This window comes from Hemiscyllium ocellatum, chromosome 20, assembly GCF_020745735.1.
Source record: "Hemiscyllium ocellatum isolate sHemOce1 chromosome 20, sHemOce1.pat.X.cur, whole genome shotgun sequence".
Classification (NCBI taxonomy): Eukaryota; Metazoa; Chordata; class Chondrichthyes; order Orectolobiformes; family Hemiscylliidae; genus Hemiscyllium; species Hemiscyllium ocellatum.
This window is the reverse complement of record NC_083420.1, coordinates 68999016-69071104: the sequence shown is the minus strand read 5'-3', so window position 1 is coordinate 69071104 and position 72089 is coordinate 68999016.

Here is a 72089-nt window from a genome sequence, read left to right as displayed (position 1 = left end):
TGTGCATGCTGGAATGGATAGAGATGGAGGAAGCTGATGTTCTGAAAATTTTGTCAAACATTAAGATTGATAAGTCGCCAGGCCCGGACCAGATTTGTCCACAGCTGCTTTGGGAAATGAGAAATGTGATGGCTTCGCCACTTGCAAAGGTCTTTGCACCCTCACTCTCCACTGAGTCGTACCTGAGGACTGGAGAGAGGCAAATGTAATTCCTCTCTTTAAGGAAGGAAATAGGGAAATCCCCAGCAATTACAGAACAGTAAGTCTCACGTCTGTCGTCTGCAAGGTGTTAGAAAGGATTCTGAAAGATAGATTTATGACCACCTGGAAGAGCATGGCTTGATTAAATGCAGTCAACACGGTTTTGTGAGAGGAAGGTCATGCCTCACGAATCTTCTCGAGTTCTTTGAGGATGTGAATAGAAAAGTTGATGAGGGTCGAGCAGTGGATGTGATGTATATGGACTTCAGCAAGGAATTTGATAAGATTCCCCGTGGTAGGCTCATTCAGAAGGTCAGGTGGATGGGATACAGGTGAACTTAGCTGTCTGGATGCAGAATTGTCTGGCCAGCAGAACACAGCGATTGGTAGTAGAAGGAAAATATTCTGCCCGGAAGTCAGTGGTGAGTGGTGTTACACAAGACTCTGTCGTAGGGCCTCTACTGTTTGTAATTATTATTAATGACTTGGATGAGGGGATTGAAGGATGGGTCAGCAAGATTATAGAGCAAATGTTGGAGGTGTCGATGACAGTATAGAGAGGGCTGTTTTAGGCTGCAGCAGGAAATTGACAGGATGCAGAGATGGGCTGAGAGGTGGTAGATGGATTTTAACCTGGATAAATGCGAAGAGATGCATTTTGGAAGGTCGAATTTGAAAGCTGAATACAGGATAAAGTATAGGATTCTTGGCAGTGTGGAGGAACAGAGGGATCTTGGTGTGCAGGGACATAGATCCCTTAAATGGCCACCCAAGTGGACAGGGTTGTTACGAAATCATATGGTGTTTTGGCTTTCATTAACACGGGGATTGAGTTTAAGAATCATGAGATCTTATTGCAGCTCTGTAAAACTTTGGTAAGACCGCACTTAGAATATTGCATCCAGTTCTGGTCGCCCTATTACAGGAAAGATGTGGATGCTTTGGAGCGGGTTCAGAAGAGGTCTACCAGGATGCTGCCTGGACTGGAGGGCTTATCTTATGAAGAGAGGTTGACTGAGCTCGGACTTTTTTCATTTTAGAAAAGGAGGAGGAGAAGGGACTTAATTGAGATATACAAGATAATGAGAGGCATAGATATAGTCGGTAGCGAGAGACCATTTCCCAGTGCAGAAATGGCTAACACGAGAGGTCATGGTTTTAAGCTGGTTGGAGAAAAGTATAGAGGGGATGTCAGAGGCCGGTTCTTTCCACAGAGAGTTGTGAGAGCATGGAATGCGTTTCCAGCAGCAGTTTTTGAACCGAGGTCATTAGAGACATTTAAGGACTGATAGACATGCATATGGTCACAGAAATTTGATGATGCATGCATGAGGATCAATGGTCGGCACAATATCGTGGGCTGAAGGGCCTGTTCTGTGCTGTAATGTTCTATATTCTATGTTCTAGATGGCGTTATGGTCAGGATTCGAAAAAGTGTTCAGGACCTGTATATATACACCAGGAGATAGAAAAGTTGCATAGAAAAGGCAAAGTACATTGATCATGGAGATTTCCATACACGGGTGGACTGGGAAAATCAGGTTGTTAGTGGTTTGCAGGAGAAATACTTTGTGCAATATCTTCGATAGGGCTTTTTGGAGCAGCTTGTGGTGGAGCCCACTCAGGAACAGGGCAATACTGGATTTAGTGTTGTGCAATGAGGCACACTGTTTTAGAGAACTTAAACTAAGGAACACGAAGGAAGCAGTAATCATAATATGATTGATTTTATTCTGCAATTTGAGAGGGAAAAGATAGAATGATAGGTAATGGTATTCCAGCTGTATGAGGTCAACTACAGGGGCATGAGGGAGGAGCTTGGGATGGGGCTAAGAAGAAAAACAGTAGAACAACAATGGCAGGAGTATCTGCGAGTAATTCAGGAGACACAACAGAGATTCTTCCCGAGAGAAAAAGAAGGATGGTGTAGGGGAGGATGAAGCAACCATGGCTGGTTAGGTTACAAATCACACAACACCAGGTTATAGTCCAACAGGTTTAATTGGAAGCACACTAGCTTTCAGAGTACGGCACCTTCAACAGGTGTTTGTGTAGGAAGTCAGGGACAGAATGAAATTAAAAGAACAAGCGTATAATGTGAGGAAGGGCAGAGGAAACGAGACTATTTGGAAGCTCACAAAGACCAACAGAGGACAACAAAATAATAAATATGGAGGGAGGAGATTAAATATGAGGATATGCGTGCCAGTTAAATCAAGGAAAGTTGGAAGATTTTCTTTAGATATAAAAAGGGCAAAGGCGAGACAAAAGTGGAGATTGGGCTGCTGTAACATGGCATAGGACAGACAGTAATGGAGAACACAGAAATGGCCGAGGACACGAATAAATTCCCAACCGTTCAAGAATGTGAAGAAGCAAAACTCAGTATGTCACCCATCGCCAAGGCAAACAGGGTAGAAAAGCTAAATGGGCTGAAGGTGGATAAATCACCTGGGCCAGAATGACTTTATCACAGAGTTCAAAGAGAGAAAGCTCAGAGGTAGTTGAGGCGTTAGTGTTGATCTTTCGGAAATCATTAGAATTAGGGAATGTCCCAGAGGACTGGAATAACGCTAAAGTAAAATCCCTGTTTACAAAGGGAATAAGGCACACGACGGAAAATTACAGACCAAACAGCCTAACCTCAGTCGTGGGTAAGATCCTGGAACCGATCGGGAAGGATAATATTTCTGAATATTTGGAGGTGTATAGATATATAGGGCAAAGTCAGCATGGTATCATCAGAGGGAGGTCATGCCTGAGGCATCAGCTTGAACCTTTGGGGAAAGTAACGATCAGCTTAGAGCCAGGAGCGCCAATGGATATTCTTACCTGGACCACAAGAAGGCTTTTGGCGAGTGCCACACAGAAGACTATTGATTATGCTAAGGGCCCATGGTGACAGAGGCAAAGTGCTAGCATGGATTGAAGTTTGGCTCTTTGGCAAAAAGCAGGTGGTGTGGATAAAATGGTCCTTCCCAGGATGGCAACCAGTGGCAAAATGTATTCTGCAAGACTCAGTGTTCGGACAACTTTTCACATTATACATTAATGACCTAGATATGGAACGGAGGCCATTCTGGCTAAGTTTGCAGACATTATAAAGATATCTAGAGGGACAGTTAGCACGCTGGAGGCAAAGAAGCTGCAAAAGGATTTGTACGGGTTAGGAGATGGGCAAAGCAGTGGCAGACGGAGTAAAACATGCGCTAGTATGAGGTCATGCACTTTGGTACGAAGAATAGAGGCATGGGCTATTTTCTAAATGGGGAGAAAATTCAGAAGTCTGAAATGCAAAGAGACTTGGGTATCCTAGTCCAGGCTTCTCTCACGGTAAACTTTCAAGTTGAGTCAGTAGTTAAGAAGGTAAATACAATGAAGTGATTTATTTCGAGAGGAATTGAAGTTAAAAGCGGGGAGTACTTACAAGGTACTAAAACGCTCTGGTCAGGGCACATTTAGATTTGGGTCCTATATCTCAGCAGATGTGTACTGTCCCTGGAGCATGTTCAGAGGAGGTTCGCTGGATTGGTCCAAGGAATGAAAAGCTTAACATGCGAGGAACATTTGAGGACCTGGTTCGATACTCGATGGGGTTCAGAAGGATGAGTGGGAATCTAATTCAATCTTACAGAATACTCAATGACCTGGACAGAGTGGATTTTGGGAAAATGTGTCCATTCGTAGGTAAGACTAGGATCCGAGGCACAGCCATCGAACACAGTGAAGACCTTTCAGAACAGGGATAACGAGTAACTTCTTCAGACAGAGCATTGTGAGTCTATGGAATTCACTGCCTCAGAAGGCTGTGGAGGCCAAATCATTGAGTATATTTAAGACTGCGTAGGATAGGTTTTCGACTGAAAAGAGGACCAAGAGTTACGGGGAGAATGGGTTTGAGAAATTTATCAGCTTTGACTGATGTTTGAGCAGACTGGATTGGGCTGAATGGTTTAATAGACAAAGAGAAGGACTTACTAGGAACACTAACTATAGCGAGGATGGGATAGTAACCACCTTGAATAATCCAAAGGATATCGTCGATCCGTGATGTTAATGATATCCAAGGCTGAGAAAGGTCGTAAAAAAAAACCCTTGGATAATCTCCTGTTCATTGATGGAACATTCCAGTCAAATGTTCTCAGACTCTGGTCCATTGTCTTCTGACCCCCCAGTGGAGAGATTGTGGCTGATTCCTATTCAGTTTAATTTAGTCAACGTTTCTTGATACCATCCGGAGTCAACTCCGGCATTGATATCAGGGTCGGTCACTCTTACATGAGCTGCTGTGTTCACCTCTTTTGAACATACAAATAGGTTATTGTGTATGTTTGGGGCGTGTAACCTTCTCACCGACAATAGTGAATGTCAGAAATTATCTGGTCAAGCGAGTTCCGGGGGCTATATCACTGAAAGTATTTACAGATGAGGTAGGTGGGTTTTTGACCTGCCATAGAATTGAGGGGTGTGAAGAATCGGTAAATAAAACAGAGTTGATAACAACAGTGGATCATCCATAATCTTATACAATGGCACGGCAGGCCTAACCATCCGAATTACCATCTGATCCTGATCCTTATGTTCTCATGTTCTGTAATTAGAAAGTTAATGGTTGCAATTTTCCTGAGCATTCCGTTATTGGACATTGCAGTCAGAGAGAGCAAAGCATTTTATGAGTCATCTCTGGGTGAGGTAAGGGGACTGTATTCACAGTGAATCTGGGTCTGCACCATGACCAACAAACGAAACACAAGTTGCAGAGAGGAGACACTCTTTCAATAGATCAGAGGCGTCTTTTGAGCCCAGCCTGGGATTTGAATAAACATTTTTCAACGCACGCCAAACTGTGTGTGACAATTGTGAGGGACAGAAGAAGATCCCGTCTTACGGCGGATCAGGTATTTCGAGCGAGTGGCTGCATCTACAACTGTGCAGGAGCTATGAGGGGCTGAATGGAATATAGGAACATCGGACTGAGGAGTGGGAGTGGGCCATTAGGCACTTTGTCTTGTCTCTGTCTCGCACTAAGATCGTAGCTGATCTGATTGTGGTCTCAGCAGTACTTCTTCTGTACATGCATCATTTTCCTACATTCACTTGTCTATCAAATATTTAATAGACACAACTTTAAATAAATGTAAACATCCAGGCACCACAAACTTCTGGGGAAGGGGATTCCCACTTGAACAGCCCTTTTAGAATTTGTTATTCGTGGTCCAATCAATGTTGCAGGGTCAGTGTTTCCATTTGTAGTCAGACTGCTCCACCGTTTACAACAAATTTCAAAGGTTGTTGATATAACTAATGATATAAATGTCAGCCTGGCTCATCCTCTAGAAAAATGTCAAACACACACACACACACACCCATTCACATCTCAAGACAAAATAGAGAAATGAAAGCATTCCAGAGTGTCATAATAGTTGAAATCATAAAAAATGGATAGATGATAGACAGTCCCAAATGTTATTCTATCCTCTGAAGTTATTAGATTAGATTCACGACAGTGTGGAAACAGGCCATTCGGCCCAACAAGTCCACACCGACCCTCCGAAAAGTAACCCAACCAGTCCCATTTCCCTCTGGCTAATGCACTTATCACTATGAGCAATTCAGCAAGGCTAATTCACCTGACCTGCAGGAGGAAATCCGAGCACTTGGAGGAAACCAACGCAGACACCAGGAGAATATGCTAACCCCACACAGGCAGTTGCCCGAGGCTGGAATCAAACCTGGGACCCTGGTACTGTGAAGCAGCAGTGTTAACCACTGAGCCACCGTGCCACCAATTCCGATCAGACAAGCTGCTTGTAATGCGATTCCTCCCCAGAATAGTTGGATTTAGCTGAATTCCCTTTGTTTCAGACGTTAGGGAGAATCCAATGAATCTCTCAAGAGGAATTCTCCACGACTCATCAGGTAGCGGTGAGTCAGGGCTTTACAGTTGTCAGGTGGAACACAATAACAGAGAGGGATCAATCGGCTGCTGCTTCTCCAGCAGGGAACATTGTTCTCCCTCTCTGTGTTGAAACATGCAATCATGTCAACTGAACACCAAACTGGACTGTGTGCGCTCATTGTGAACATTCTCTGGAATGGATAATAATGGACGATATGCAAGTGCATCATTGCTGTTGTTATACACAGTGCCTTTCTTTAGCAAAAAAGAAAATTCCTGCTGTATAATTTGATGATATGTAGGTATGCATATGGTTAATTTTTTAAAAATTGTTTGATGTCTTCAAAATATCTGTGTGAAAATCAATAATTTTATTCTGAACATTTATTCCATAGTTTTAGTGTCCCTGAGAAGAGAACATATGTATACAGCTGATTTTTCTCAATATTGTGTATGCTTCAAAAAGATTTCTCATCTAAGACCAAAACGGATAATGTTTCAGAACAAAAGGCCTTCACTCCAGGAAAATTCGAACAAAACATTGTTGATAAGCTTCGAAAACAATTATCTTGTTTTTAGGTTAAGGGATCAAAGCTGCACATAAAATGTCATATGTGGTCTTAGCAAAGCCCACATGTAGATTCGAAAAATGTGATTCTGGAAAATAACAACAGGTCAGGCAGCACCCAATGAACAGGAGACGCGATGTTTAGGGCACATTCCTGATGAAGGACTTATACCCGGGACGCCAATTCTCCTGCTGCTTGGATGCTGCCTGATTGGTTGCGCTTTTCCAGCCTCACAATGTTCGACTCTGATCACCAGCAAATGCACTCCTCACTTTTACTGGCGCAGATGAAATAAAACATTCCTGATCAAACCTGGTACCCTTTGACAGAAACACAATCATTCAACTTAGCTTCCAAATCACTTACTGCAAGTGCAGACTAACTACATATGATTCGTGTACCAGGACCATGAATACCGTCTGTATCACAGAGTTCTCTATTCTCTCTCCACTTAAATTGTTTAACATTGATTTATCCTTCCATCCAAAATTGACAACTCACATTATGCTATATCTGCTGAAGGCTTGCTCACTAACTTCCCTTTGCCTATATCACATTGATGACACACAACCTCCATTTGATGACAGACTGGATGACCAGCTTGGTGTTTGAGCTAATTGGGCATTGGTATATTCAGCCCATTCCTCCAGATCTTTGATACAGATGTTGATCGTTGATGATCCCATAGTGATCTCTGAGGCACTCCACCTCAGCTTTGTATTGTGAAAATAAGCAGTTATCTCTTCTTTCTATTGACTGTTAGCAACTGCTTCCTGTGTAGCAGTTCAGGCAGTTTAAATGGCCTGCTGTGCAGTAAAATGTACTCAATGAGCTAAAATGACTCATTTCATTTTTGCCTGTAACTCGTTAAAGAGGCAGAATGGTCTCCTCCAATCTCATGGTAATGATAAAGACTGGCTGAATGAGGTGATCCCCTATCACTGTCCCAGCTTCGACGGGTGGATGGAGGGCACAATGCATGAGGTAGTAGCAGAAGTGTATCCCTATAACAGCATTGAGGGTGGATTGAGGGAACAATACGTGGGGTAGGGGCAGCAGTTGGCCATTCGGTGCCACCAGTCAGAATGCTCATGACTGATCCGATTGTGTTTGACCTTCCATCTCCTGCTTGTTCCCAATAAATATTGACTCTCCTGTCCAGAAAAGATCAGTCGAGCTCAGCCTTGAATATCTTCAAAAACCGAGTCTTCACTGCTCCCTGAGGATGAGGACCCTACAGATAGTACAACACTAAAGTGTGATAGGGTGACCTTATTTCAGTGTGGGGTCCGTTACTTTAAACTGTGTTAACCTAACATTAAAACACCACCTCTATTGTAACACAAGGCGAGAATAATTAGGCATAGACATAAACCATTCAGCCCTCTAAACCTGTCCAATAGGACCACTGATTCTTTTCAATCAAATATGTATTAAACTCATTCTCTGCTCCTGTCCCAGGAAGAGAATAACTGATAATATGACACCACACGAGCATTAAAAACACAGAATTAGGACATTCGGCCCATCGACTCTGAATGCCATTTCATACTGACTTAGAGATTTCTCAACATCATTCTCCTGACTACTCTCTTTAACTCTTGACATGCTTATTCAACAAAAACATATCTATCTCTGTCTTATAAGCACTAGTGTCTGTGTCTCTGTGGGTTTGGATGTGCACTTTTGTGTGTTTCTTCATGTGTCTGTGTGTTTGTGTATTTATGTGCTGACATCGGTTCATCTGTGTATTAGCCTCTGCGTTTTACTGGTGCTTGTGTCTATTTGTGTGCGACTGTGTATGACTCCGAATGCCAATATCTGTGTGCGATTCTATCTCCGTGTATGTAATGTGAGTGTCAGAGACATTTACATATGTCTCTGAATATTTGCATTTCTGCATCTCTCTGCAATGAGATATTTGTTGTTTTGGGAGGGAGAAAATTGTGAGAACAGACAGAGTGGTTAAAGTGCGAATGGCCCTTCACTGAACATTGTTTTTTTACTCGGTTGGAGGGACATGGATGTCGCGGATTCCCCAGACGACACGTCCCGGTCCTCTCCAGCTCATACCAGGTTCTTCCCCACATGGCGGGGTGTGGGGGGGGGGGGGGGGCGCGATGGAGGAGGGATCAGATATCCGGTGCTCAACCATCTGGCTTGGCCCTTTCTCTCCTATTACAGTCCGTTTCTCCTGGAATGGGAGAAAGGAGGGGGGAGGAAGTGATGGTGGGAGTGGGTGGCACTGCTGTTCGTGCTGGTGTAGGTGGAGGGGGAGGGGGAATGGTGAGGTATCCAGAGGGAGTCAGTCCACAGTATTGTATCTATGCAGGGTTATTAGTGTTGGGAGTATAGTGAAGGGAGGGAGAGCGCACGGGGTGCGGGGGTGGGTTGCGGAAGGTGCTGAATTCAATAGTGAGAGTGTGAGTGCGTGGGCCTTACTTGGAGATAGAGTGTGAGCCGTGTTAGGGGGTAGGTGCTATAACAGGTAGTGAGAGTGAGGGCGCAGAGAGACTACGGTGACAGTTAACCTGACAGAGTGGGGAGGAGATTGATGATTTTCCCGTGATGCTGGACATTTCTTCAGATCATGTCAGAGTCCAGGTGACCCTGCCAGATTGTCTTGCCCAAGTCTATCACTAATAACGCCACAGACCCTGTCCCTCAGATTTCACAGAATCCGTTTGGGTCGATCTTACAAATCGGAAGGAGAAGCAAGCATTGGCGTATTATGTATCTAAACCAATGCTCTCGTGCAAATTCTGTGCATTATATGCATCGAAAAGTAGAGATGCAAAGATTGTGTGCGCTGCAGTATTACTGCATGATCTCAAATTGCATCTAACCGGCGTTCACTAAGTGACTGCTAATGTTGTGAAAAATAAATTCCATAAGCTTATAACAGGTTGGTTGAAGAACTCAAACAAGAGAGCAGGTTATTTTGGATTTGGTGTTGTGTGATCAGAAGGACTCATTATTAACCTTCGAGTAAAAAGTGAGGTCTGCAGATGCTGGAGATCAGAGCTGAAAATGTGTTGCTGGTTAAAGCACAGAATGCCCGAGACGTCGAATTTCCTGTTCCTTGGATGCTGCCTGACCTGCTGCGCTTTAACCAGCGACACATTTTCAGCTCATTATTAACCTTGCTCTGAGAACTAGAGACGTTAATATGTTATATTTTACACGGCACCGGCATGCAATATAGAATGTTTGAACATGAAGTGGTGGACACGCAATGGCTGTTCTAGTCATAGAACCATGGAGCCCTGCAGCTTGGACACAGGCCCTTTGGAACAAAGTGGGCCGTGCCGACCAAAATGTCCATCCTGCTCATTCCATTTCCCTGCCCTTGCCCCTTATTCTTCTAAATCTTTCCGATCCACATATTTGTCTAAAAACCTTTTGAACGTTGTTAACGTATGTGCCTCAACCAAATTAGCTGTCTTCTAATTCCATATGTGCACCAACCTCTGTGTAAAAAAGTTGCACGTCAGGATCCTTTTTATTCTTTCACCTCTAACCTGATGTCCTCTAGTCCTTGATTCCCAAAACTGGGAAAAGGAATGAGTGCATTCACCTTATCCACGCATCGCATGATCTTATACAATTCTATTCGATTCCCCCTCAGTTTCTTACAGTCAAAGGAAAATGTTCTGGTCGGTCCAAACTCTCCCTACAACTCAGCCCATTGAGTACTGGCAACATCCGTGTACATTTCTTCTGTCCTCTTTCCAGTTTAATCACATCCTTCCTATGGAAAAGTGAACATAACCGAACACAATACTACAAGTGCATGCCTCACCAGCGTCCTGTCCAACTGCAATATACCTGCTGTGGTTCTGTTCGCCGAGCTGGGAGTTTTTGTTGCAAACGTTTCGTCCCCTTTCTAGGTGACATCTTCAGTGCTTGGGAGCCTCCTGTAAAGCGCTTCTGTGCTGATTCCTCCGGCATTAGAATGACAACAACGAGAACCCGAGCTACAAATCTTCTCAAAAACTGCAATATACCTCGCTAACTTCTATACTCAGTGCCCTGACTGATGAAGGCCAGTGTGCCAAAAGCCTTTTTCACTGCCCTGTCTACGTGCAACTACTTTCAGAGAACCACAGACCTGAACTCCAAGGTCCTTCTGTTCCACTACACTCCTTCAGGGTCTAACATTCACCACGAAACTCCGACATGGATTTGACTTTCCAAAATGCAACAACGCACACATATCTACATTAATCTCCATTTGTCATTTCTCGGCCCACTTCTCCAGCTGAAAAAATATCCTGCTGCAATTTCTCACTGTTCACAGTATTGCCTATTTTATTGTCATCAGCCTAAATACCAATCATGCCTTCTACGTTCTCATCCAAATCATTGATATAGATAGCAAACAGTAACAAGCCCAGCACCGACCCCTGAGACACTTCACTAGTCACAGACCTCCAGTCCAATAAGCATCCTTCCAGTATTAGCCTCTGCTTTCTACCAGAGTCCCATGAATTCCATGCCATCGAACCTTTCAGAGCAGCCTATCATGTGGAACCTTATCAAAGGCCTTTCTGAAACCTAGATAGACTACGTCTACCACCCTACTCTCATCAACATTCCAGGTCACTTCCTCAAAAGTACGCTAAAGAATTACGAGCCATGATATCTTATGCACAAAGCAGTGCTCACTGCTCCTTATGAAACCGTGTCTTTTCAAATGCATTCATATGATATCTCTCAGAATCTTCTCAAGGAACTTATATGTCACGTTTGTTAAGTTAACTGGTCTATCGGTCACAGGTTTTCTTCACAAACACTACTTGAACAAGGGCACAATATTCACTACCCTCCAGTCTTCTGGGACCTCCCCCGTGGACAGAGATGATGCAAAAAGATCAGCCAGGACCCCTGCAATATCTTGTCTGCCTCTTGCTGTGTTCTTGGGTACACATGATCAGACCAGGAGATCTACAGAAATACTGCAATGTCTGAAAAATATGTCTGTTTCTTTCAGGTAGAATCACCGAAGAAAGGACAAGTGACTTAATGAAGGTTAACATAATAAATTAAAGATTATCTTAATCATAGGAAGTGAGTTCAGAAGAATTCTAGACATTGTGGAAACCGGAGAATTCTCAGAAATTTGTTTGTGTGGAGTTTGCATATTCTCCTCGTGTCTACGTGAGTTTCCTCCGGTGCTCCGCATTCCTCCCACAGTGCAAAGATTTACAGGTTAGCTGAATTGGGAATGCTTATTTTCCAAAAGTGTTCAGGGATGTGTAGATTAGGTGCATACGTCGCAAAGTGTAGAATCAGAGGGGAATGGGTCTCCGTGGTTACTCTTTGGAGAGGCGGGGTGGACCTGTTGGGTCCAAGTCCTTTTCCACACTGTGGGCTTTTAATGATTCTGTGAAAGAAGAACACATAGACTGCATAAATCTACAATCTGTATTGCAAAGAAAACAAAATAAAAGCAGGGTCAAATGTGGAATTTTATAATTGGGAGATGAGAGGTTATTGTGGAGAACAGGGAAATGGCCAAGAAAGTAACCAGGTACTTTGCATCTGTCATCACGGAGGAAGATCCAGAAAATCGCTGAGAAATACCAAGTGATCACATGGAACCTGTGGAGCTAAAGACAGAAAGTCAATTCTCATCAGTAACAAGGTAATAGTTGAAGGCGAGCAAAGTAGTATTGTAACTGGATTGAGCATTGCTAAATCTGATGAGCCAGTTGTACTTCGTATCAAAATATTAGAAATAACTCAGCAATAGACGCATTAATTGTGCTCTCGATGACTGTTTTATTTTCCTGTACATTCTGCAGAGGCCGAAAGTTAGTAAATGTGTTCCAAGCATTGTAGATGAATGGAAGGGATCAAGCATCTGCAAAGGGAAGTTGAGATAGTGTGGAGAACTGCAGACCAATTAACTTGACATCTGCAGGTAAACAGATAGAATTTATGATATATGATCTGGTATTGGATATTTCGAAAGTAAAAGCAACATTGAAGAGAATCAGTATGCACTGACAGAGTCTGACAGAGTCTGCATATTTGAAAAACTTCAGAATGATTTGAACTTGTTTATTGCAACATAGAAATGGCATATTTCGATTTTCAGAAGACTTTTTATATGAACTCAGGCAGTGAATTCTTAAATAAAGTAATGTGAATGGTAATTGGAGGAATATATCGAAGTGAAAAGTTAAAGTCAGGTTCACCTTCTTTTAAGAGAATCAGAACATTGTCAGAAGGTCACTTGAAGCAGTATCACAGCTTGCTAATGAAACTGTACATAGAGTATTGAGTCCAGTGCTGGTGACCCAATCTGAGAAAGGATATACTGACCACGGAGGATGTGCAATGGACATTCTCCAGATTAATCCCTCAGATGGTGAGATTGCCTGATGTGGAAACTCGGCCTGTGTTCTTTAGGGTTTCAAAGAATGAGTCGTGATCATAGTGAAATTTAGAAAAAAGGCACTAAACATATGACAAGGTGGAAAAAAAAAGATTTTTCTCTGGCTGTCTACTCTACACTTAATCCAAATAATGGCAGGTAAAGGATAGACCATTTCAGACTGCTATAGAAGGCAATTCTTCATTTGAAGGGGACTGACTAACACTGTGACATGGAAACCTGCTGGCAGGACAAGATTAGGGAGAATCCCCAGATATTCTACTGGTACGTCAAGTGGAACAGAATAACCAGGGAATAGGTTGAACTCATTAGTGACTTGCCAAGTTGCATCCAAATCAACTTAGTGGTAGGAGACAGAACGTCTGCTGGTAGAAGTCTGTTTGTTTGACTGGAGACCAGTATCCAATCGTGTACCACAGGGATCCGTGCTGTATCCCATATTATTTGTGATTCGGCGATGCCAATGTTGGACTGGCTTGGACAAAGATTAAAAATTACAGAACACTAGGTGATAGTTCAACAGTTTATTTGGAGGTACGACCTTTCGAGGAGCATCATCACGTGATGAAGAAGCAGCGCTGCGAAAGCTAGTGCGTCCGAATAAAACTGTTGGATTATAACCTGGTATTGTGCGATTTTAGCCTTATTATTTGTATTATTCACAAAAGATGCAGCTGTGAATATGGAGGGGATTGGGGTGAGTGTGATAAATCAGTTTGCGTTTGACACAAAGTTTAGCTGGTTGATTGGCAGTGAGGAGGAAGGCCTTATATTACAGGAAGATACAGATGGAATGATCAAATGGGTGGATCAATGGCCGATGGAATGTAACCCTGATAAATATGAGGTGATGCACTTTGGAAGAAGGAACCAAACAGGGGAGGACTCAATTAATAGCAGCACACTGGGAAGCCTAGAGTGTGCTTCTCCACATATCCCTGAATGTGATTAAACAGATTAAGGCACATGTTGAAAAAGCATAGCGACCATAAACTCAGCCTTTATTCATGGAGGCACAGATTATAAGAGCTATGTGGAATTTTGGTTAGGCCAAATGGAATACTATGTACAGTTCTGCGAGCCACATTACAGGAAGCATGTGATTGCACTGGAGAGGGTGCAGTGGAGATTCACCAGATTGTTCCCTCAGATGGAGTAGATCAGCTCGGTTGTTGACTTTAAAGCAGAGACGGCTGAGAGGGACGTGCTTCAGAAGGATAAGATTACCAGGGGCATGGACAGCATGGATAGACAGCAGCTGTTCCTTTCAGTCAAAGGGCGAAGAACAAGGGAGTACCATTTTAAAGTGAAGGGTTTGATGTTTAGTGAGGATTTGAGGAGTGGTTTTCATTCAGGGGTTGTTGGGGTCAGGAAGTCTCTTCCTGAGAGGGCAGTTGGCACATGTAACCTCACAACCGTTAATAAATACATGGTCGTGCCCTTGAATTGCCATAACATACATGGCTATGGGCCTCGTATAGGAAAGTGGGACCAATGTAGATCGTGCTGTATTTATGACAGTACAGAGCCAGTGCTTCTATGATTGTATGGATTGGACGGTCAGTCACTGAGCAGCGTAAGACAGGAATTGATGAGTTTCTGAAGAATGTATTAACTAGGGTTATAAAAGTTAACTTGTCCATGAGATAGAACAGGGAAAGCTAAAAGCGTCTCATGCCCTGCTCCCTTCCTGATGTTTCTATGCAAGCTGTGGGAAAGCTCTGTTATTGTTGTCACAAGCTCTTAAACATTAGGAAGGCAGCATCTGTCTGGATGAAAGGACTGTGTTTCCCGTTGCCTTTTCCAAAGCTCATTGCCGGTGTTCTCTTTGGTTTGATCCTTTAAGAAAGAAGAGCAATTTGGTACAATTGTACTAAATTGCCTGGCCGTTTCAGAGATCATTATAGAGTTTATCACATGTCTGTGTGTCTGGACACACTTGTAGGCCAGACCAGGAAGCACGGGAGATTCATTTCCTGAAAGTATATTGGGAAAGGAACAGATGTTTACAATGGACATTAGATTCAAGGGCAATATTACTGGCACCAGATTTTATGTCTCGATATTTTGTTTATTGTTTTCAACTTCCACCAGCTGCCAGAGCATTATCGCGGTCTGGATCAATAATCCAGTGATATTTCCACAACAGCACCATCTCCACATGGGGACCTGTCGAAAACCAGACTGAGCACATTATTTCTGTGCTGCTTGACAGCTCTGCCAAAAAGGGCTCCCACCAATGTGATAATCGTGACGGGACTGAGGGGGTGGTAAATGGTCAGACTGCAGTCATTCCCTTGACATGGGACTGGATATTGTTGAGGAACTTCCCACGTGTCCAGGCAGATGTCAGAGTTGGTGCTGGATTGAAACAGTTTCCCCAGTGACACAGCTTGGTGTGCAGCACAAGCTTCATTCCTATTGAGGAATGGTGTCAGGGCCCATTGCCATTGTCGTATCTACTGTGTTCAGCTGTTTCTTCATGTCACAGGCAGCGAATCGAATTGGTTGAAGACTGCCATCTGTGATTCTGTGAGCATCATGAGGAGGGTGAGGTGGATTATCGACTCAACATTTCTGGCTGAGGATGGTGCAGATACTTCATCCTTGTCTTTTACACTGATGTACAAGGCTGGGGATATTTGTGGAGTCCTCTCCTCCTGTAAGTTGTTTATTAGTCTATCGACATTGATGACTGGACGTGGCTTGACTGCAGAGTTTAGATCTTATCTGTTTGTCTTGTGATTATTTCCCCTCCTCCACCAGAAGGGAGTTCTGCTGTTTGCAATGTAACTAGTCAAGTGCGGTAGCTTTAATGGGTTATCATCAGGTTTAGATACCCATGGTTCTGACTCTGGCATGTTCACCCAAACTCGGCACTGAACCATCACTCGGCTTGATGATAATAGTAGAGTGATGGATTATCCTGGGGTAAAAGTTATGGAATGTGATTGAATGCAATTCTGCTGCGGCTATCACATGATATCAAGTGTGAGCTGCAATATCTACAAATCTATTATATTGACTTTCCCACCCAAACCATTCACACTGAGACCCGTTCATCTATCAGCCCTGTACTCAGTGACCCTACCTGGTTTCTGATGTGCAAACACATCCAGTTTCATAATCTCATTCTGCTGAGGGTCTCTCCCTGATGTCATGCGTCTAATTTGTGACATTACTCAGACAGTTTAACATATTAATCAGAATTATTGCCTGTCCCGTCATAATAACTTCTGTGTTTGAAATGAATGTTTTTTCCGCTGTTTTTCTCCCTGAACATGATTACGACCTCGGTAGTGACAGTGATGCCAGCCTTATGTCGTTTCAGAGCCAATGAACTTGTGCACTTTGTGTTTTTGTTCACTTCCCAATGTACAGTGCTTTGTGTTGGACAGGGCTTTTGAGCAGATTTAACACACATCTTTGGAGAATGTTCAGAAACAGAAATTGCTGAAGAAACTAAGCAGTTCTGGATGCATCTTGTGAAGTGAAACCTGAGTTCATCTTTCGAGTCCAGTGACCCTTCGACAAAGCTCTCAGTTTCTACAGCAATTTGTGCATTTTTATTTCTAGTATTCATTGTTGTTTGCTTAATTAAAAATTTGTGCTGTGCCTATTCATTTCTGGAGAAACCTGGCAGGTCTGGCAGCATCTGCAGAGACACAGAAACAGAGTTAGCGTTTCATGTCCAGTGTGACACTTCGTCAGAACTGAAAAGGATTGGAAAGTGGGCATTTTAGTTCCTTGGCAGAGGTGGGTGTATGTTACAGGGAAAAGACGGTGTGCCAACAGATAAACAGGCTTTTAACGTGGTGAACAAGAAGATGATATAAAATGAGTTTAACTTAAGAAGTGAATGGGAGAAAACGGTTCTCTCTGTTGAGTGCAAGATAAAGGAGACAAACCCACATAAGGTCATACGGACGCCGTGTGGGAGAATGTTGAACATGTGATATTATATAGATCTGGCCAGAGATACATTTTCACTGTAGAGATCACCAATGTCAGAAAAAGGAATTCAGGTGCTTGATGGTTCATTGGCATGAGTAAGATTTTCGTGCTGCCTTCGTATTGTAACATAAAGAAGAAAACATATGGGCCAAATGCAAAAAGATGGGAAGAGTTTATCATAACTCTCTGGATTAAAGGAGTGTTCCAGTGAAACTGGAGAACCGCCAATGTAGCGCCTGTTTTCAAGAAACGAGTGAGTCTGAAAGCAGGAACCACTTAGCCCAACCATGATTGCTGGGAGTCTGTGAGAGTCTGTTATTAATAAAGGGACTGCAGAGCATTTAGAAAAGCATCACACAGAGTCAGCATGGTCTTGTTAAAGGCGAACTACACTTTACCTGTAAAATCATGCAAAGTTTTTCTGGAGATCCCTGAGAATGTAACAAGTGGCCTTGATAAAGGGAGACTGGTAGACACGAGGCTTTCCAGAGATTTTCCAAAAGGTATCACAAAATATAGGTTCTTACACAAGACAGAATCTCATAGTATGATAGATAATGCATTAGCATGGGATGACACTTGGTAAACATTTAGAAATCAGAGAGTCAGGATTCATCGATCTTTATAAAAAAAATGAATCTACTGGAGGACCACAAATATCAGTCCAATGGCAAGAGCATCTTACAAGAGCTGCACTCAGCTCCTGACGGTGGGAGCCGAGGGCAATATACATCCGAGTTTGAGGATGACACTGACAACCAAAAGGCCGGCTGTTATTAAATGAAGAGGACTCCCCAAAAAGGAGCAGTACAATGGAGTGGCTTGTTTCTGTGTCTGAAACGTAACTTCAGCATATTGATGCATAAATATTGGTTCATTAGACTGGTTTCTGGGATGAAAGGATTGAATTATTCATTGTGGTTTTAATGAATGAGGCTGCCATTACTGAAACGGACAAGATACAGTGGGGGCTTCACAAGGTCGGTGTTGAGAATGTGATTCCACACCAGGGTTGATTCTAGAAGTCAGGGATGTAGATACAGAATAAGGAATATCGACTTCAAACTGAGATGCAAAGAAATATCATCTTTCAGAAGGTAGTGAATGGCTGGAATTTCCTAACCCCGATAGTTGTGGAGGTTGGCTCACTGATTGTATTTACAGATGGGTGGATTTATTTGTGACATTTCAGCGAGTCGAGGGGTGCAATGCGTTAGCAGGAAAGTGGAGTTGAGCCGCGGAGTAGATCAGCCACGTTCGTATTGAATGACAGAGCAGCTTCCAATTACTTAAGTTCTTATTTATGTTTTTGGAAAATAATTGATTATTTTCCTGGAAGTCATGATGTAAAATTTTGCATTCAGAGACAGCAGAGGATTTGTCTGAAACATGACCTACATCAGGAGCAGAAGTGACTGAGAGGAGAAGCCTGAAAAGAGGGATTGGGGGAGGGAGATCACTGTCTGACCCAGCCTGGATTTTCCAAGACATTTACCAAACTGCACCAAAACCATCGGAGTGGCCTCAATCTGCTCCTGCACAGCAGGACCGAAGGGCTGAATGGAACATCAGAACATAGGGCTAATGGACATGTCTGGGCCATTCGGCACTTTGACATTATTCCACCAGTCAATAAGGTCATGGTTCATCTCATTGTGTTCCCGGCTGCACTTTTCTCTGAATTCACAATGATCCCTGCTTCACCTGTCTATGGGAAATCAGACAAAGTCAGCCTCGATATAATATAAAGATTCAGCCCTCCCAATCATCTGGGTGAGAGAATTCCCACTTGAACAAATTCCCACTTTGTGAATTTCTCCTCAATCCGGTTCCGACTGAGGTTGGAGGGTGTCACTGTTTCCTTTTATAGTCCCGCTCCTCCACTGCTCACAACAAATTTTAAATGTAACCAGGTTGGCGATATGGCCAATGGTAAAGGTCTAATATTGGGTCAGGTTCAGTTATCAGAACAAGTCAGTTGGACTTCTTCAGTCAGCTACAAATAATTAACATAATCAACTGAGGAGTATGATGGATATGTAGTTCGCACTACGGCCGCTCATCACCAAGGAGCTGGGTTCAATTCCAAACTCAGGTGAGTTTGAACATTCTGCACGTATCTGTGTGGGTTTATTCCCAATGTTCCAGTTTCCTCCCAGAGTACAAAGATGCGCAGCTTAGAGTGGATTGATGTCCCTTTGTTGAGAGAGCGTCCCCTTCATGGTAACCCCTGTCAGTGTGAGGAATTGAACCTGCGCTGCTGGCCTCCCTCTGTATCACAAACCAGCCGCCCAGGCAACTGAGTGGGAGACAGTGTAACTGTTACAGACAGAAACAGGCAGAGGCAAAGGGCAAGCGAAACTTTCATAACAAGGAAAATGGTACAATTCAGATAACAGTCAAGATAACAGCGGAGGATGAAAAAGGTTCTCTGCTCAAAATTGTATTTCATAACAGGACAAGTGTTTAGAAGCAGTGTTTGGCTGAATACAATAAAGTGAGACAAAGTGAAATAGCCAGAATTACTAATTGTGATTGGATATAAAATAAGTGCATATTTTTGCATGAATCCAGGGGGTTGAATGACAGGAACTTCCTGTACCTGAAGATGGGAATTCTTTGGAACACTATCTGGAATTTTCCACACTCAAAGTTTGTGTGTGTGTGTGTGTGTGTGTGTGTGTGTGTGTGTGTGTGTGTGTGTGTGTGTGTGTGTGTGTGAGAGAGAGAGAGAGAGAGAGAGAGAGAGAGAGAGCAGATACTGCACGGAACTGGGTGGGGAGCTCAGACCATGCTCGGTGCGGCTGGTGATGAGGCCTCCTCTGGGAAGAGAATGGACCACCCCATACTAGCTCATCCACTAGGACCTCTCTGCCCCTGTTGAAAAATCGTGGTGATAGTTCCCCTAATCTAATGCTCGGGGTCAACTGTGCAGGGTGGCTTCAAACTGTGGAAGTTCATCAGTGTGCCCAATGGCCTTTGAAAGATGATACCCGTGTCAGTGATCATAGAATTGCCAGGGACATCAGTGCGTTGATGAGTCACTCCAGCCATGTTGGGTTGGAGAATTGGGGTGGCATTGAATGCGAGGAACACAATGAGATTGAGTGGGTAGTTAATGAGCTGAGTTTGATAAAATGAAACTAGTCCAGTCTGGTACAGACAATCCAGCTGTCACACTCAATAAAAATGTCAATAAGACAATCTATTGTTAGATTCAGCACAATGAGTCGAAGTCTCTGCTGACCCTTCACTCAGTTACAAAGTTGCAAAACAAATGTTCACCTAAAACTCTCCCTCATCTTTATTGACGCCACTATCCCCTTCACCTATCATTCCTAGGAATACTGGCTCATGTTGCAGGATGCTGTCGAAATGTATACATTTCAGCATTCTGAAACCTGTGATCTTACATGAAATTGTCTCTCAATCTCCCTTTCGCTTTTTTTTAACCCAAAATCCTTTTGATTGTTGGTAGTTAAACTGATTTGCCCACCATCTCTCTCTGGCAGGAACTACGGAATACGGGCTAGGCAATAAGGACTCTGTATCAGAGTGATCATGTAACTAGACGGATAATTCAGAGGCACGGGCTGTGACTCCAAGACAGTGTTTAAAATCCTACCACAGGCGATGACAGAGCTTAAATTCGAATGACAATAACTGGAAGGAAACCTAATTTCACTCATGGAAACCAGAAACCGTTAAGATTTATTTTCATTATTTCCCTGATAGCCTTTGCTAAAGAAACTTAACATTATTACCCAGTCGGAACTCAGTGTGACTTCAGACCCACAACAACATTGTGGGTTCCATTTTGTCTTGATAAATGGCCGCGCTGTCAAGGACAATTAGTGATGGACAACAAATGCTGCCCTTGCCCGTGATGCTGGCATCCCGAGAAACAACAGCATTAAAGGTGAAACAAAGCAAGGAACGGTGCGTGTTAGAGATCGAAGATAAAATTCTCCAGCGTCTGAAAGTATTGGAGAATCTATCAGGTCTGGCAGCCATTATCAGGAGAAATGCAGATAACGGTTTGAGTCCACAACTGAAAGCAAACTGGGAAATAATATTATTTATCTGGTATCATGGATGGTTGGGTTGGAGAAAGAGGTGGAGGCCAGGTTTAAACTGAATGGATTGAGAAATGGCCAGAAAAAGAGAGGAAAAGAAATAAAAAGTGAGCAAAGGGATTGCTGATGATGAACTGAAAGTAAAACAAAATGGCAAGTTATTCTCACATTTCCCCGTTTTCCCATATTCCTGAATATCGCGTCCATTTAGATTTGCCCCTGTTTAAAGTGAGTTTGTTTTCCTCTATCTCTCTTCTCTGAGTGTGATGATCAAATCCACTAGCAATACTGGTGCTGCTCTTGTAGTTGCTGAGATATAGAGAAAGGTAACGATACATTGTCAACTGCTTCTTTGGAGAGAGAAACTGTTAGTGTGGAAGTGTGCAGAGATGCAACGGCTTTCTCAGCAAGGAAGAGAAACTCAGGAGTAGAAATAGTTTTCAATACTGAGCGCATGCACATTCCGTGTGGGGAAATGACTTGTTCCTGCCATTGGAAAATCAGTGGAGTTTCTGGGGATGCTTATCTCGGGTTTGCATTGTCAGCTGCTGGGTCTGGTGACCCCACTCTATACGCTGCATTTGCAAAGTGTCTGGGTCCGTGGTAAACAAATGGAGATGGGGCTCCACAGAAAGGAAGCTCTATCAATAGGGTGGTGCAGGACAGTGCACTATCTTTCCTGGGATTTCCCGGGACATTTGTCTAAGCTGGAATAGGTGTCAGGTATGAAACCAGTCTGCTCCTTCAGAATACTGTGTAGCCTCACACCAGTGACAGGACTGTGCTGATGGTCACCACGAATTCAACTGGATTAATTCTGGAACTTTCCAGGCAGGAGTGAATGACATATCCATCACCACCGGTGTGCAATCCTCCGATATATTCACTGGCTGACAGAATCCATCTCTTGTGTCCATCTCCCTAGGAAGATACAGAAAGAAACTTTCAGAAATACAAGGGTACAGAGTGACTGGTGAAAATGAAAAACAGCAAGAATTTAGAATGAATAAGAGGCATGTCTTTCAAAATCTCATTGAATTTTAGGTTGGCATTTTGCTGTATCTGATGAGCTACATCCCTGAGTATTGAGGAGGTGGCAGTATAGCTAGTGAAAGAATTACTGATGATGCTTCGAAGTTGGTTAGATTCTGGAAAGGATCCTCCACACTGGAAAGCAACTATTGTAAATCTAGTTAAAGATCACATAACACCAGGTTATAGTCCAACAGGTTTAATTGGAAGCACACTAGCTTTCGGAGCGTCGCTCCTTCATCAGGTGACAGTTCAGGGCTCGATCGTAACACAGAATGAACAGCAAAAATTTACAGTATGATGTTACTGAAATTATACATTGAAAAACTGATTGTCTGTTTAACCTTTCATCTGTAAGTATACAGTGATAGTTTCAATTCATTCATGTGTACATCACAACACCTTTTTTTTTTAAAAGTTGTACTCCCGGATTAGCTGCTAACGATGGTGATAGCTCGACAAAATGTTGAAGCAACACATGTTGTCCCCCTGTGTTCTCTGTCTATGCCTTTACATTCTCATCTAAAACGTGCGATAGTGGAGTTTTATATAAATTCGTACAGTTTTTAAGCTCAGAGTTCTACATGAATGCATGCAGTTTTTGAGCAATGTAAAATGTAACCCTACAACACCTTCAACATATTGTTTCGCTATCACCATTGTTAATAGCTAACCTGAGAATGCAACTTTAAAAAAAAGGTTTTGTGATTTACGCATGAAAAAAGTGAAACTATCACGGTATTATAATAGATAAAAGGCTTAACAGAGAATCAATTTTCCAATGTATAATTTCAGTTACATCACACTGTAAATTTTTGCTATAAATTCTGTGTTACAATCGAGCCCTCCACTATCACCTGATGAAGGAGCGTCGCTCCGAAAGCTAGTGTGCTTCCAATTAAACCTGTTGGACTATAACTTGGTGTTGTATGATTTTTAACTTTATACACCCCAGTCCAACACCGGTATCTCCAAATCATTGTAAACCAAAATATTTAAAACAGGACGGAGAGAGCAAGCAGCAAACTAAGCAGTGTTAGCTTGATGTAAGCTGTGAGAAAAACATTGGAACCTTTTGTGAGGAATGTGACAACAAGATACTTGGAAAATAATGACATGCTTTGGTGGAGTCAATCTAGAAGGGGAAATGATCTTGATCTTTGATGAACCTGTTGGATTTTGTGGAGGTTGTCCGTTGTGATATCGACATTTGTGAACCTGTGGGGATGAAGTATTTGAATTTTCAGCAGACGTTTGACATGTTTGAATAGGGGTGAGTGGGGAATGTTAGAGTCCATGGGTAGGTAGGTGTGGAATACACCGAATGTAGTAAAAGTTGGATAATCGAGAGAATGAAGAGAGTAGTATAATTATCTGGAGTGAAGGCTTTGGGGTATCAGAAGGATCAGTGTTTGGGCAATAGCTCTTCACAAGAAATAAAATATTTCAGATATGAACAACAAATATCATAATTCACATTTATGTTCATTAAATAGTGAGAGGTTGGGAAGTGCTGTTGTTGAAACAGACCTGGATGTGCTTGGTCATAAGTCATAAACAGAATGTTTACGTAGCAGGAAATAAATGATATGTGGCTCTTCATGCAAAATGATTAAAGTATTGGAGTAAATGTACCTTTCCCAATGATAGTGTTTTGTTGAGATGCTGTGAGGTGTATTGTGTACAGCTTTATAAATAATGATCTTATCAGCGATTCAGTCCAAAGGGGTATCACCAGACTAAACCCTGGCATGATGCTACCATGAGGAGAAATTCAGAAACTTGTGCTTAATAAAGTATGTTAAGGTGGTTATGAGTTTATATTTTAAAAAATGCTGAAGCACATTGAGAGTTGAAGATACAAAATTGCCTTATTAGTTTAATTAAAGGAATGCCCAGGCAAATTCACATTTCCAACGTATTGGAGTGCACATATATCCACTGTAAACATATTGTCTGGTGCGTGTTCTAGTCAAGGAGAGATCTGCATGGTAACAGCATGCCGATTGTGGATTTTGAGGGTGGTGGTGGTGCGAGGTTCAGCCAGTTACAGTATTGCAAATGGATAACGCAGCAGAATCATCTAGCCTGCAACAAGGAAACATGCATCATTCTCCCTCACTCCTAACTTCACGAGAGCAATGGGTGATGGGAAATGTGGTCAATAGCCGGCAGTGCCAACATTCAATCCAGTCCAGTAGTTTTTGTGAACTGAAGGGACCATACTGAAAGGGGTTAAATAGAGCTGTTTGTTCAGTGACTGTGATTGATGCCAGTCTCCATGGATCCTAGTTGTGTCACTGGATGTTTTCCGGCTCCTATTAGTAAGGGGCCTCTTTCAATGGTTTATGCCATTGTAGCAGCAGGTGCATTAACTCCAGCGCTCAAAGGGATCTGCACTTGCAGAGACAGAAAAAGGAGATTTCAACATCTGAGAATAGTCTGGAATGATCCATTAATGGATCAGAATCTGAGAACATTAGACTGGAATGCTACAACAATGGAGAGGGGTTTATCCTTGGGTCTTGTCTATTTTTCCGCGTCTTGGCTTCCATTACCATATCGGATATATGGTGCACTGATGATTATCCAGGCGGGTTATTATCCTATCCTCGCTATTGTTGGTGTTCCTGGTAAGTTTCTTCATCTCTATCCATTTATTAATCTCTTCAACCTTGGTGAACTTCGTTACTATATCTGTTATCTATATTTGACAAAGACAGAATCTATTGTCTTCAGTTTCAAATGCAAATTCGATGGATTACCCACAAATTTCAGAACCGCCCACACACCCACCCTCACAAACATCTGAGAACGAGACTGTTCACAATACCGATTTTAAATAAATAAAATTCATTTATGTCTCAGTCTTCTGTCCATCACAAAACCTATCCACTACCAGCTCGATTATATGCCCAGTCACCATCTTGGCTTCAATGCTGACGCTTAATAAATCATGATCTATACTTTGGTAAAATTCAGACATTATGGTTACACCTCTCCTTTCAGCACTCTTTCAGTTGCAAATATTTCGATCACAACTTTGTTCTTGTCTCTAAAATAACTTAATGACAGGAACACTCTCTCAGAGCAGTAATGTCGGAAGAAATGTAATTCAGATGCACAGGCTATTACACAGAAATGTACTATTCCACATCCTACCACAGACGATGTCAGAAAGTAAATACAAAAGACAGGAATTGGAAATAAAAGCAAGCTTTACGAATAACAAACAGAACATCTCCAGCATTCTGTCTATACATTTATCGATTTCACTGATGTCCTTTGGTGAATAGATCTTGCGTTATTATCTGGTCTGGCTTAAGATTGATGTGAGACCCACAGCAATGTGGTTGGTTCTGTACTGCCTGAAAGACTGACCTCGCAGTAAATGACATTTGGTTAGGTCAAAAAATGCTGCCCCTGTCAGTGATGCAGACATTCCAAGTAATAACAAAATTAAAGGTTAGATAAAGCAAAGAATCGTACAACAGATCAGAAACAATAAAGAACGAGAAAGTGCCAGACAAACTGAGCAGAATTGGCAGCCCTCTCGGTTCGAAAGAAAAACAGAATTGGCAATTCGATTCTAATGACCATACATCAGAACTGAACACAGTTGGGAAATAACGTGTTTGATGTTGGTGACACCGACATCTATTATGAAAGGGAGAAGGACTGAGTTGAATAGATGGAAAAAGAGAGAGATAGAGAGAACGAAGCAAACAAACAGATTGCTGATGCTCAGCTGGGATGTAAATAAAACATGAAATTAAATCTTACTTATGTTTCTCCTGTTCCCACATTACTGATAATCATGACCATGTAAGGTATACGTCCCTGTTTAACGTTATTTATGTCTGTTTTCTCTCTTCCCTGAGTGTGATTATCATCTTTTATGTATTAATGGGATGCTGGCCCAGTATTTAATTCCCTTTCCTCATTATTCTTTGGAAGGTTTTGATGAGCTGCCTTCCTGACCCACTGCAGTCTGTGGGCTGTAAGTAGTCAGTGCTGAGGTCCATGCAGTTTCATTTCTTTGAGGCTTTGAAGTGAGTGATATAACTGAGTGGCTGGCTTGGCCATTTCAAACAGCAACTGAGAGTTAAACACATTGCTGTGGGTCTGGAGTTACATGTAAGCCCGACGAGCTGAAGAAGGTAGATTTCCTTTCCTGAAGGGCATGAGGGTGCCAGCTAAGACAATCGACAATGGTTTCATTGTTTCATTTGATTCTTAATTCCTGATATTTTATTGAATTCAATTTCCAACATTTGCCGTTGTGGGACTTGGATCCGGTGTCTGGGTCATTATATGATCCCTGGTTTCATACTCAGAGATAATAAAGCTGGATCATCGCCTCCTCAGTATCTCCAATCAACTCCAATGGCAATAGTGATGTTTTTCCTGGTGTGACTTTGCTTCATAAGCCAAATAAATGATTGGCAAAAAATGTCATCCATCTTATTCTGTATTTACGAGAAGGCGAAATGAAGGGAAGTGCTCTTGGTGAAAAGGAGCTGGATGTCCTTGATCATGAGGCACTAACAGAATCCCTACAGAGCAGTCGGGTACTGGCAGGTGGGATTAGATTGGGTTGGGTTATCTGGTCGGCATGGACGGGTAGGTCCGAAGGATCTGTTTCCATGTTCTGCATCTCTATAACTCTATGACTCAGCAAGTAATCAGCACAATAATGAGTAGTATCGTTCATTACAAAATGATTAAAGTATACGAGTGAAGACACCGTCCTGCCGTTGTGGAGTGTACTTGAGACAGTATTTTCTTTCATTTATAATCAATGATCTCCTAGCTATAGAGAGACGGTGTAATGGAGTTTCACCAGACTAATCCCTGCAGTGATGGTACCATGAGGAGAGTGTGAAGGAAATGAAGGAAATGAGTGTTTATTTTTTAACACTACAAAAAGAATAAGATGCGATTGCATTAACACTGTAGTGTTATCAATCAACACCCATTATTTCCAAAAGAAAACAAGGATAGCAATAGATATAACATGTTTTCCATGATACGTGTCTTCACATTTGGGCAAATTTATAGATAGGAAAGGTTTAGAATGATATGGACTTAGCGCAGGGAAATGGGGTTAGCATGGATGGACATTTTGATCAGCATGAACCAGTTTGTGCTAATGGGCTTGTCTCCATGCTATAGGATTCTATGACTCTATGATAGTTTACAGAGCTCTATGGAGCTCCCATGTTGGTTGAGAGAGAGAGCTCCAGGTTCTGAATGAACTCTCACCGTCTGGATGTACAGTTGGTGTGTGACCCTGCATTGTACAGCATGTTGTTGACAAATCTGTCATTAGCCACACTCTGATAGTATGAACCATTCCCACCAGCTTCTGACCTCCATACAGAACACTAGCCTGTTTTCTCTGTCACAAATCCATCCTTCTTTTTGCTAAAAATTGTTCATTGGCTCAAGTAGCCACTCTCCTTGATGTTTTTCAGAGGGTCAATAAAACGGGGCCAGGCTACGATCAGTCAGGTTTGGTACAGACAAGAAAGGGATTTTCAGAGGCCTTCTATTTATATGTAATCAGATGAACTACAGGCCAAAGTGGTCGTGCTTTCGAAGTGACCTGTATAATGAACGGGGAGTGGTCAGCTCTTTGAGCTGAGCTGAGCTGAGTTGAGCTGAGCTGAGCAGTTTTCATTTGAGTCTTGAACTGGGAAGTTCAACTGGGAGCTGTGTGGAAACTCTCTCTCTTTTCTCCCCTTCAGCTTCAACCTAGAAGCATGCGCTCCATTATAACATTTTTACAAGGGTGTTTGATTATTGGGACTATTGTGTGTATTTGGAATAGCACAATTAAGTCTAGCTGGATAGGTTGAATTCTGTACGGGTTCTTTATTCTGTTCTTTGTATTTCATTGTGTAATTTTGTGAATAACGTTTTTGTCTGATTTAAAATCTAGTAGTCACCCTAGCTAAATTACTCCAGATAATTTTCTTTGTATAATTACCAAAACAAACTGCAAAGTTCTGCTCTGGGCTGCTTGCTTAAAAATGTTTTGAGTAGGCTAGCCTCATCCATAACAGACTGGGGGCTCATTGCTGGATTTTTAACAGCGAATGGGTGGTGCTAGTGTCTTTAGTTCAGGTAGTCGTTTGAATAGAATGACAAAGCTTCGAATTGTAATGGCTATTTCAGTCGCCAAACGTTTCCTGGTTGTGCATGCAGTGACTTTGGATATTTTACGAAAGATGACTAATTTCCAAGAATTAGCAGAGAAGCTGGAATTGGAACTGACCACTTCTGTGAGGAAAGGAGAGGTAATTGCAGCAGTAGCTCGTCAATTAAACATTCTGGAGAAATCATCAGAATCTATAGAGATGGCAAGAGTTCAGTTGCAAATGAAACATCTTGAGTTAGCGGCGAGACGTAAGGAAAGGGCAGCCAAAATGAAACACTTGACTTTCGATAAAATGCAGAAGAGGGGGAAAAGAGAGAGCAGCAGAACAGAGAGTAAAAAGAAAGAATGACAAAAGAGAAAGCAGCAGGGGAGAGAGAAAGGGAGAGCATTTGAATAGCAAAAACTGACACTTCAAAAGGAAAGTCAGTGTAAAAGGCTGGAGATAACGACTGAGAGTCGGCTTAGTAAGGAAGAGAGTGAGGATGAGCAAGGCCCTGGTAGTCAGAAGCCTAGTGAGAATTTGTTTGTGTATGTTCAGACATTGCCTCAATTTGATGAGAAGAATGTGATGCCCTTTTCATCTCATTTGAAACGTTAGCTAAACAAATGCAGTGGCCAGAGGCAATGTGGGTTTTGTTGATCCAAACGAAACTTGTAGGTAGGACTGGTGAGGTATTCACATCCTTATCAGAGGAGGTATCTAGGGAGTATGAGAAGGTTAAAAAAAATCTCTGCACAGGTAACCTTTCAGGAATCTAATGGGAATCCTGGTCAAACCTACACTGAGTTTGTAAGGATCAAACAGACTAATTTCGATCGTTGGATAAGAGCTTTAAAATTCAGGCCAAGCTATAATGCCCCGAGAGAGGTTAGTATTTGGAGGATTTCAAAAATTCACTACCTGAAGTAGTGCACACTCAAGTGGAAGAGCAGAGAGTGTAAGCAGCAAGGTTAGCTGCTGAAATGGCTGATGATTATGAACTGGTCCATAAACTTGGTTTGCTTTCCAGAACCAGTTCTGGTCTCTGAGGGACAGAAATTGGAGCAAAGAGATATCCTCGTGCGAAGGGAAAGGTAGATCACAGTGTAGAACGTAAGGATAATTCACCATGGTAATAAAAAAAAACCTTGAGGGGGACAAAGAAGTTAAAATACCATGGTGTTTTCATTGTAATAAAGTGGGCCACACAAAATCACTGTGTTGGTGGGCTGGGAGAAAACCAGATGAAGAATAACCAGACAAACCTGGACGTTTCGTTGAACTAGTAACAAAAAGCATAGGGGGAGTTAGGCAACTGCCTCAGAGTGTACAAGATGATCAGTGGACGTGCTAAATCAGCGTTAAAAAATCTATATGTAAGGGTAAAGTTTATTCACATAGGCCAGGAGTAATTGGTAAGGAGGATCCAATATTAATTGACACAGGATATATTCAGTCTGTAATGCTGAGGGGTGAGGCTTTATGCACTCTTGAGAGACTATTGCCAGAAAATGTGCTGGGAACATGCAAAAAGTGCTCAGTTATGTAAAGTAAGGTGATGGAGTCCAGAGAAGAGTGTAGAATGTGTGGTAGGTGTACTGGAGCCCTAACTCTCAACTCCAGAAATAAAATTTGTCCTTGCAAATAATGTAGCAGATTCACCGGTAGGCGTGCTGCCTACTCTAGTTGAAAAACCAGTGGAGATGCAGACAACTGAAGACCTGGAGAATGTTTATCCAGGAATTACCCCTGATTGCGTGATCAGAAGATCACAAATGCACAGGTTGAAGCAGGATAAAGGCACAGATAAGGAGAGTGACGTAGAGTTATCCGAAAGTTTCTTTTTGACCAGATAAATGCAACAGGGAAGGAGCAAGTATGGAAACATGAAAGTATTTTTAGCTCTGCTAAGGTGATTAAATTACAGCAGAATGATAAGGAGTTACAAAAGTCATATCACAAACCATTTAGCAAGATAGAGAATGAATGTATTCCTGTATGTTATTACTTAACAAATGATGTCTTAATTCGGATATGGAGATCAGCGCACATTGAAGCAGATCAGGCATGGACAGAAATTCTTCAAATTATTTTTCCTGTTGGGTATAGAAAGGAGGTACTGTGCGTGGCACAAGAGCTACCATTTGGAGATCATTTCGGGGTGAGGATATTACAGGCTGGAATTCAAAGATATTTTCACTGGCCTGGACTACACAAAGATGTCGTTGAATTTTGCCAGACGTCTCAAACATGTCACGCAGGCAGTAATAAAACCTGCAACTTTAATACCTATTCCAGCATTTGAGGAATCTTTCACAAGTGTCTTGATAGATTGTGTAGGTCCCCTATCTCAAACAAAAAGTGAGAATAACTATTTATTGATAATAATGGATGTGTCGACTAGATTTCCAGGGCCAGACCTATTATGCAGCATCACAGCTAAAAGAGTTGTAGAAAAAATGCGTTTTTTTAACGAGGTACGGACTACCAATAGAGCTCCAGACAGATCAAACCTCACATCCGAATTATTCAAGGATATGATGGATAACTTGGTAATAAAGCAATTCAAATCTACTGCGTACTATTCGGAATCACAGGGAGCATGAGAGAGATGGCATCAGACACTGAAGACCATGTTGAGGTTTTATGGTCGGGATTATCCAGATGATTGTGATAAGGAAATTCTTTTTGAACTATTTGTGATCACAGATGGACAGAATGAATTGACCAAATTCAGTCTATTTAAATTAATTTGTGGGCATAAAGTAAAAGGACAATTAACGAAGAAATTAATAAGTCAGAATTCAGACACCATCCATTTGGATGATGTGTCAAATTTTAGTGAACAATTAAATAGACTTGGAGAGTTGGGTAGACAACACTTAAAAGTATTGCAGCATACAATGAAACAGGTAATGGATCAGAAATCATAAATTGGCAATTTTGCAATTGGGAGTAAAGTATTGGTATTACTTCCAGTAACAGTTGAGACTTGAAAAGCAAGTTTTAATGTACCTTATCAAATTGGGAAGAAATTGACTGACGTGAACTCTTCGATACGGGCTACAGACAGGAAGAAATCTCACAGAGTGTGTCATGTGAATATCCTCAAAAGATATTTTGGTAGGGAAGGAAAGCAAGAGGAGAAGTTATTAACGATGACAGCACAGCAGGAAGAACCAAGTTCAGAGGATTCTGATTTGGACATTCCACAAATCAAATTGAACAGTGAGAAAGTTGTCAAAGTTGTACTAACTTATTGAGTTACCTTCCACAAGAAAAGCAAAGCGACCTGAAAGAGTTATTACTATCTCGTGGAGAGATATGCGGAAATAAACTAAGAAGTACGAACATAATTGTGCGTGATTTGGACACAGGAGATGCTGTTCTGATTAAGCAACATTCTTTTAGGCATGAACCTCCAAAATTGGCACAGGTACACCAGGGGTAGAGCGCATGCTCAAAATGGCATAATTGATGGGAGTTACAGTGACTGGACCTCACGTATAGTCATGGTACCAAAGCCAGATGGCTCCCAACGGTCATGTCTGGACTATCACAATGTCAACACCGTTACAAAGATTGATGCATATCCAATTCCAGGTTTGGAGAACTGTGTCGAAAAAGTGGGAGACGCAACTTACATTTCTAAGTTGGACTTGCTCAGAGGCTACTGGCAAGGACCTCTGTCAGAGAGAGCAAATGCAATTTTGGCTTTTGTAACGCCAAATGGACTATATCAGTTCAAAATCGTGGCATTTGGTATGAGAAACGATCCAGCCACATTTCAGAGGCTGATAATAGGTCATTGCAAGATTACCCAATTATGTGGTTTTTAGTCAGTCATGAAAGGAACATTTACAGCATTTATCAGACTTGTTTGATTGACTTCAGAGGGCAAGCTTGGTGGTAAACCTAGCTAAAAGGGAATTTGAGAAAGCCCAAGTCACGTTCCTGGGTCTCGCTACTGGACATGGACCAATGGCCTCATGGGATACAAAACAAAAGTGGTCATGCTTTATAAGTGACCAGTATAATGAACGGAGAGTGGTGAGCTCTTTTCGCTGAACCAGCTGAACTGAGCAGTTTTCAGTTGAGTCTTGAACTGGGAAGTTCAACTGGGAGCCGTGTGGAAACTCTCTCTCTCTCTTCTGACCTTCAACTTCAACCTGGAAGTTTGTGTTACATTTATACTGGTGTTTAGTGGGAGCTTATTGGGACAGTTGTACATATTCGGAATAACATAATTATGTCTAGCTGAATAGGTTGAATTCTGTCGTGATTCTTTATTCTGTTCTTTATGCTTCATTGTGTAAGTTTTGGTCTGTTTTAAAACCTAGTAGTCAACCTAGCTAAATTACTCTGGGTAATTTTCATTGCACACTTACCGAAACAAATTGCAAAGGTATGCGCTGGGCTGCCTGCTTAAAAGTGTTTTGAATCGTCTAGCCTAGTCCAGAACATCTCGGAGATGAAAGATGCCTCCTTGGGACTTGGTACAAGCCAATCACTTTCCCTCCTCATGATCAGTAAAGTACGTTAATATAACACGTGTGTACCATTAGCAATGGAGCCAGGAGGAACAACATGGAGCAGCCTGTCTCTGCAATCTATGCCTCATTGGTTTGTCGTGTTGCAGCAACAGTGACATCCTCCTATTTAAGTGTAACAGATTAGACGGGCTGAATGGCCTCTTCTGTTTATGTGTCAGTGTCTCGAGGAACTGTATGTCTTCATCCTGGCCCGAGGGCAGAGGTTCAAGGACTTCAGTCGGAAACCCATGGTTCCTGCCTACCAGCGTGTTGTGCTGACTAGACTCTATCTTCCTGAGTTACAGGAGACAAACAGAAGGCTGGAAGAAGACAAAAAGCCAGGCAGCTTCATGACCTAGGAAAGAAAACATTTCAGATGTAACCGTTCTTCAGAACTGGGTTGAGGGGTAGGGGGAGCTTCAGATATAGAGGAAAGGGAGTGGTTGGGGTGGGGAGATCGGGGGATGGTGAGTTATGGATATGTGGACAGAATTGGTGGGTGCAACATGGTTGGGTAATGGGAGGGATGAATTCGGTTGGGAGCTGAAAGGTCGGGTCGTTAGGTGGAATGGAAGACCTCCCAGTCAGTTCGTATTTCAATTCTCTTTCCCAATCTGTTTCCAACATGGCCATCCTTGGCCTCCTCCATTGCCACAAGGAACCAAAACATAATTTGAAGGAACAAGATCTCATCTGTCACCTGTGTAGCCTTCCTCGAAGACTCAACATTGAATTCTCCAATTTCAAATAACGTCCCTTCCAATCCCCCGACTCCCTTCCCTTGCCCTCCTCTCCCTTCCATTCCTCTGAGCAACCTTTTCTCCAAATGGATTCAACCCTCCCATAAACATCTCGCTGATACCCTTTATCTGTGTTCACTTATCCATACCTTGCCACTCTGCCTCCTCCTCCCTCACCCGCACTTTATCTATATAACCCCTTACTCCCATCCACTGTCCTGACGAATGGTTATATCCAAGGCGTTCACTTCTCAAAGTCTTGATGCTGCCTTGCTTATTCTGTTCTTCCAGCTTCCTGCGTGTGTATTTTGGATTCCAACTCCTGCTTTTATTTTAAATTGTCTTCTTGCATAACAGGCAGGAATGAGTGAACGCATTGCATCTGTTGTTATCCAATAGATCTGATGGGCTGAATGGCTTTCTTATATTACTGTGAAACCAGCTAGAATTGCTGAAGGGGTTCCTCTTTATTTTAATCGTGGGAATGTTTAGTGTCCAGCAGTGCTTTTGATTCATGGTACCTTTACATTAAATGTTTTTTAGATTTGATACTTTAGTACCTTAGGAGGTGACTCATTGTTCTGACACTGTACAATCTTCACAGAACATCCCCGCCTCTGATCGTCTGACAGAGGGAAATACATTGATGAAGCAGCTGAAGATGTTTTGCCAAAGAAGCTACCCACAGAGATATCCAGGGACTGGGAAGATTGATGTCCACCAGCCCCATCGTGCTCGAAATGATTCAACCAGTGGGGAGTTTACAACTGATTCCCATCAAGTTAAATTTTGTTCAGTCTCCTTGACATGTTGCTCAATCAATTACTGCTATGATATCAGGGCCAGTCACTTTACGCTGTGTTCATACCTTCTATCCATTTCAATAGGCCAAGGTATATGTGTGGGGAGTGTTTGCTTCTCTCAGAAGGAAATGATGATTGGGACCAGACAGGTAGGGGAGGCCAAATCACTGAAATGTTGGGGGGTGCGAGTTTGTGTCAGTGGATTTTGACCCGTTAGAGAGTCGATGGCTACAAAGAATTGGGCATAAAGGAGAAATTGCGGCCAAGTGCAGATCAGCCCTGACTTACTGAATGGAAGGGCAGGTCTGAGGGGCTATGTAGCCTGGTTTTATTCCAGTATACCCCATAGTCCAGTCACTTTGCGGCCTCTTCCATTTCCTCTGTGACTGACTTCAAGTAGCTGAATAGACTGATCCTGTTGCTGTGTAACTGGATACTGGTGCTGCATGATCTGGTTACAGTTTTATAGGCCCGAGGGGTTTATTGGCCTCCTCCTGTAATTGTATATCAGGCTCCAGGGGCTGAAAAACCTCATTCTGTTCTGGTGTAATTGAAATCCATATTGACTAAATCTACCGCCCTTGGAGAAAGTGAGCACAGCAGATGTTGGAGATCAGTGTTGAAAAGTGTAGCACTGAAAAAAAAACACGGCAGGTCAGGCAGCATCAGAGGAACAGGAGAATCGATGTTTTGGACGTTCCTGATGAAGGGCTTATGTCTGAAACATAGATTCTCCTGCCCCTCGAATGCAGCCTGACCTGCTGTGCTTTTCCAACACCACATGTTTCGACGTCTACGGCCCCACGCAAGTCAATCTTCCTGGTCACATCATCCAATTACTTTAAAAAAAATGTCAAGCACAAACTTCCTCGCACAAAGCCACACTTACTATTCTTAATCAAAGCCTGTCTTTCTAAATGCATGTACATCTTATCCCTCAGAACCTTCTCAAGTAACTTACCTACCACGGATGTTAAACCTACTGATCTGTAGTTCCAAAACTTTTTGTTGTTCAGTTCTTCTTGAAAAGGGGCACACCATTTGCTACCCTCCAGTCTTCCGGGACGTGCCCTGTGGTTACTGATGATCAACATTAAAAGCCAGGGTCCCCGCAAATTCTTCTGGAGCCCCTTGAGGTGTTCTTGAATATATCGGGTAAGGACCATGAGATTTATCCACATTCAAACATTCTAGTACTTCCAAAATCTCCTCTACTATGATATGGATCGTCCCTAAGATATCACCACTAACTTCCTCAAGTTCTCAAGTCAACATGTCTTTCTCCACGGTAAACATAGAATAGAAATATTCGTTGAGGAAATCACCCATCTTTTATAGTTGTTGTGGTTCTGTTCGCCGAGCTGGACGTTTTTGCTGCAAACGTTTCGTTCCCTGGCTAGGGAACATCATCAGTGCTATTGGAGCCTCCTGTGAAGCGCTGCTTTGATGTTTATTCCGCTATTTATAGTGGTTTGTTCTTACCGCATCCGGGTGTCAGTTTCAGCTGTAGTAGTTTGTATGTGGGGTCCAGGTCGATGTGTCTGTTGATGGATGTTCTTGCCGCTTCCGGGTGTCAGTTTCAGCTGTAGTGGTTTGTATATGGGGTCCAGGTCGATGTGTCTGTTAATGGAGTTTGTGGATGAATGCCATGCCTCTAGGAATTCCCTGGCTGTTCTCTGTCTGGCTTGTCCTATGATGGTAGTGTTTTCCCAGTCGAATTCATGTTCCTGGTTGTCTGAGTGTGTGGCTACTAGGGATAGCTGGTCGTGTCGTTTTGTGGCTAGCTGATGTTCATGGATGCGGATTGTTAGCTGTCTTCCTGTTTGTCCTGTATAGTGTTTTGTGCAGTCCTTGCATGGTATTTTGTAAACTACGTTAGTTTGGCTCGTGCTGGCTATTGGGTCCTTTTTCTAGTGAGTTGTTGGCTGAGTGTGGAAGTTGGCTTGTGTGCTGTTATGAGTCCTAAGGGTCGCAGTAGTCTGGCTGTCAGTTCTGAGACGCTCCTGACGTATGGTAGTGTGGCTAGTCCTTTTGGTTGTGGCATGTCCTCGTTCCGTGGTCTATCTCTTAGGCATCTGGTGATAAAGTTGCGTGGGTATTCGTTTTTGACGAATACCTTGTATAGGTGTTCCTCTTCCTCTTTTCGCAGTTCTGGTGTACTGCAGTGTGTTGTGGCTCTTTTGAATAGTGTCCTGATGCAGCTTCGTTTGTGTGTGTTGGGGTGGTTACTTTCATAGTTTAGGACTTGGTCTGTGTGTGTTGGTTTCCTGTGTACCCTTGTGGTGAATTCTCCGTTGGGTGTTCTCTCTACTAACACGTCTAGGAATGGGAGTTGGCTATCCTTTTCCTCTTCTCTCGTGAATCGTATTCCTGTGAGTGTGGCGTAGAAGATTCGGTGTGTTTTTTCTATTTCTGTGTTTTTGAAGATTACAAAGGTGTCATCGACGTATCTGATCCAGAGTTTGGGTTGGATTTGTGGTAGGGCTGTATGTTCTAATCTTTGCATAACTGCCTCTGCTATGAGTCCCGAGATTGGTGATCCCATGGGTGTTCCGTTGATCCCAAACTCTGGATCAGATACGTCGATGACACCTTTGTAATCTTCAAAAACACAGAAATAGAAAAAACACACCGAATCATCAACGCCACACTCACAGGAATACGATTCACGAGAGAAGAGGAAGAGGATAGCCAACTCCCATTCCTAGACGTGTTAGTAGAGAGAACACCCAACGGAGAATTCACCACAAGGGTACACAGGAAACCAACACACACAGACCAAGTCCTAAACTATGAAAGTAACCACCCCAACACACACAAACGAAGCTGCATCAGGACACTATTCAAAAGAGCCACAACACACTGCTGTACACCAGAACTGCGAAAAGAGGAAGAGGAACACCTATACAAGATATTCGCCAAAAACGGATACCCACGCAACTTTATCACCAGATGCCTAAGAGATAGACCACGGAACGAGGACATGCCACAACCAAAAGGACTAGCCACACTACCATACGTCAGGAGCGTCTCAGAACTGACAGCCAGACTACTGCGACCCTTAGGACTCATAACAGCACACAAGCCAACTTCCACACTCAGACAACAACTCACTAGAACAAAGGACCCAATAGCCAGCACGAGCCAAACTAACGTAGTTTACAAAATACCATGCAAGGACTGCACAAAACACTATACAGGACAAACAGGAAGACAGCTAACAATCCGCATCCATGAACATCAGCTGGCCACAAAACGACACGACCAGCTATCCCTAGTAGCCATACACTCAGACAACCAGGAACATGAATTTGACTGGGAAAACACGACCATCATAGGACAAGCCAGACAGAGAACAGCCAGGGAATTCCTAGAGGCATGGCATTCATCCACAAACTCCATTAACAGACACATCGACCTGGACCCCATATACAAACCACTACAGCTGAAACTGACACCCGGAAGCGGCAAGAACACCCATCAACAGACACATCAACCTGGACCCCACATACAAACTACTACAGCTGAAACTGACACCCAGAAGCGGCAAGAACAAACCACTATAAATACCGGAATAAACATCAAAGCAGCGCTTCACAGGAGGCTCCAATAGCACTGATGATGTTCCCTAGCCAGGGAACGAAACGTTTGCAGCAAAAACTTCCAGCTCGGCGAACAGAACCACAACAACGGACACCCGAGCTACAAATCTTCAACCAGACTTTAAATCTTTTATAGTTCCACACATACTTGTCCACATTGGTCTTCATGGGGTCCTATTTTCTCTCCAGCTATTGCTCTTTCTTTTAATATATTTAAAGTACCTTGTTGTATTCATCCTAATCTTCTCAGCCAAGGCTCTTTATTATTCCCTTTTCGCCCCACTGATTTCCTTCTTCATTAAACTCCAGTATCTCTTATATACCTCCAGGGGTTCTCTTGATCCCAGCTGTCTGTATCTGAGCCACGCCCCAAGTTCGAACATGAACCTGTGCACCAGTTACATCCCTCTCCATAACCATTTGAAAATTAATAGAACTATGGTTACTGGTCCCAAAGTTCTCCCCCACTATTAACTCCGGCCGATTTCCTATGAAAATGTCGAGTTTTGCCCCTTCCTGAGTAGGACACTCGAAATGCTGCTTGAGGAAGTTTTCCTGACGCATTAAATGAGTCTATCTCATCAAATTCCTTAACACTCTGGCCGTTCCAGTCTGTATTAGAAAAATGAAAATCCCCTATTATGATAACGTTATTGCTCCTGCAGGTCTCCCCTCTCTCCCTGAATATTTGTTATTCTCATTCCTGTTGACTATTTGGGGGCCTATATTGCATCCCTAATCACCTCACCAATCCCTTCCTATTCCTTAACTCCACCCACAAAGCCTCTCTGGGTGATCCATCAGTTATTTTATCTCTGATTTCTGCTGTGGTACTCCCCTAAATCATAAATTCCACTCCACTCACCTCCTTCCACCATCTCTGTCTCGCCTAAAGCACCTGTACCCTAACACATTAAGCTGTCAGTCCTATCCATCACTTAGCCATGTTTGTGTAATGGCTATAATATATCAGTCCCACCTACGTATTCAAGCCCTGAGTTCATCGGCCTGACCAGTAGGTCTTCCTGCATTAAAATAGATGCAATTTAATCCAAAAGGCAGTATTTTTTCTCTGTCGTTTTCCAGCCTAACCTTATTATTTCTGATCACTGTATCACCTTCCAGCCTTGCACCTGCCTCCCTCCTCTTGAGGACAACACCCCCTGCCAATCTAGTTTAAACCCACCCTTGTAACACTAGCAAAACTGGCCACCAAGGTCTTGGTGTCCCCTCCAATGCATGTCTCGGACGGTAATCTCCCTCTCAGGAGATTTCCACTGTCAAGGTTTTTTTTAAAAAATGTTTCTCCTAGCTCTCTGTAATCACGCTGCGGGACCTCGTCCCTATTTCTACTGGTATCATTTGTGCCAACGTGCATAATGATTTCTGGCTCCTCCCCCCCCCCCCCCCCCCCCCTTGAGAATGTTCTGCTGCCACTTAAAGATATCCTGGACCCTAGCAGCTGGGAGGTAGCCCTCCATCATGGATTCCCGTTTGAGGCCACAGAACCTCCGATCTGTCCCTCTTATAACCGGCCCTCCCATCTTTTACGTCCTGTTTACGTTTACCCTTTCCCGCTGTGCCCCAGAGCCAGTATTAGTACCACCAACCTGGCTACTGCTGCTTTCCTCTGAACGGTCATAGCCCCCAACAATCCAAAATGGTCTACTTGTTATCGAGAGGAATGGCCACAGGGGATTCCTGCACTACCTGCCTACTCCTTTTGCCATTCCTAGTGGTCACCCAACTCCTCTCGCCTGGAACATGACAGGAAGCAAGGAACGCCTGTTGGACTAAATCGTGTTTATTTAAATGCAACAGGGCTGACAGGTAAGGCTAATGAACTCAGGGCGATGAACGTTGGACTGGAATATTACAGTCATTAAAGAAACATAACTAGGAGTGTGTCTTGGGTGTGGCCACCACACTAATGCACTTATCTATGAAGTTCTCAGATGACCCTGAGTGCATCCTAAATTAGATTACCTACAGTGTGTAAACAGGCCCTTCGGCCCAAAAAGTCCACACCGACCCACCGAAGAGCAGCCCATCCAGACCCACTCCTCTACACCCAACACCCAGGGCAATTTAGCATGTCCAATTCACCTAACATGTTCATCCTTGGACTGTGGGAGGAAACCCATCCAGACAGGGGGAGAATATGAAAACTCCACACAGACAGTTGCCCAAGGCAAGATTTGAACGCTGGTCCATGGTACTCTGAGGCAGCAGTGCTAACCACTGAGCCATCGCGCCACCCAGCGTAGCTCCCTATCACGGTCTCCCAGGAGCTGAGTCTGGGTGCAGTGCCCACACGTGTAGCCATCAGGGCCGGTGGAAATCTCCCTGAGCTACCACATCCCACAAGAGGAGCGTGCGGCTGCCCTAAATGCCATCTCGACTGATGTAACAATAAAGTGAAAGGACTTTATTTGAGTTTACCAGTAATTTGTGCTGAGCTCCAGCTGTCCGAAGCCTCTCGTGTCAAGGCCTTATTGCTTCCTCTGCTACGACGACATGTCGCTCTATCTCTCCACATTTAGTTTTGGTCAGGGAAGGAATAAGGCACTACAGTGATGTTGTGTTTGGGCTTTCAGCACTCCTTGACAACTGGCCCCTGACGACCTGTTCCCCAGTGCAGGTCACCTCTTGGCCTTGTAGAGTGTCCTGCTGAGTTCTTCCTTCTGGTAGTGGTGACTGTGTCGATGCAAATCCTCACCTCGATAGGTAATCCGTATTGTTGCAGTCCTCTGGTACTTCCGGTCTGTTAGTATTGCGAGACAAGTTGATGTTCTTGTGAATACAGGGCTATTGGAAAAGAACACAATTAGACAAAGGGGCAACAATATGTCTATCCGCTCACTGACTCTGCTTTTCCTTCGATTAGTTTATATTTATTTTGATAATCCTCCATTCCACTATCCTGCAAGTTCCCCGTAACACTTCTATAAAAATCTGTCTGTCTCGGTCTTGAAGATATTTAATGATCCAGCCTTAACAGCCCTCCGAATTTTCTACAATTGTTTCCCTCTCACTGATGTGAGACTTGGTGGTCTATAATCTGGTGATTTGTCCACTCTATCTTGCATAAACTTCCAATTCTTCCTCAGCTCCTCCAAACTGAAGACCGATTCGTCGGATGTGTTTAACACATTCTCTGGCTCTGTGAACAGGCTGTCTCCTTAATCCCTGATACTCCCATTTTTTCCCGTGTCATCCCCTTCCCCTTAATAAATCAAAAAATGATTCTTGCTAATCATACCCGCTAATGTTTTATCACCCCTCCTTCTGCTCTTCCACTGACTTTTTAAGTTCAGCCCTCCACTTTCTATATTCTTTTAGGACTTTCATTGACCTGCTCACTTGGTACCTGCTTTAAGCTTCTCTTTCCGCTTTCATCCTGTTCGGAATTTGTGTCGACATCTGAGGTTCTTCGGGCTTATTTTCCTAAATTTTATCTGCGTTGTAACATGCTGGGCCGACACTGTCATCAATTCCATTTTAATCAAATGATCCCCCAACCCCTTCCCACCTTGTTCTGCTACAGTTTCACCCAGAAGCAACTGCACTTTCACCAGATCCTGTCATTTTTTTCCCCCATAAAATCTGTCTCCCTATTTTTGGGGTCTTTTCCTTAGCAAAGTCAACATGTGTGTTATCACTGTCATTGATCCTATAATGCTCTCCCACCTCTGCCTGGAACATCTGACTGGCTTCGTTCCCCACAGTGAGGTCCAGCACTGCACTGCCCCTTGTTGTATATGCTCTATGTTCATATAAGAAGCTCTCTGGAATAAATTTCAAAGCACTTGCCCCTCTTAAAAAAAGTTATCACTGCCCTAATGAATGTTTGGAATTGACATGCCTGAATATAATGATCCTATTATTGTTTTTACATACCTCAATAACTTGGTTATATACCTGCTCTCGTACTTTTCTTTATCTGGGGGTCTATAATATGTCCCTAGCAGTGTTTCTGTCATGGTTTTGATCCTGAGCTCTCACCACCAAGCCTCATTAGAAGATACTTTCAAGATATCGTCCCTTCTTACGCCAGTAACTGACTCCATCATTAGTAAGGCAACCCCACCTCCTCTTTGACCCTCTCTCCTGTCCTGATTATAGTTCTGGTACTGCTGAAAATGTGTTGCTGGAAAAGCAGGTCAGGCAGCATCCAAGGAACAGGAGAATTGACGTTTCGGGCATGACCCCTTCTTCAGGCTCATGCCCAAAACGTCGAATCTCCTCCTCTTTGGATACTGCCTGACCTGCTGCGCTTTTCCAGCAACACATTTTCAACTCTGATCTCCAGCATCTGCAGTCCTCACTTTCTCCTGTAGTTCTGGTACCACAGAGTATTGCGTTTCCAGCCCTGACCTCCCTCAAACACAGCTCAGAAACAGCAAAAAATGTCACACTTCCACATGTCACCTCGTTTCCTTATCATATCTGTCTGTCTGAAAATATTACCAGCATTAAAGTAAAGCACATCCAACCTGGAATATATCACTTGGAACTCTCTGTACCTCGGGGTTGTTCAGTCATTCATTGTTCGTTGTTAACCTGTCCAATTCATGAACCAAAACTGTAACTCTCGGACTAAATGAATATTTGTTGAATTTTAATTTCGTTTTTAGTAAATGTGTTCCTCAAATGCAACTTTCCAGAACTGAACAGTCAGCTCCGGATACACCGAGTTTCTGCTGATTAGTTTCCAGTTCAGTGTGCAGAGGGGACAGCCCTCAGTAATGGAGAAAGCGAGTACAAGTGAACAGAGTCGAAAATTGTGGCGCTTGAAAAGCACAGCCAGTAAAGCAGCATCTAAGGAGCAGCAGAGTCAATGCTTTCGTCATCTGTCCTGCCAATGTTTTCCATTCCATAATACACAGGATATTGGGAACCATACTTGTTCAGGAAGGCAGCACAGTACAGAGCCCTGAAATAGAAAGCAGTTGATCAGTTGGTTGGACAGGGAGTAAACAATTTGAAGTGAAATGCAGACTGATTGATGTACAAACATAAGGATAGATAGATACCTCAGCCAGAAGGGAAACGCCCTAGGTTACTACAGGAAGAGAGAGAAGAGATTTCTCTGCCTTTGGCGATGGTCTTTGCGTCTTCACTCTCCATTGGAGTGGTGTCGCATGATTGGAGGGTGATAAATGTTACTCCCTTGTTCAGGCAAGGGAACAGGGATTGTCCTGAGAATGACAGACCAGTCAGTGTTACATCAGTATTCGGCAAAGTATTGGAGAGGATTCTGAAAAATTATAGTTTGATTAGAAATAGTCACATGGCTTTGTGAGGGGCAGGTCATACCTCAGAACTCTTACTGGATTCTATGAGGATGGGATTAAGCACACTGAAGAAGGTAGAGCAGTGAATGCTGAGTGCATGGATTTTAACAAGGTGTTTGATAAACTTCCCCATGGTAGTTTCATTCAGAAAGTAAGGAGGCATGGCAAACGGGGAGACCTATCTGTCTGGATACAGAATTGGCTAGCCCATAGAAGACAGAGGGTGGTGGTAAATGGGAAGTATTCAGTGTGGAACTAGGTGAGCATTAGGGATCGATTCTGGGACCTCTGCTGTTTGTGATTTTGATAAATGACTTGGATGACGAAGTGGAAGGATAGGGTTGTAAGTTTGATGATGTAACAGAGGTTGGTGGAACTGCGAATAGTGGGAAGGGCTGTTGTAGTTTTCAACAGGACATAGACGGGATGCAGTACTCGGCTGCTAAGTGGCAGATGGTGTTCAATATGGAAAAGTGGGATACGAATCATTTTGGAATGTCGAATTTGAATGCAGGTTATAGGGTTAAAGGCAGGATTCCTCCATTGTGCAGGAACAGGGGATCATATGGTCCATGGCATAGCTCCCAAAAAGTTGCTACCCAGGTTTATAATGTTGTTAAGAAGGCGTTTGAAGTGGTCATTAGCCGAGGGATTGAGTTTAACAGCTGCGAGGTTATGCTACAAATCTATGGAGCCCTGATGAGACCACACTTAGAATATTGTGATCAGTTCTGGTTGCCTTGTTATGGGAATGATGTGGACGCTTTGGTGGGGGAGCTGAGGAGATGCTGTCTGGACTGGAGGGAATGTCTTACAAAGAAAATTTGAGGGAGCTAGGATGTTTTCCTCATTGGAACGAAGATGAATGGAAAGTGACTTGACAGGAGTGTTCAAGATGATGCGAGGCATAGATAGAGTGGATAGCCAGAGACTTTCTCCCAGGGTGGAAATGGCTGTCGAGACGGTATGATTTTAAGGTAGATTTAGGGGAGATGTCAGAGGTAGCTTCTTTAAACAGAGAATGTTGGGTGTGTGCAATGATCAGCCAGCAGTTGTAGTAAAGTCAGCTATATTAGGGATATTTAAATGGATAGGCACATGAATGATTGTAGAATGTATTATAAAAGGTCGACAGAACGTCAAAGGCCGAAGGGCCTGCACTGGGCTGCACTGTTCTGTGTTTCCAGTTTCACCCAGCTTATGGATTCTCATCAATTGATGAATGTGTGAGGCAATGATGTGTGTGAGATCGGGAAACTTTGGAGAGGTGTAAGGCCAAAACCTCCAGTTATGGTGTGCATTGTTACAGTCACCTGTAAGCCAGGATAATATGTGTGGTTACTTAGACCAGACAGAATCCGTCAAGTTCAGTTATTAATGTGATTTGTGGATTGCTGTTTGCTGCTGGTTACTTCACACACATTCTACTGTGTGATCCATGTAGTAATCTCTGACCATTCACAGAGATGTACATTTTTATTTTGATACTGGAGAATGTGAAGGTGACATTTATTGGATATGGCTTTTGAGATTCCTTTGTGAGACACAAGGCGCTGCAATAGATTGTCAACTTGTTAACGTCTTCACCCGTGTCTGATCCAGGGTGCAGATGTATGGAGTCAGGGAGGCAGGTCAGGTTTCATCACCATAGGTAACTTGTATGGTGTGATTCTGGCTCTCCATGTCAACACGTCTGCTCTCTGGGCCAGGCTCTGACTGAAGATGAATTTTAAACCTTGATTGCTGGTCAGCCATTAGTATTTAACCTGGACAACATTTGTACCTACACTGAGACCAGTGATAGTCTGTTGGCGGGTTTTCCCCCTGCCCACGATGGATTCCAAATTATTTGTTTTGAAGAAATGTTTGACTGACTGCCCTGAACCAGGTTAGAAGCTCTATGCACGGATTTTGGAACAGGTCACTGAGTCTCTCTGTGTCACCCGCAGCTGTGAGGTCCAATAACACTGCAAATGATTTCAGATCTATTTGAAACAAATTTCAGCGTAGCTCATTGCAAGGTGTTGAGTTTCCTGCACAGAACAATAATCGGATATTTGCTATATTTTATGAATTGGACAAAAATAACATGTGAACGATAATCATTCAATTGAAGTATAATCTCTTAAATCAATTATGTTGATTCTATATTTATGGAACTAAAATATAACTCCTTTCAAGATTTTCTCACACAGAAATAAAGTATGTACATTTTATTTTATTGAAGAAAGAACATAACTCTTGTGATAAGAATTACACTCACAATGTCAGGATTCAAAGTAATGTTTTGCCACTCCAGTATTTTTAAAGTGGTTGGTTTCTGGATAATTCCATGTTCAGGGTGAGCAAACGATTAAACATACAGATAGAATTAGCATTCTTATACATTTATATATAAACAATCAGTTTAATTTCTCACTGAAATGTACAATCTTCAGCTATTTGCCAGCAATTTTAAAATGGCAATTATTCTACATGGACCGTGAATATTAAACTAAATAAAGTATTTGTGTAATCAAATTCTAGTGAATAATAATTTGAAAAATTCCAATTTTTAGAATGAATGATGCTTAATATGAAATGTGGACAGTGAAAAAAAAGCAACGAACATAATATCGTTTCAATGAAAAGTCAGAGCTTTCCAAAGAGTTTTGTGACAAAGCAATGATATATTGGTTTTAGTAATTGGAATACAACATGTAAAATATTCATGTTCTGAGTAATAATTAGACTTCATAATGAAACTGACCTTGCAATACTTGCATTTTAAATGCTTATGCTGCACCAAATAATCAGATATTTGCGAGCATTTACACGGTGAAATAATTGGATACTGACTTTTATTCACAGCTGGCACATTATAGAGTACAAAACTTTAAAGTACAGAAGGAAGCCGATGGCCATTATGTATGCATCAGCTCCAAAAGTGTCTCCGAAGCACCACCCCCGCCCATTTGCCAGCCCTCTCACTGTTGCCCATTAAATTCATAACTTCCAAATGTTTTCCAGTTCTCTTTTGAATCTTCATCCACAACTTTTCCAGCCAGTCAACTCCAATTCGTAACAACTCTCTAAATAAAGATGTCTTTCCTTTTTTCATTCCTAGCTCCGTTGTGACAACCTTGAAATTAGAATCCCTTGATGCTGTAATGCCAACTAATAGAGTATTCTTTTTCTACTCTGCAATATTTTTCATACTTTTGAGCACCGCAAAAATTCACATCTTTGTCTGTTTTGCTCCAGGAATAATAAGCCTTGCAAGAACTTTAACAAACACTAGAACCGAAAAACAAGCAGAAAACTAATGGCCAGAATATATGAACATCAACTGGCTACAAAAGACATGATCCCAACACCAATTTCTTTCGTACTGATGAGGAAGTACGCCACTTTGACTAGGTCTGCATATCCATTATAGGACAGGCCAATCAGAGACAAGCACAAGAATTCCTAGAAACATGGCATTCGAACCTGAACTCCAGCAACAACCATATCAATTTTGACTCCGTCTACTATCCTCTGAGAGAAAGGGCCGGAAATGATATCATCGACACAGGAAATTGCTTTACCAACTGAAGGAGACTGAAACATTTAAATAGAAAGTAGGAGATAACACGAGCACTTCACTGGAGCCTCACTTACTGAGTACAGTCAATGGAACAAACTAGAACTGCCATTAGCTATTGCTTCAGAATATATCAGAGTGTTCGTGGCTGCCACCACATAGAATAATTGAATGAACATGCGAGCCTGCATCACCAAGTGCATATCCAAAGGCTTTTTAAAAAATTTTGTGAGATTACCTGATCAATCACCCACTTAGCAAATGCATTTAAGACACATGTCACCAGGGGTAGAACGGTGGCTCAGTGGTTAGCACACTTGCTGAAAAGCGCTGGGGACCCAGGTTTGATTCCAGCCTTGGGTGACTGCCTGTATGGATTTTGCACATTCTCCCCGTGTCCACGTGGGTTTTCTCTTGGTACTCCGATTTCCTCCCACAATCCAAAGATGTGCAGGTTAGGTGAATTGGCCATGCTAAATTGCCCAAAGTGTTCAGGGATGTGTAGGTTAGATGCATTAGTCAGTGGTAAATATAGGAGGAACGTGTTTGGGTGGGTTACTCTTTGGAGGGTCAGTGTGGATTTGTTGGACCGAAGGGTCTGTTTCCACACGTAGGAACTTTATATTCTCTGTCTGGTGCCACCCTCTCGGTTCAATACAGACTCCACAAATCCTCTCTCAATCCCGTGCCTTTCACTTTAAGTATGTTTCCCTTGGTTTTTGACCCTTCGAGTAAGGCAAAGAGCTGCTGTCTGTTCATCCTCTCCATACCCCTTATGCTCTTGTATACCTGTACCCTGTTCCCTGCTCAACCTTCCCTGCTGCAAAGAAATAAGGAGCAAGTTTAGCCCTCGCCCTTAAAAGTTTGAGTACTCACTTGCCTTGTTAATTCAGATGTGCATCATCTCACATTTATCAGTGTTAAATTTCATCAGCCATTAATCTGGATATTGAAATCATCTGTTTATATCAGCCTGCATCCTAACCCTTTCCTCCTCACTGTGAAGCACCCAGCTAATCTTTGTGTCATCCCCAACATTAGTTATAATTCCACTGCAATCCATCTTCCACATTCTCACCATCATCATTTATGAATATCACAAACAAACCTTGATTTCCTTCCTGTTCTCCAGATGTTATTCACAAAGCAATAATTAAAAATTCCAGTCTCTTGTTGTTCTTATTTTGGGGAATTTATAGTGTGATGTAGTTAACACCAATTATGAGGGAGCTGCAAATAACATTTGTGACACAAAGCTAAATTCACCTTTCACACTCTGTCCCTCAGCATGTCTTATTCATAAATCTTGTAGCTAATTTAGAATGAACTATGGTTAGGCACCTTGCACTGGAACATGAGCCTTTTGTGTGGCACTGTCCTTTGTAACAATAGTCAGAACTGAAGAAATCTTTCATCTGCAAGATGAACACAGACTCATTGCTTGAATCAGCTAATGTGATGAGGATAACTATTCAATTAAAATCTATGTTATGGACAAACTACAGGAGATCAAATCACATTCTCATGGCTATCTTGAATTGGAAGCAAATACATATTGTTAAAAAATTAAAAAATGTTGAGACACAACAGCAGGGGAGAAAAAAAAACACATCACCTGTATTTGATGGAGATACAAAACTATAGAGTGAATGTACAATCTGAAAAAGAATCAAGTGATAGAAAAACAACTGCATCAAAACTTAATTTTCAATCGAATCCCAATTTTCCTGAACAGTGGTGGTTTACACCCAACCTCAGTTTTCCTAAAACAAGCTTGACCCAGTCACTAAAACTTCATTAGCCATTCTTCCTCCCCTTCCTAGTCTTTCTTTACACTCCTACTTCCCTTGCACGACTCCTTCTGCTGCCACATTCTCTTCCACTGATGATATCTCTTCCCATCCTTCCTCTGCCACTCCAACTGTAAGTTACACCAGTTCCCTAGTTACTCCCACTTCCACTGGCCATCCCTTATCCTTTTTGCTTTCCACTGGGGTGATGGGAGCTGCTGGCTTCTGTGCTGCTATTGGTTATCAGTGAATAATGATATTGATAGTATCAATGCCCAATAGGAACAGACAATAGTGTATGTCTGTCATTGTCCAATGCACCGTGAATAGGGTGTATTTTTTCCCCCATAGAGACTGGAACTTTTTTCTGTCTCTTTGTTACAGCGCTTAACCAAACAGTCTCATCCCAAATAGGAAACACCTCTCCTCAGAATCAGAAGTCCATGCATTTGTTTGCCCTTAATCATTGCAAGGACAGTGACCACATTGTTCAAAAATGCCGTGTTCTATCCTTTTTCTCCTTAGAATTTTAACTTGTTTTCCAATGTCAGTTGAGGTGAGATCAGAGTAACTTCCCTTGCCATAAAAGTATCATTTGACTCTTGCAGCATCATTGACCCTCAGGAAAATGTTGTCAACGGGAATTGGAGGAAATTCTATGCTGGGAATTTCCTCAATGGATAATGACACCTTCCCAAGAGCAATTGTGAATGACAAATAAACTCTGCCCTTGCTAGTGCCTTCCACATCCATGGATGGATTTGTCTTATTAATAACATCAAGGTACATTCTATTTTCACAGTTTGGTCTAAAATCTCAGAAAAGTAAGACCTTGCTGGTTTAGTATCACCCCAATGAAATCAGAGCATTACAATAAGATAATGATTTTGATTATTTGCAGTCATTTACTTTCTGAGGACTGATCGTGCGGTGCCGTTGCCACTGAGATCAACATTTTCTCTGTTCAACAGCATCACGTCACATTGGCTCAGGGCTGCACCATTCCCCAATTCTACTTCATTCTCCAGCTCATTCGCCATGCTCACCAGATATACGAGGCCAACAAGATGGAATAACTTAGAGATGCCTATGAGCCTCTGCAACCTGCCACCCCACCCATGCCCTGCAATCTGACTCCATCCTCTCCCCCAAGCCCACCTCCTGTCGTGTATTCACCTTCCCTCCTAACCTTCCACGCTCTACTGCTGAATGTTCTGTACTCGGCAAAGGTCTCAGCTTTATCCCTCTGTGCTCCCACTTTAATGAATTTCAGGCATGACATAATGTTGAACTCCTCTTCCACCGTCTTCTCCTCGGTGCCCAATTCTTTGTGCAAGAGTACGCTTCCCATCCCATAGACCCTTCCCCCAGCTACAACACTCTCCCTCCACCTTGACCCATGCCTCTGGCGTTTACTTGAACTTAATCTGTTCGTTAAGAACGCTCCATATAAGTTTGGTTGTCCTAAATTCTCTATATCCCCCTCTCCCTATCCAACCTATCACCCTCTGAACAGACTGTACGCTGTATGCTTCGATCCAACCCTGACTATGTTATTCAGCCTGTGCCGATAAAGGAGGTGCTGCTGTAGTCTGGTGGACTCACCTCTACATTTCAGAGGCTGAGTGTCAGCTCTCAGATACCTCCACATGTCACCTGCTGGTCCATAACCCTGCCATGGCACATCAGGTTATTTTTATTAACTATATCTGTCCACATTTCATCTAGAGACTCCCACCCCCTCACACCCCCACATCCCAAACACACACACACTCACCCTCACCTAACAATCCGGAAGCTGATTGTCCTCTGACAGCAGGGTTCGCTTTTATCTCCTCCTTAAAATCCACAAACAGAACTGCCTGGGCAGACTCATTGCTTCAGCCTGGTCCTGCCACGCAGACGGGGTGCATTGATAAGTATGTGGGCCCAATTATACCTGTTCCTTCATGGGATACGTAGACAATTCCTTGTTCCAGTTCTATTCCAGCATCTCTTTCTTCTATACGTAGATGATATCTTGGCTGCTGCTCCTCTCTCCCGTCCAGAATTGTAAAAGTTCATAGTTTCCAATTTGCACTCCACACTTTCACCTGATCTACCTCTGACTCCTCCTTTCTTTTCCTCGATTTATCTGCTTTTATTTCTGGGGATAGACCGGACACTCATATCCAGTATGAACACACCGACTCCCACAGCTACCTGAAGTATACATCCTCACACCCTGTTTCCTGCAAAGACTCCATTCCATTCTCTCAGTTCCTCCATCTTCCTCACCCGAGAATTCCCTAGCACTGTTATCGACAGGGCCCTCAACCAGTTCTGACCAACCTCCTGCACTTCTATCCTCAGCCTCTTTCTTCCCTCCTACAACAGTGTTAGAGTTCCCCTTGTCCTTACCTATCAACCCACCAGATGCAGAGGATCACATGCAGAGGATCATCAGTCCGCATTTACCTCACCTCCAGCAAGATGCCACCACTAGACACATAATTGCCTCCTCTCCCTTTTCCGCCTTCTGAAAGACCAGTTCATCCAGGATACCCTGGTCTGCTCTTTATTCACTGCCAACACCTCCCCAACTCCACCACAGGTCCACTTCAGTTTCCCCTGCTGGAGATGTTACATTTCCCATTTACATCCTCCCTCCTCACTATCCAAGGGGCCAAACATACCTCCCAGGTGAAGCAGCATCGTACAAACATTTCCCACAATCCGGTCTACTACATTCGCTGCTTACATTGTGGTCTGCCTTCTTTGGGGAAAATAAAGGTAGACTGGGTGACCACTGCACAGAATATCCAAGATGTACCTATGCATAAGACAGTATCTCACAATGTCTTTGTCTGACAATGCAATACGTCATCGATAGTTAGAGCCCTGTGAAACTTAAGAACTTTATACTTTCTCATTTAATGTCCATAACCTATTACTCGAGATTCAACTGAGACAGCAGCTTTGCTTATATCATTCAGATCAGTCAATTTGTCACAGTTCAGAAAGAAAAAGAAATCGATAGAGGGAAACTCAGCAGGTCTGGCACCCTCTGAGCAGGGATACACAGAATTAACCTTTGATTCCAATGCAACGTTTTCAGAACAGTTTCATATCATATTCGATGTATTAACTCTGTTTCTCTCTGCAGATACTTCCTCATCTGTCGCGTTTCTCCACCATTTTCTGTTTGTATTTCATGTTTCTGTGTCACTATATTTCATGGTTCTTGAGAGGACGACATGTTGAATTTGGTTACATATGGACAATGTCGTCCTTTCCTGTTCCTATTATAGTTAGTGTGGCTGGGGCACCTGTGTTATGACCGAAATCTGTTTCTTCTTTCGGATTCAAAGGGAAAAAAAAAGAATATTTTTCTGAATATATTCTAAATCTCAGGAACTCCACTTTTTTTGGAAAGACATTTCAGAGCCAGCAGAAATTTCATGAGATATTAGGAAAAGATTATTGATGATGGGACACTCTGTATCCTTCATTGAACTAGCTTGTCTACCCCCTCTCCAAAGCTTTGATTACATATCATAGAATTATTTACAGCAAAACTGGGGGAAACCCAGCCTATTGTCTCTTCCAGCTTGAAATGACTATATCTCTATTGTTAGTCTCCTGTATTATCCCCATAGCTCTTCACATTTTGTTATTAGTGTCTGCTTTTAATTGTAAGTATCCTGCCAGATATGAACAATATGATCAATCTAAAAAAAACCCAAAACTTAGAGGGCAAGCTCAGCAGGTCTGGCAGTATCTGTGAAGAGAAATCAAAGTTAATATTTCAGGTCCAGTGCCCCTATTCAATCCGTATATCCAAAGATAAAATGGTGCGTATATAAATATTGCTCATTTTATCACATTTAAAATTATCCTGTTCAGATCACGTTGTCATTCATCTCCCAAATGTTGGCTGTTTCCCTGTTGTTCATTAGATTTAATTCTGTCTGTGAGAAAGAGTGATGATGACTGGACAATATCATGTACTCCCCATGCAGTCTCTGCAGCCACTGCCCCCATTCCGCCTTATCTCACAGCCAATGTCATGTTCATTCGAACCTGACTCATTAAGTCATAATGAATAAGTTCATTGTAATTATCACTTTGGTTTTGGACTGAGGCCAAATATGTAAACAAAAAATTATTTTACAGCAAATAAAACTGCATTTAGAAATTTGTCAATTTGTATAAATTAATTACTGAAGCATATTCCCTATGGAAGTTCCAAAGTTGCCTTATTGGAGCAGGGAGAGGAACACACTTCCTGTCTATGTTCAGGGCAACTGTGCCCAGTGACAGTCTGTTCACGACCGTTTGTTCCCGTGGAGGAGAGATCAGCATAGTAATATCCTGATTGTGATTCTTTTTGGGGCGGATGGATTTGGGGAGAGATGGTTACAGCATAATAAATGGACAACAGAACAGAATCATCTAGCCTACGAAAAGATAACATCCATCAATCTCCCCCACAACTGACTTCACGAAAGCAATTGGTGATGGGAGATTTGACAAATAGCAAGCAATGTCAACATGTCGTCCAGTCCAGTTATGTTGTGAACTGAATGTACTGTATTGAAAGCTAGGACTGTTTGCTCAGTGACTGTGATTGATGTCAGTCTCCATGCAATGCAACTGTGTCATTGGAGGGTTTCCCTCTCCTATTGGTGAGGGGTTCATTCAGTGTGCTATCCCACTGCTCCAACAGTAACAGAGATCAACAGCTGTAGACAGAGAGAGGACAGATCTGCATCTGAGAATAGCGGATTGGAACATTACAACAAAGGAGAGGAGATTTACCTTGAGTCTTTTCAAGATTTCCCCCTATTAGGAATTTCTACAACATCGGATATCAAAGGCGCCTATGATTATTCTGGGCGGGGTGAAGGGTGTACTACTAACCTATTCTCGCTATTGTTGGTGTTCTCTACCTCTGCCCATTCATTAATCTCATAAACAACTTTGAACTTCGTTGAAAATCCTGTTATCTATATTTGTCAGAGAAAGAAACTATTGCCTTCAGTTTCAATTGCAGTCTCCATTCATTACCCCTGAATTGCAGACCACTCCCTCACAAACATCTGCGAACAAAACTGTGCACAACCTCGAGATCCCTTTTTGCCCGGAACTGATTAATGTCTCGTGTTCTCACTGTCACCAACCCTGTCCACTCCCAGCTCATAATATCCCTAATCTCCATCTCTGCGTCAGTGATGTGGCTGTACAAACCATTGGCTGCACGTTGGTAAAATTAAGACTTAATGCCTCTCGCTCTCTGATGACCACTTTTCCAATTACAAATATTTCAACCATAAAATTGTTCTTGTCTCGGACGTTACTTCATGATTCGGACAATGTATGAATGTAGGAATGTCGCTGGATGCATTTCAGAAGCAAATTTCATTAAACGAAAGATATTGTTTCTAGTTATTTGTTTCAAGTCCTACCACAGCTGATGACAGAATTTTATTTTAAAATGATAAGAATTGGAATAAAAGTGAATTTCACGAAAAACAAACATAAAAGCAACATTTCGTCTGAAAGCCTTGCTCTTTCACTGATCACCTTCGGTAAAGAAATCTAGTGTTATTACCCGGTCTGGGTTAATTGTGACTTGAGACCCATGACAATGTGCTTAACTTTATATTGGCTTGTGGAATGGCCTCAGAGTCAGGGCAACTAGTGATGGTCACCAAATGCTGCCCTTGGCAGAGATGCCAACATCCCACGAAATAACAAAATTGAAGGTTGAATCAAATAAAGGAAGATGCTGAAAATCTGAAATTATAGAAAGAAATGCCAAGAAACGAACAGGAAGTGGTGGGAAACTTTCCTGATACGAAAGCAGCAGGGAAGGTGTGTGATTAATACCGTTGACAGGGAAGTGTGATTTGAAGGGGAGGAGGATTCAATAGAGAAAGAGAGATACAGAAGAAAAAGAGCAAACAAAGAGAATGATGATCAGCTGGGCTGGAAATCAAATGTGAGATTCACCTCATCCATTTTTCACCTTTTCCAACTTCCTGAATATCATGCCCTTGTAAATGCAGGTATCCCTCGCTTTTCAAAAGTTCACTTTTCGCCACTTCCTTTTCCAAATGACTTACATTTTGACATTGTTTCGCTAACCAAAAGAAATCCGAACAAGATTTTTACTTTTACGAAGAAAGCTGAAATTTTTCCCATATAAATCGGTGCGACTGCACTTTACACCTTATCAGCTTGTGAACGGTTTCGTAGGAACATTCTACTTACAAATAGTGAGGGAAACCTGTATGTATCTAAGATCATGTTTAAAGCGATTTGATTCCCCCTGACTGTCCTCCCTAAGTGTGGTCATCTTCTTATACTCATTAATTAGATATGGGTATCTCTGACTGGGGCAGCATCAGTTCATTTTTCCAGTTGCCCTTGAGAAGACCTTGAGCCACTGCAGTCCACGTGTTTGATCTGATTTGGATTCATTTATTTTAGTCAAATGTACAATGGAAAGGTTTGTTTTTATTGTAGTGCAGGCAAATGACCCGAAACAAGAAAACAGAGATCAAAGGGTCCTTGGACAGAGTGACACATACACGGTTACAGCTTCACAGGAGGTGTGCAAAGTAAGATCGACATTCGTAAGATTAATATTATTTGAAAAGTGAGAGATGTCAATTTTAGTAATAATGGTAGGGAAGGAAGTGTTCCTGAGCATGCCTGTCCATGTTTTCAAGCCTGTGTCTCCTCCCTGTTGGAAGAGGTTGTTGGAGATCATTACCGGTTTGGGAAAGATCTTTGATGTTGCCAGCCTTTCTGCGACAATGACAAGTATAAATGGACAGAAGGTTGTCTTTCATGATTATCTGGGCTGTGCACACAACCGTCTGAAGTTTCTTATGTTCCTAGACAGAGAAGTTACCATGTCAGGTCATTATGCACCCGAATAGAATGCTTTGAGTTGCCAGTATGCAGAGCACTGGGAGACGGGCGGTTTCAAAATAGTTAGATGTAAAGATTGGCTGTTAAATGGATACCCACGGTCTGGTTGCTGTTTTGACAACAATTGAAATTTAACTGATAATTTTAAATTCTGTCCTCTATTCAAAACCCTGTTGAGTGTATTGTATTTCCAACATCGAACCAATGAACCGTCACCTACTTCAAACGAATAGAGAAGCCATCACCATCACAACGAAGGAGAAAGAGACAGAAACAAAGGGAAGGAGAGAGAGAACACAGCGAGAGAAACAGATGGACAGTTAGTCAAAGAGAGAAAGGAAACAAAACAAGGAAGCAAACAGTCATATGTGCAGGGAGAAGGGAAGATCATAGGTTCAGTGAAAGAAACAGAAGACAGTGAAAAGGAAAACACAGGGAAATAGGCAGTGTTAGAGAAACTGTGAGAGACAAAGGTTACAGGGAGCTGGGGATAGGGTCAAAGGGAGCTGGGCAGAATGGGAGGAGCTGGGGGTGATGACTGGAGAGACTGCAGCCTGACCACTGGAGGGAGATGGGGGTAGGGAGGTGAGGATTTATTTTGTCCTGTTCCAAGATGTCCAGGCAGATCATGGATCAACGTAAGCATGGATGTACTGAACGATGGCTGTAAAACATGTCTGAGAGGCAGATAGTTTACGCTGCACAGGGCGTGCGCTAGGTGAGGTCAATATGAACAAAATCAGTATTACCTGAGATTAGAAAGTCCATTCATCAGTCTAATAACAGCTAGGAAGAAGCTGTTCCTGAACTTGCTGCTCTGTGTGTTCAAACGTTTGTATCTTATAGCCTGATGGAAGAGGTTGTGGGAGATATTAACAGGGATATGATGGGTCTTTGGAAATGTTAGAACAAACACCATTCCAGTACAGGAACAGGCCATTCGGCGGCCCAAGACTGGGCCAATCCAAATCTCTATCTCAACCTGCATCCTATTTTCTAAAGGTCTGTATCCCTATGCTCCCTGCCCACTCATGTATCTTTCTGGAAACATCTTAAATGGAGCACCACTGGTCACAGTTCTCCATTTTGAGAAACTCCCTTCCCCTACTACGCTCTGTCCCCTGTTGCCAAGCCAGTTCTGTATCCATGTAGCTAGCACACCCTGGACACCATGTGACTTCACTTTCTCCATAACCTGACCATGGGAAATCTTATCAAACGCCTTCCTGAAGTCCATGTACATGACATCTACAGCCCCTCCCTCATCAATTAACTTTGTCACTTCCTCAAATAATTCTATTAAGTTGGTAAGACATGACCTTCCCTGCACTAAACCATGTTGCCTATCACTGATAAGACCATTTTCATCCAAATGAGAATTGATCCTATCCATCAGTATCTTCTTTCACACCTTTCCTATCCCTGCCGTCAGGCTCACTGGTCTATAAATAACTGGATTATTCATGCTACCGTTCTTAAACAAGGGGATTAGAAACTTTCCAGTCCTCCGAGGCCTCAGTTGTGTTCAAGGATGCTACAAAGATATCTGTTATGGCCCCACTTATTTCCTCCCTCCTTTCCCTCAGTAATCTGGGATAGATGTTGGCAGCCTTTCTGCGGCAACGAGCCGTGTAAATAGAGTCAATGTTTGGGAGATTGGAGTCCGTCATAGTCTGGGCTGTGATCACAATCTTCTGTAGTTTCTGATGGTCCTGGGCAGAGTGTTGCCATACAAGGCCATTACGCACCTGGACAGTACGTTCACAATAGTGCATCTGTAGAAGTAGTGCATGTTAAATATCCGGAGCCAAGTGAGGAAGGAGAGACGTTTTGAACCGTCTTGACTGTCACACCTATGTGAGAAGTCCAGAGTAGGTTGCCAGTTACCATCACTCCGAGGGACTTGACGCTCTGCACTCTCTCAACTGTTGATGTAGATTGTGGCTTGTTCCTCTCCTTTCGTTCGAAGTCAATGATCAATTCTTTACATGTGTGTACAGGGAGTACAGTCAGGGGCTGATAACAATGCCGTGTGTGTACAGGGAGTACAGTAGGGGGCTGAGGGACACAGCCGTGTGTGTACAGGGAGTACAGTAGGGGGCTGATGACACAGCCGTGTGTGTACAGGGAGTACAGTAGGGGGCTGAGGGACACAACCCTGTGTGTACAGGGAGCACAGTAGGGGCTGAGGACACAGCCGAGTGTGTACAGGGAGCACAGTAGGGGACTGATGATACAGCCTTGTGTGTACAGGGAATACAGAAGGGGGCTGAGGACACAGCCATGTGTGTACAGGGAATACAGTAAGGAGCTGATGACAAAGCCGTGTGTGTACAGGGAGTACCGTGGGGGGCTGTGGGCACATCCTCCAGGAGCTCCAGTGATGAGTGTTATTGTGGCGGAGGTGCAGATACCTATCTCCACTAGTTGTGGTCAGTGGGGTCAGAAACTGGGGGATCCAGTTGCAGAGGGTGGAGCCGTGACTAAGGTCACGGAATTTTGAGATCAGTCTGGAGGGGATAAAGATGTTTAAGGTGGAGGTGTTATCAATGAGCAGGAGTCTGGTGTAGGTGTCTTTGTTGACCAGATGTCCTAGGGATGAGTGCAGGGCTTGGGGTATGGCATCTGTTGTGGATCCGTTACATCAGTCGGCATATTAAAGGGGATCAAGTGAGGCTGCGAGATTGGAGGTGATGTGGGTCACAACCAGCCTTTCAAATCACTCCATGTTTATTGAGGTTCGAGCCACTGGGCTGTAACCATCAAGTCATTAAAGCATGAGCTTTTTCACTTACAAGGTTGATGCAGATTGGAACTTGAGCCTGTCGGAGGGAGAGACTGAAATTGTATGTGAATACCCCTGCCAGTTGGTCCTCACAGGATCTGAGTGCTCAGCTGGAAACACTATCCAGGACTGTTGCTTTCCATGATTTGACCTGCAGGAAGACTGATCATGCCTGCAGCGGTGGCAGCGGGCACAGGTACATCCAAGGCTGGTTTCAGCCTGGCAGTCACACAGTTATTCATCATAGACATCCCCTCGCCGACCTCTCTCCATCGTCATCAACACACAGTGTCATGGTTGGTGTGAGCACCACTCAGTTAGTGTTGAGACAGAGTGTCATCAATAGACTGGGATTCTACGCCATAATGAAGTAAACTCACAACAATAGGGGGTAGGGTGTGCTTCTACTGAGAGTCAGTGGTACAGGGACTGAAGACTTTACAGGTGTATTTCAAGTCAAGCCACTGCTTCAATCTGAATTGAGTCAAGTTCATTGACCGTTGTGCCTTGTAGATGGTGGACGGTCCTTAGGGAGCCAGGAAATATATTATATATGAACAACCTGAACAAGGGACTTGAGTTCAGTTTTGCTAAGTTTGCAGATGATATTGAGGAAGTGGGGAAGCTGCAGAAAGGCTTGAACAGTTTAGGACTGTGGGAAAACACGTGGCTGATGGAATACAATATGGGAACGTGTGAGAATATGCACTTTGGTAGGCGGAATAGAGGAGACACTATGTTCTAATAGGATCCATTAAATCTGAAGCACAAACGCATTTTGAAACACTCGTCCGCTCTTATGGTTAATGTGCATGTTGAGTTCGAGGTTAGGAAAGCAAAAGCAATGTTTGCATTCATTTCAAGACAGCAAGAATGCAAGACGGGAGACATACTGCTGATAATGTAATGGGCTATGGACAGACGGCATTTGGCCAATTGTAAGCTGTTTTGGACACTATCTCTGGAGAAAGATCTGCTGGTGTTGGAGGTGATCCATCCTGGGGATGACGACTTGTCATATGAGTGGCAGTGTGTGTACACGATGGAATTTAGAAGAATGGTGGAGGATGAGGAGGATCTGATTGAAACTAATGGATTACTGAAAAGATTGATACAGTCAGTGTGTAGAAGATATTTCCACTTTTCATAGAGACAATGACAAAATGGCACAATATCAGAGTGAAGGAATGGGCTGAATGGCCTACATCTATTGCTATATCTCATGCCGTTTAGGTCATAAGGTCTATTATTCAGTATAGACTTGTAAGTCTCTGACTTGCTCTTGCAACCTTTGCATTTGGATGCTGATTTGACTTCACGTTCTGGTCAATGGTAACCCCTGTGATATGGACGGTGGGAGGATTCAGTGTCAGCCAGTATTCCATTAATATTTTGAATATGAGCTGCTATCAGTGAGTGTCATCTGGCGGGAGTGCATTCTCTCTACAATGATTGTAATTTTCTGTCTGGTATTTTCGATGGATTGATCTTGTTACGCCAGTATTGTTGATTTAACTAAAACAGATGCAATTTACCACAGCACTCAGCAACAGTACGTCATCGAAAAGACTAAAATGTTCAATATTAGAAAAACTGTTTGCCTGTTCATGTTCAAATCAGATAACTTGTCCCTTCGAGATGCTCAACTTGGAACTATATTTTTAAAAAGTCTTTTTTGGATGTGAACACCGCTGGATGTGCCCAGCATTTCTTGCCCGTTCCCAGTTGCCCTTGAGAAGGTGATGCTGAGCTGCCTTCTTGAACTGCTGCAACCTACCTGCTGTGCGGTGACCCACTAGTGATTAAGGAGGGAATTCCAGGGTTTTCACGCAGCAACAGTGAAGGAACTGCGATATATTTCCAAATCAGGATGTTGACTCGTTTGGAGGAGAATTTGAAGGTGGTGGTGTTCCCAAACGTCTACTGGCCTTGTCATTCCAGATGGAAGTGTTTGTGAGATTGGAAGGAGCTGTCTGAAGATCTTTGAGTATTTCTCCATTGTGTCTTGGAGATAGTGCACACTGCTGCTCCTGAGTGGTCATGGTGAAGGGAGTGAATGCTTGTGGATGTGGTGCAAATCAAATGGGCAGTTTTGTCCTGGATTGTGTCAAGCTTCTTTAGTGTGGTTGGGGCTGCACTCATTCAGGCAACTGAGGATATTCCATCTCATTCCTGACTTGTGCCTTGTAGATGATGGACAGGCTTTGGGTAGTCAGGAGGTGAGTCACTCGTGCAGTATTCCTAGTCTCTGATCTGCTCTTATATTCATGTGGCAAGTCCGGTTGAGTTTCTGATCAATGAAACCCCCCAGGATATTGATAGTGGGGAGTTTAGTGATGATAATGCTGCTGAATGCAAAGTGGTTATGTTGTTTCTTATTGATGACAGTCATTGTCGGAATTTTTGTGGTGCAAATGTTACTTGCCACTTGCCAGCCCAAGCCTGGATATTGCCCAGATATTGTTGCTTTGGGCATGGCCTGCTTCCGGATCTGAGCATTTGAGAATGGTGCTGAACATTGTGCAATCATCATCGAATATCCCCACTTCTGACCTAATGATGGAAGGAAGGTTATTCTTGAAGCAGCTGAAGATGTTTGGACCTAGGACATTATTCTAAGGGACTACTGCAGAGATGTTCTGGAGCTGAGATGACTGATCTCCAACAACAATGACCATTTTCCTATCTGTCAGGTATGACTCCAATAATGGAGTGTTGGCCCGCGATACCGATTTTGTTTGGGGTCCTTGATGTCACATTTGGCAGAATGCAGCCTTGATGTCAAGGGATGGAATTCAGTTCATCTTTCTATGTTTGCACCAAGGCTGTGACGAGGTCAGGAGCTGAGTCACCCTGGCAAACACCAAACTGGGCGTCACTGAGCAGGTTATTGCTGAGCAGGTTCAGTTTGATAACACTGTTGATGACACCTTCCATCATTTTACTGATGATAGAGAGTACACTGATTGGGTGGTATTTGGATGGGTCGAATTTGTCCTGCGTTTTATGTACAGAACACACTTGAGCTGTTTTTCCCCATTGTTGGTTTGCAAACATACTGGAACAGCTTGGCTAGGGGAGCGGGATGTTCTGGAGTACAAGTCTTCAGGACTATTGCCAACATGTTATCAGGGCCCATAGTCTTTGCAATATCCAGTGCCTACAACTGTTTCTTGATATCAGTTAATCAAATTTCCTGAATGCTGCTATCTGTAATGATGGGGACCACTGGAGGAGGTCAAAATGTATCATCCACTCAAAACGTCTGACCGAAGATTGCAACGAAAGCTTCAACATTATATTTTGCACGGATGTGCTGGGCTCCTCCATTATTGAGGTTGGGGATATTCGTGGAGACCCCTACTCCAGTGAGTGTTTTGATCGTCTGCCACCCTTCACGATCGGATTAACAGGACTGCAGAGCTTAATTCTGATGCATTGGTTCTGTGATCGCTAAGCTCTGTCTGTTCCTTGCTGTTTATGCTATCTGGCATGCAAGTATTTCTGTTTGGAAGCTTCAGCAGATGAACATTTTATCTATATATATTCGAGCATTGGAGAAGACGTTCATGAATGTGTATTTCAATCAGGATTTAATGAAGGATGAGATTCCAGAAAAACATAAGCAATGAATGAAAAACAGGATAATACAAGAAATGGCAGCTGAGTACAACACGTGGTTCCAAGTAGGTCTCATGGTATTACCAATAGATTATCAATCCAGAAAAATCAGCTCCTGTTCTGTGGATCCAGGTTGAATCCCGCCACTGCAGATGGTGGAAATTCAATTCAATAATGTAAAAACATCACTGGAATTCATAGTCTACTGCTGAGAATGAAATCATTGCCGATTGTGAGAAAAAAATCACCTAGTACACTAATATCCTGCAATGAAGGAATCCGCACCTGGTCTGGCTGACATGCAATTCCAGACCCAAAACAATGTCATTGACTCCCAATCGCCCCCTGAAATGGTCTAATGAGTCTTTCAGTTGTTCCAATCGCTACAAAGTTTCAAACGGATGAAACGGGATGGACCACCTGACATCAAAATGGGCACCGGAAAAGTCAACATTAGAAACATCACTGTCAAACCGGAAAAATCTTCCTTACTAACATCTGAGGTCTAGTGCCAACATTGGAACAACTGTCTTACAGACTAGTTAAGCAACAGCCTGACACAGCCATACTCACGGAATCATACCTTACGGAAACAACAGAAATTAACATGGACAAAGGAGTCTCTCACTGATTACCACGTAACGTTGTTCCTCATCTGAATCAGTCCTCCTCCATGTTAAACAGCACTTGGAGAAAGCATTGACTGTGGCAAGGGCCCAAAGTGTGTTCTGGTCTGGAGATTTCAAAGTCGACAAACAAGAATGGTTTTGGCAGCGGTACTACTGATCATGCTGGTCGGGTCCTAAAGGACATAGCTACTAGATTGGGTCTGCAGCAGATGGTGAGGGAAAGAACGAGAGGGTCAAAAAACATACCTGACCAACCTACCAACTGCAGGTGTATATGTCCATGACAGTATCGGTAAAAGTGACCATCACACTGTCCTTGTGGAGACAAAGTCTATTGTCTCCATAAACTCTATTGTGTTGTATGGTTATATCACCATGCTAAATGGCACAGATGTTTAGCAGATCTAGCAACTCAAGACTGAGCGTCCACAAGGCACTGTTCCATCAATATCAGCAGAACTATACTCCAGCACAATCTGTAACGTCACGGCCCAGCTCTCCAACTGCACAATTGGAGATAGAGAGTGTGTGAAAAGAGATTGTGTGACAGAGAAATAAAGAGAGAGAATGCAAGTGAAGGGAGATAAACTGAGAATGTATAGAAAGGGGAGCGACTGACTGAGTGCGAGAGGAAGAGGTGTTAGATGAGGGTGAAGTTAGGTAGATCAGAAGACTGCATTACCGTAGATAAATATGGACAGACAGAAGTTATAAGTTTCATTCAGAAATTCTTCTGGACGGCAAGCGCTATGTCTGGGAGCCGTACACTGTGAGCACTGTGCTGATACTGGCTGTTATCCCAGATTATGTATTTCCAACAATACCACAGAGCTGGGTTACTGACAGCTAAACAGAACCCATTAGGCCAATAGATTGGTTTCATGGAGAAAGCAGAGGTTTTAAATAGACTGTGCCAAAAGCAGCAGGAAATGATAACCACCACTCCGCCTCCATGACACCCGCACCCCACACACCCCCCTCAGCGATACTGTATGAGAGACTAGGCCAGAGAATCTCAGCGAGAGGACTCACTGACAGGAGTGAAATTACGATCTTAGCTGTGGGTCAGATAATGATTGCTAACGTTTGCACACCACTTTACTAGTTATGTAATTTACGTTTCAATTTATATAGCTCAATATCAAGAGTGTATTTTGATAACCTTATCTCTTTGTACTTTGCATATATTGGTGTGTGCAGAAAATCATTTTGTTACTGTATTTTATATTGCATAAACGCATTTCATTAATATTGTCTCTGCTAATTCCTCATTGTTGATATATTCTTGAATCTGTTTTTCATATGAATTATAAAGTGTAACATTCCAATTCTGGTAAATGGGGAACATCACTGTCCCTCCACCCAGTCTAATCAGCCATGTCCCCCAATCCTCTCTGTCTTCTGTCCTTTCCCCATTATCACAATCACAATGTAATTGAAGTCCATTCAATGACACTTCATGACAGTTCCTTCACATCGTTAACAATCAACAGCATGACCCACACCTCCCCTCTCTGATTCTGGAATAACAATCTGAACTGTGTTTGTCATGTGCAATTCTCTGTTAACGTATCCGTGCCGTTTGTTTGTTGTAACCCACGTTATTTTTGGCACATTTTGCTATCAGATCTTGGATGATAGATGTTTTCTCAATGTTTTACTGATTTTGCAATGACTGATCAGTAGTTATGGGATTTATTTCTGTATTTATGAACAGAGAAGCAAGTTTATGTTCAATTAAACTTCTGGCATTACTTCCATATCCAAGGCTGACTGAATCAATCAATCTGCCATCTTCAACATTCCTTCCTTCAGTCACACTCGCATATCACACCCAGAATGCATAAATGTTCAACGTTATTTTGAATTTTAATAAAGTAGCATTGAATTCAAAGGGGTTAACTGGAGCTATTTGTTCAGCGATTGTAATGATGTCAGTCTCCATGGATCGTATGCGTCCCCAGAGAGTTCCTCTCTTCTATCAATAAGGGCATGCTTTCAGTGTTGTATTCCATAGTATGAGCAGGAGCATGGCCAACAGCAGTAACAGCAGGTTCAGAGAGAAGGGCAGGAGAGATGGGAATCTGGGAACATTAGACTGGAATGATCCACCAATGGATAGGAGTTTATCCTATGGTCTGTACTGGCTTTCCCAACCTTGGATATCATTAGCATATCGGATTGAAGACGTACTGACGGTTATTCAAGCTGGTTACTATCCTATCCTTGCTACAGTTGGTGTTCCTGGTAAGTCACCCTGTCTGTTTAGTGAAATGGTCTGAACTGATTCGATGCTCATAATATGCAGAGTTTGGAAAGGTGCAAGTCAACGTTTTCAGCTCCAATCAAAGATTCCATTCCTTAGAAATTATAACTAGCAAACTATTATTTACAAATTACTTACCAATCCGTGAGGATAAAACATACTGTTTTCAACCTCTTTAATTCGTTTTCTCCTGCAAAGTGGACATCTCCATATCCTCCCCACATACCAGTCCTATCCAGTACCACCATTAATACGCCCCAGTCTCCTCCTCAGCCACAGTTCAATTCCTGAATAAACCATCGTTTGTACCTTTGTTAATTCCAGATACATTTGTTTCAAATCCCATTCTAACCACATGTCCATTGTAAAATAATTGCACTTGAGATGTTTAACTTGTTCTCTGCACAAAGTCTGAAAGATGGGCAAACAGTATATGGTGGGTCACATCATTGGCTCATATTCTAGAAACACAGAATGATAATCTGGTGATATTGACTTGCCTTATGCCCATTCGAGAAGGCAGTGGGTCATCCTCCTCTGGTCAAGTCTCTGTTTCACTGCAAACCCATGGCAATTTGTTTTACTATTTATTGTCCTGTAGAACAGCTGAACCAGCCACTCCGTTCAAGATCAGCATAACATGCTGGCCTGACCATGGCTGCACACATCCCGTGAGGGCAGAACAAAAGGAAAGGTAGCTCCCTTCCTCTGCCTGCATCCCATATTCCAACGGCTCATTTCCATTCAGGTAGGTAGCCATTCACTGTTTTAGATGTATTCTTTGTGACTGAGTCTCTTCCAAGAGTGATGTCCATCTCCATGGGCACCTCTCGTTCTGGCTTTATTGATGCTGATCTACAGATGTGAGGATGTCTTTAAATTCTACATCAGTGGCAGTGCATTGTAAATGAATCGTTTCCTGTGTCGCACGAAAGAAATGGAGCCGGCTAAATGAGGGAAAGGAATGATTGTGATCAAACCTGAGAGAGATATTGAGGCAGTGTTTGGGGTATTGTGGGCAGATTTTCTTTCCTTTATATGGAGTGATATCCTTATCACAGAGAGAGTGAAGAGGAGTTCCACCAGATTAATCCCTGGGATGATGGCATCATGAGGAGTGAGTGAAGGTTGATCTGCAGCGCTGTGAGAGAATAAGAGGTGATTGCATTGAACCCTGAGAGGGATGGACAATCACTCCTTATATTCTAAACAGTAAATGAGAAGGTGATAAATTCCATGACTGCTATTTCGCTCAGGATGCATGATTCAGGATAGTTTAAGTGCCTGGGCGGATGTTACACCCACCCACCCCAACCCCTGCTCCCCAATCATAGACAGAGAGATCCAGGTTTTGAATAAACTCTCCCCACATTAATACAGTGCAGTTGGTGTGTGATCCTGCACTGAATGTCACATTATCCACCACCTCGAGAGCAGCCACAATACCTTCATTCTAAAACAGTTAACTATTCCCAACAGCTTCTGACCTTCATGAAGAACATGAATCTATTTCCTTAGAGATGCAAGGTACTTCCTTAAGGTTTAGACCAGAAGACTAAAAGACATTGGAGCATAAATTAGGATAGTTAGCCCATCGGGTCTGTTCCGTCACTAAATCATCGCTGATAGGTTTCTCAAACCCATTCTCCGACCTTCTCCCCATAATCCTTCATCCACTGGATAATCGAAAACTATCTATTTCCATCTCAAATATAAAAAATAACCTGCCCCCACAGCCTTCTGTGGCAATATAGTTCAAACATTCACCATTCTCTGGTCAGTTCTTATATTCAATTCTTCTCGTAGTAAATGTTCCCAAACATAATAGCAATTGCCCTCCTAACTACTGCCTCAACCTGCAAGCTGACCTTGAGAGAACCCTGCACTATCACTCCCAAGTCCCTTTGCACTTCAGATTTCTGAATTATCTCACCATTTAGAAAATAGACTATGCCTCTATTCTTCGTGCCAAAGTGCATGACTTCACACTTTCCCAATGTTGGAATGCATCTGACTATATCTTTCCCTGTCCAAAGCCTCGTTCAACCTCTCCGCTTCCTCAATACGACCTGTCCATCTCCCCATCTTTGTATCGTTTGCAGACTTAGCCAGTCTGTCCTCAATTCCCTCATCTAGATTGTTAATGTAACAAGTAAAAAGTTATGATTCCAACATTGAGCATTCTGGATCACCACTTGTCACCAGCTGCCATCCTGATAAGTACTCTTTTATCCCCACTCTCTGCTTTCTGCCAGACAGACAAGCTTCTATCCATGCCACTGCCTTGCCTCTAACACCACGGGCCCTTATCATACTCAGTAATCTCCTGTGTGACACCTTGTCAAAGGCCTTCTTGAATTCCAGGTGGATAACATCCATTGGCTGTGCTTGATCGAGCTGCTCATTTCCTCTTCAAAGAATTCCAATAGATTTGTCAGGCATTAACTTCCCTTGATGAAATCATGCCGACTTTGCGCTATTTTACCAAACACTTTCAAGTATTTTGAAATCTCACCCTTCACAATGGTTTCCAAGATCTTACCCACGACAGGGGATAAACTATTCACGTTTTATTTTGTCTTTTTCCTTACTCCCTTGTTAAAAAAGGGTTAGAAGTTTTCCAGTGCTCTGGGATCGTTCCTTAGTCTAGTGATTCCTGAAAGATTAACACAATTGCCTCCACTCCCTCTTCAGCTATCTCCCTTATAATATTGCGATGTAGTCCATCTGATCAGGGTTATTTAAACACCTTCGGATATTACATTTTTTACTAGAATGTTCTCCATGGTGGGGGCCGTCATACCCAGCTCTGGCCCCTCAGTCTCTTGAATGTTTAAAGTGTTACTCGTGCCTTCCACCACGAAAGCTGATGCAAAGTAATTATTCAGTTCCTTGGCCATTTTCTCGTTCCCCACTGCTATCTCTCCAGTATCATTTTCCAGCAGTCCAGTGATCATTTTAGTCGCTCTTTTGTACTTTATATATCGAAAGAAACTATTACAGTCTTCCTTTATATTACTGGCTAGCTTACCCCCATATTTAATAATCTCCCTCCTTATTTTATTTTGTTTGCCCTCTGTTTTGTCTTTGTAAGCTTCCCAATCCTCAGGTTTCCCACTGCACTTTGCCACATTATGTCATTTCTCTTTTGCTTTTATGCTATACCTGACTTCGCTAGTCTTCTATGGTTGTCCCATCCTCATTATCCAAGCCTCTTTTTGCTCAGGATAAATCTCTGCTGTATCCTGAATATCTCCAAAAATCTCCTGCCATTGACGTTGCACTGTCTTTCCCGCTGGGCCAGTCTCACAGTCAACTCTACCCAGCTCCTCATGTCTGCGTAAATGCCTTTATTCAGCTGTAATACCATTACTTCTGATTCTAACTTCTCCATCTGAAACTGCAGAGTAAATTCAATCATATTATGATCACTGTCACCTTAAGCTCCTCTCATCTAGTCTTCCTGCACAAGCTGCTCCAAAAAGCCATCTCATCGACGTTCCACAAATTCATTTTCCTGCCAACCGCTATCAATGTGAATTCCCAGTCCATCGGTATAATAAAATCCCACATTATCACTGTAGCTTTGCCATTCCTACAGATCCTTCTAGCTCCTGGTGTACCTTACACCCCAGTTCCCTGTGTATAACTCCAAATGCATTTTTTCAGCTGTTTGTATCCACAATTCTACAGACACAGATTCTACACCATCTGACTTTATTTAATTTCTTATTATTGATTATTGATTAAATTCCACTCTTAATATTGAGACAACTCTATCTCTCTGCCCACCTGCCTGTCTTTTCAACAGGATGAATATCCTTGAATATTTTGCTCCCAATCCTGATCCTCTTGCAGCGATGTCACTGTAAAGCCCACTATGTCGGACCTGCCAATTTATGGATGAGTCACAAGCTCATTTACTTTATTCCTTATACTGCATGTATTCCGATATAATAGTTCCATCCTGTATTACCCGTCGCTCTTCTCATTGTCATTTGTTTGTCCAGCTGTTGGTACCTACACGGACCCTGACCACTGGATCATTCCCCTCCCACTCCAAGTTCTGAAATCCAGATGATATATCCCAAACCCGAGCACCATGTAGGCAACACAACCTTCAGAACTCTTAATCCCGATCACGGAGAACAGTATCTTTGCTTTTAACTATACTGTCCCCATTTATCCATCATTGGGCAGCATGGTGACACAGCAATGCTGCCTCACAGTGCTTGGGACTTGGGTTCATTTCCAATCTCTGGACCCTGTTTGTGTGGACTTTGTACATTTTTCCCGTGTGTGCATTGGGAGCATTAATTCTTTTCTCTCTCCACAATACGTCTCTGTGTTTGCTTCAGATTTCTACTATCTACAGTATTTTTGCTTTTGTTCGATTGAGAAATGCAGCAAATGTGATAGGTTTTTGTAAAAGCAACTGTGGTTCGCGGGTTCCTCTGGGTGTTTAGGAATCTTGCCCGGCCACTTGTCTGAGTGCAGTGTCCCAGGATGCCCATTCCATCTCTCTCAGTTCCCTCGGTCCATCGGCACTACATGCAGCATTTCCTTATGCCACCTCTGGGACTCCCCACACCCCATTGCCTAGCACTAGATACTCCCTTCGCAGGACTGTGCACACAACGACAGTGGGAACTTTCTGACCAGCTGGGGTTGCTGGGTAAAGACCCTACCATTGAAAGGAACAGAATAACTAGAATTCAATTGAATAGTAAAGCTAAGTAAACAGGCTGAATTACATCCATCTGCTCTGACATTTTCTAATCTTCTGTTTATCCTCGTCCATCTGCAAATAGATGGCCCACATGTATACCTTGTCAAACAGGTTTGATGGTGGGGATAGATATCAGATCCGGTTATCATTGGACTGATTCAGTGGTCTCGCTTTCCTGACATCACACTTATGATTTTATTGTCAAGTCTATCCAGTTTAAAGAAAAGGCCTTGCTGGAGTTGTGCTGAAAGGAGATTTGAATTCTGGAGACATTAGAATTTGCCACGTGTGAGTGAGGTTAGGAATCGTAAGTTTGCACAGTTAAATACTTGCCAAAGTGCTGGTCGGGGAGGCAATTTACGAAATGTGGATTATTGGGTTTCACGTGTTAGTAGGATACATACAAGAAGGACGGGATACACATGAACTGATAACACTCTCCGATACGTGGATCATTGGGATTCCCGGATTGGTAGGATATAAACAAAATGGATGGGATGGACTTGAACTGGCAGCAATCTCCTGGCAGGCAGGTTTGCTATCGTCCTTTACGAGGGTTTAAACTAGTGTGTGGCGGCGGTGGGGAAGGGGTGTATGGAACCACAGCAATAGGTCCACAGGTACAGTGACTGTGGAGGAGTTGGAGACTAATCCCAGTACAGCTAAGACCAACAAAACAAAACAGAGGGTACTGAACACAGTGGTCTGGCAGACTGAAGTGTGCTGATTTTAATATGAGGAATCTGTTTGTTTGAACAGATATTTCAATGTTGCTGCATGTCAGAACATATGAAGAGATAATGGTTCATTGTCCACTGTGTTCTTCGCTGGACCAGCTTGTCTCTCCAGGCACCAAAACTTGTTACTGTGAGTGAGAGAACTTCAGAATTAATACAGCACAGAAGGAGGCCATTCAGCCCACCATGCGTCCATGAGCTCCCCAACTTGACAACTTGAAAATAGAGGGAATGATCGGAGCTAGACTGAGAGGGAGAGAAATAAACAGAGAGAAAACACAGTGAAGTGAGATAAACAGAGTGAAAAAAGGAGTGACAGAGTGAGTGAGAGCAATGGGTGTCAGACGAATGTGATGTTAGATCAGGAGATAGCATGAGGAGAAATACACAGAAACTTTTCATAGAAACTCTCACAGACTGTAAGCCCTTTGTCTGGTGCCATACCCTGTGAGCACCATGCTGATACTGGCTGTCATCCCAGATCATTTATCACCAATAACATCCCAGAGCTGAGTGGCTGACTGCTAAACACAATCCAATAGACCAATAGATTGGTTCCAGGGAGAAGGTGGATTTATTTAAATATTCTTGGCCAACAGAAACTTGTAACCCCTATAGACACTGTGTGAGAGGCAGGGTGGAATCTCAGTGAAGGGAATCACTGACAGAGGGGAAATCAGGATCTCAGCTCTGGGTCAAATAATGATTGATAAAGTGTTCACAACACTTCCATGGTTTTGTAATTCACATTACAATTTATATACCTCCACATAGTAAGTGTATTTTAACAATATTATCTTTTTGTAGTTTTCATATTTTTGGATGTACAGAAACGCTTTTTTATTTTGTATTTTGTGTTGAATAGACACATTTTCTTACTGAGGAAGAAAGGATCTGCTCTGAAGGGACAGTCGTCATCTGAACTGTGCTGGGACCAGAATCTGAGTGAATCTTAACCAGGGCTGCAGACAGAGCTTTAAACTGATTGTGTGTGTGTGTGTGTGTGTGTGTGTGTGTGTGTGTGTGTGTGTGTGTGTGTGTGTGTGTGTGTGTGTGTGTGTGTGTGTGTGTGTGTGTGTGTGTGTGTGTGTGTGTGTGTGTGTGTGTCGCGCGCAGGGTGGGGGTGCAGTTATAGGGTTTAATTAAAAATGCCGAATTAAAAGAGGAGGTAAGATTACAGAACTCAGGAGAGGTTATTAAAATCTCCAGCACAAACACAAATAGGATAGAGCCATCTGGAAATGTTTAATATATCAAACTTCAAGCGCACTGCACAAATGAATGACAATGAGAAGATGGACGGTTAATGCAGCACTGAAGGGGTTGCAACTGAATGCATGCTGTATAAGGAATAAGGTTAATGAGCTTGTGGCGCAGAATTAAATCGGCAGGTATGAAGCGATGGGCATCACGGAGATGTGGCTGCAAGGAGATCTGAATATTTAAGGATATTTATCCTATCGAAAATATAGGCAGGTAGGTGGAGGGAGTGGATTTGCATTGTTAGTAAGAAATGGAATTAAATCAATAGTAAGAAAGGAAGTAAGGTCAGATGGTGTAGAATCTGTGTGGGTAGAATTGAGGAACTACAAAGGTAAAAGAACCACAGTTGAAGTCTTGTGCAGGGCTCCAAAGAGTAGTGAGGAGCTGTGGCACAAGGTACACAAGGAGATAGAAACGATGTGTAGGAAAGGCAAAGTACAATAATCATGGGTGATTTCAGTATGCATAGGAACTGGGTACATTAGATTGGTAGTGGTTCACAAGAAAAGGAATTTTGGGAATGTTTATGAGA